This window comes from Lactuca virosa, chromosome 8 (assembly GCF_052849685.1).
Source record: "Lactuca virosa cultivar CGN04683 chromosome 8, Lactuca_virosa_CGN04683_v6, whole genome shotgun sequence".
Taxonomy (NCBI): Eukaryota; Viridiplantae; Streptophyta; class Magnoliopsida; order Asterales; family Asteraceae; genus Lactuca; species Lactuca virosa.
In genome coordinates, this window is record NC_136433.1 from 256,718,803 (window position 1) to 256,790,891 (window position 72,089).

The 72,089-nt window shown below is 36.7% G+C and overlaps 3 protein-coding genes across 3 annotated transcripts; all 3 read right to left on the reverse strand.

Moving 5' to 3' along the window:
- Nucleotides 1-35,535: 35,535 nt before the first annotated feature.
- On the reverse strand, nt 35,536-36,714 carry LOC145131461 (uncharacterized). Its single transcript, XM_079066141.1, has 2 exons — nt 36,562-36,714; nt 35,536-36,489 (listed from the first exon to the last, which is right to left on the reverse strand). Exons 1-2 carry the CDS (start codon nt 36,712-36,714, stop codon nt 35,536-35,538), a joined length of 1,107 nt encoding a protein of 368 aa, XP_078922267.1.
- A 5,984-nt stretch (nt 36,715-42,698) lies between these two features.
- On the reverse strand, nt 42,699-43,028 carry LOC145131462 (auxin-induced protein 15A-like). The gene has a single exon (XM_079066142.1). The coding sequence runs from the start codon at nt 43,026-43,028 to the stop codon at nt 42,699-42,701; it is 330 nt and encodes a 109-aa protein (XP_078922268.1).
- An 8,959-nt stretch (nt 43,029-51,987) lies between these two features.
- On the reverse strand, nt 51,988-52,808 carry LOC145132404 (auxin-induced protein 15A-like). The gene is made up of 2 exons (XM_079067176.1): nt 52,680-52,808; nt 51,988-52,608 (listed from the first exon to the last, which is right to left on the reverse strand). The coding sequence occupies exon 2, from the start codon at nt 52,592-52,594 to the stop codon at nt 52,292-52,294; it is 303 nt and encodes a 100-aa protein (XP_078923302.1). The 5' UTR covers nt 52,595-52,608; nt 52,680-52,808; the 3' UTR covers nt 51,988-52,291.
- Between the last annotated feature and the right edge of the window lie 19,281 nt (nt 52,809-72,089).

Sequence of the window (72,089 nt, forward strand, 5' to 3'; positions counted from 1 at the left end):
ATAAATAAGGTTGAAAAGGCTTACGACTGATAACTCGCCTTATTTCCTGTTCCTTGTTTGGTTGTGGACTTAGGGTATTGGTTGTTTGTCTGAAGGTCGTTTGAATCTTAGTTATATATTATCTACATGTATATAGATATAAAAGTTCTTTCATTCAGTTCAATACATTTGGGTAGCAAAGGTTTTCAAACATAATCAGTCATTCAAACAATATTACTAGTAAACTATAATAGGTATAGTTTAGGAAGTCACTACTTACTATTTCTTGAACAGTGAAACTTACAAGAGTCAGTTCATACATGAGTCAGTTCAAACATACTATAATGAGAAACATAGAGAACATACTATATACTAGAACAGAGAGAACATACTATATACTAGGATAGAGAGAACATACTACACTAATACAATAACAAAGATAACATTAATGTAAGCCACTACTTCATGGCGCGACAATATACTGTTGTGTCATGTTTTGTAACCAGAGTCTCCTGGAGGGAGAGCGTGAGTTTGTGTATAGATCTATATGGGATTGACCATCCTACACCTTGCTACTAGTTACAGTGGGAGCTGCAGGTCTACGGGTGACGAATGTGATACCATTTCGACGTCTCAAATGTCGTGTTTTACTAGTCAATCAAGTATGGTTATAATCTCATCACATTTTACCTTAATTAAACAAACAGGTTTAAGGTAGTTAGTACATCTGTAGTTACTTATATACAATACTACTGTACATCGTCATTTTCCCATTACATTTATATTGTGATCTTCTCACATAAACGGTAATGTAAACTATATTTTGGTAATGATAGTCATACTTGGGAAAAACACTCACTTTTACAAAAGAACAAACTTACAAAACAGTCGGGTCTTGGTAGAAGACTACTTTAGTAGAAAATATTGGATTTTCTAGGAAGTAATCAAACATATACAACAAACACTTACAAACTTTTACATCAAACATTTACAAACATTTCATTCAAACTTATACAAACAATGACATTAAAATACTTATGAACTCACCAGCTTTAATGTTGATCTACGCTTTCAAAATAACTTGTATTCTCAGGTCACCAGTAGACAGGTACCGATGACCAGGTTTTGAGAATACGGAGCCCGTTCAAGACTCGTCTTTTAGTTTGATTCATATTTTGGTGTCTTATAAACTATACAGAACACACTTGTATTGAATTATATTATTAATGTAATGGATGATGTTGTCACACCCCCAAACCGAAACGGCGGAAACGTTCGGGGGCGGGGGACGTCATGTACAATATCACAACAATTGAATAATAGTAATCAAAGCAACAACAACCGTTGTATTAATAGCATAATGTTTACATTACATTTGAATCATACACGATTGACTCCAAAAGTAAATAATAAGTAAAGACTCAAAGCTACTATGCTCCATCTTCTTGAACCCGGTGTGTGTACCTGTGTACTAATGTCCTGAGAATACAAGTAGGTTTTGAAAGAGTATCAGCATAAAGCTGGTGAGTTCATAAGCTTTTTGTTTTAGAAAACTGTTCTTTGTCCTTTCGAAAAGTACGTTATGTTTCTCCAGAAACCTTATATTTTCTAATGTAATGAATGTTAAGTAAAAATGATTCTTACTAGTTCCTCCTGCGAGTACTTAGTGTATACAAATCATATACAATCCAGATCGAACAAACAATCGATTGTGTGGCTCTGCTCCAAGCCCACAACCAAACAAGGAACAGGAAAAGAGGCGGAGACCACACATTCCACTGGTTGTCGGATCCTCATGTATATAATCCTGAAGTATTTACTAGATACTTACAAAGTTAACTGTATTGATCCTTTGATATCTGTTGAAAGTGTTCCTCAAGAAAATCCAATATTTTCTTATGAAATGTATGATTAAACCCATTCTTTCTATAACTTCTTGGTTCATACTAGTTACGCATAAACCAATATCGAATAGACGGTTAATTGTGTGGATCTGCCCTAAGCCCACAAGCAACCAAGGAACATGGAATGAGGCGGAAACCACGCATTCCACAGTCTATAGGATATTCTTCATACGTAACCCGGATGCATAAACTAAGGAATTATAGAATTAATAATCAATATTCGTTAATTGAATAATTAACCAGTTGTTGTAAGTACTGATGTTTACCCTAGAAAATCCTATATTTTCCCTAAGTGTACGTTATTGAATTATATGCTCCCATTCATAGAATATAAGTATCTACCATACTTATGTTGTTTAAGTATTGTTTCTGTTTGAAAAACCTTTGTATGAAAACCATTGTATGAATACCTTTGTATAGTAGTCTTATTACATAAATAAAACTAGTTGAATGCATGTTGTACGGTATACTGAAAGTGTTGTTAATACCCTCCTGTAATCACCTAGTACATATGAGTTATAGAAATCTAGATCGAACAGACAGTCGATTGGGTGATTCCGCCCTAAGCCCACAACCAAAAAAGGAACAGGAAATGAGGCGGAGATCACACATCCCAATGTATGTCGGATGTTAATGTCATATTACCCTAATGTACATACTAATTCATCACATAGTTACTAACCCTGTTGACTGTTTGTTAGGTATATTATTATGTGAACGAGTCGTTGTTTCACCTGCGGATTCTTATAACCATACTATGGACGATCAACATTACGACGTACTCGGACGTACGTCGTGAAAAATGCCCTTTGTCACCCTAGGTTGACTGTAGCTAATAGTCAGGGTGCGGGATTGTCACTCCCGTATAGATCTATACACAAACTCACGCTCTCCCTCCAGGAGACTCTAGTTACAAGGCGTCTCACACTGTAGTTCTCTCAACGAATTCACTAATAATACTATGAAAAACCCTTTATGTTATTAACATGAATCCTTATAAAATAATATCTTTTATTTCATAATTCATAAGTTTGTTTCTTTGTTGAAAACTGTGTTTGCAATGTTTGTATTCTTAACATGTTCATAAGACTGTCTGTAGATCTAGTAGTAACTATGTTCATCATGTTTAGTAAGTTCTATGCTCGATGTATACTAATGGTAGGAAAATATAATAAACGAAATTATATTTTTAAACACAAGTTTTCTTGTGCTTTTACTTGTATTCTCCCCCTGAAAACATTAAAAACTCGAAAAATATAGGGGTATGAACTCACCGTTAATTATGTGCAAGCGTCAAATCAATGAACTGGAAACGAAGACCCTTGAGTTGTTGTACGTGGCACTTAACGGAATCCTAATAACAATTAAATACATATATGTATCTAAATTAGCGATTTCATTAAATAAAGTGTTGAAAAACACTTGCTTTCGGCTAAGGAATGTTACCGGGACTTGATTGAATCGAGAAAAGCTGGTTTTCAGCCTAATATACCACTTAAGAAGTGTGTACGGCCTTGAAAGGGAGTGTACGGCCGTGAACCGTGTACAACCGTAGACTGCCTTGAAGGTTGTAAGGCCTTTGAAGTTTTACGGCCGTGAATGAGTGTACGGTCAACGATCTTGAAGGAATACGGTAGATACTTGTACACCTCAGACAAGAACAGATAACCAACTATCAACTTATAAGGAAAATATAGGATTTTCCTGGGATAACTCAACCTTACATAAACGGACTGTTTAACATACAACTATTGGATAATCAAACATTTTTCATAAGAAAATATAGGATTTTCTTGGGGAAACACTTTTCAAAGGATCAAAGAAACATTTCTTTCACCAGAACTAAACGCTTATGAACTCACCAGCTTTATGCTTATATTTTTTTAAAAACGATTGTATTCTCAGGGGAACAATAGACAGGTACTCTCGCCAACTTCTGGAGAAGACAGAGCATTTTGGAGTCACGTCTTTTACTTTTGTTATATACTGATGTGAACAAACTATGTTTTCAAACAATGTAAATATTCATATTATAATGTAATGGTTGTGTTTCCTGTGATTACTATGATACAACTGTTGTGATACTACGCATGACGTCACCCGCCCCCGGACGTTTTCCGCCGTCCGTTCCCACGGTTCGGGGGTGTGACAGATTGGTATCAGAGCCATTGTTTATAGTGAACTGAGTATACCGAACCTTACATGGTATACAACTATAAACACTAAGGGGCCGAAGTGCTCTGAACTAAAAGTATACTTTTAAAATACAAGTATTTTTGCAAAAAGTATACAAGTATACCTACATACCAGAAACAATATCATGAGTAGAACAAAACAAAAGTATTTTGGATGTTGAACACTGCGGTTAAACCTGTACAGTTATGTAATCATGTCTAGGGTTAATATAGCCTGATCAACTATATGTATTCGAGACATGACCAACATGTGCTTGGGAGTGACTTTGTTGTTGCAACAGGCCTAAAACTCACCAAGTATCCATACAAAAAGGTATCAAAAGAACAAAACATACAACTTAAAATATTGTAGGAGTAGTTTAGCCAGAGTCGAATACATTGTAGAAATTCATTCCTAGTCTTGCTACCTATTCGTTTCTTAGCGATAACTTACTTGCATTAGTAACCTTTCTTTGCTTATCGCTTGGGAGAACACTTTATTAACAGGATGGGATATATTTTGTTTCATATATCTTGAGGACTTACCATCCTCTTCTTCCTGGTTGTTTCTAGAACAAGATGCCTCCCCGAAAAAGACCCATCGGAAGAAATGACGACACTCCACCACCACCACCCCCTCAGTTCGATCTCGTTATGTTCCAGGCAGCTGTTACTGCTGCTGTGGCTGCCGCGATGTCACAGATTAATCCTGGCGGATCTAGCGGGCAGGGAGGTGGTACTCATCCCTAAAATCATGAAGGTGGTCAGGGACACCAAAAGGTGTGTTCCTATAAGGACTTCATGAACGCGAAACCCACATCTTTCGACGACAAAGGAGGTGTTATTGCCCCGACTCAATGGTTCGAGAAGATCGAATCCATTTTCGAAATTTGTTCCTGTTCTGAAGCCAACAAAGTAAAATTCGCCGCTTGCACTTTCGCCAACAGAGCACTGACCTGGTGGAATGGTCGAGTCAAATCCCTAACCCTGCCGGTGGCGAATGCTATGGGTTGGGAAAGTTTAAAGGAACTCATGCTAGCTGAGTACTGCCCACAGGGTGAGATGCATAAACTAGAGCACGAACTCTGGAACCTAAAGATGAAGGAATCTGACATTGCTGCCTACACTTCTAGGTTTGAAGACCTAGCACTTCTTTGCCCGGGAATGGTCACCCCGGAAAGCAAAAAGATTGAGAGATACATATGGGGACTAACACAACCCACCAAGGGAAATGTTTTGGCTGCTAGGCCAGACACCTTTGACAGCTCCAAGTGCCTGGCACAAACCCTCATAGATCACGGAGTTGATCTTGATAAAGTGACAACCGCTCCCGAACCAACAAAGGTGAGCGGTGAGAAAAGAAAATTCTGGAAGCAGCAAAAGGGCCAGTCTTCGCAGGAGCCCTCAAAGAAACAGCAAACGGTGGCAGTCCACGCTCCTACTACTCCTGCCGCTGCTCCTGCCACTCAAGTGCCTACTAGTAAATATGCTGGTACTCTTCCTCGGTGCAACAAGTGTAACTATCATCATAATCCCGGCCCATGCCGAGAAATGTCAGCACCACCTGTGGCAAAAAGGGGCACACGGCTCGAGTTTGCAAAACACCACTACAACCAACGAATCAGGCATCTGGAGCAGGCGTCGGTCAAGCCTGTTATGGTTGTGGAGAAGTCGGGCACTACAAGAGAAACTGCCCCAAGGCAACAACAACAGGTAGCACAGGGAGAGTGCTAGCGATAGGCCAAGAAGACGCAGTTGCAGATCCCACCATTGTTTCGGGTATGTTTCTCCTCGACAAATCTTATGCATGCATTCTTTTCGATTCTGGTGCGGATAGAAGTTTTATTAGTCATGCATTCAAACATCTCCTCAAACATAAACCTCAACCACTAACCGAAACATTTACCGTCGAGATGCAAAACGGTGAGAAAGAGAGCACTAATGATATATACGTAGGCTGTACCCTTACCTTAAACGATCATTCTTTTCCCATCGACCTTATGCCAGTTTCCATAAAGAGCTTCGGTGTCATTATCGGCACGGATTGTGTCACACCCCAAAACCGGAACGGCGGAAACGTTCAGGGGTGGAGGACGTCATATACACTATCATAACAAAGTGTAGTAGTAAACAAGCAACAACATCATCCATTGCATTAATAATATAATTTCATACAAGTGTGTTCTGTAAAGTTTATAAGACACCAGAAATGCAAATCAAAATAAGAGATGAATCTTGAACGAGCTCCATCTTCTCAAAAGCCTGGCATCGGTACCTGTCTACTGATGACCTGAGAATACAAGTTATTTTGAAAGAGTTTATCAGCTTTAAAGCTGGTGAGTTCATAAGTATTTTAGTGTCATTGTTTGTATGAAACTGTTTGTAAGTACTTGATGTAAGTTTGTAAATGTTTGTAAATGTTTGTAAATGTTTGTAAATGTTTGTATCTCCTAGAAAATCCTATATTTTCTACTAAACATAGCCTTCTACCAAGGCATCAAGTGAAATGTATGTTTGTTTCTTGTAAGAGTGTATATTTTCCATTAACCAAAAATATAGTTTTACATTAATTTTTATGTGAAAAGATCACAATGTGAATGCAATGGGGAAATAATAAAGTACTATAGTGTTGTATTATATTAACTACTTCTGTACTTTCTACCTTAAACCAATTGATATTTAAGGTATGATGTGACCTGGTTAAACCATACTATCGACTAATAACTCAACGATGAAAGACGTCGGAAGAAATGACATTTGGCACCTGTGGACTTGCAAGTCCCACTGTAGCGAACAGCAAGGTGTAGGATAGTCAATCCAGTATAGATCTATACACAAATTCACGCTCTCCCTCTAGGAGATTCTGGCTACAAATCGAGCCATGACAGGTGATGCCATGCCCCGAATGACGGTCCACATTTATGTTATTGTATAATTGTATATGTAATGTATGTACTAGCTGTATTGTATGTTCTCTATGTTTAGTATGTATGTATGTTCTCTTAGTTTCTCATAATAGTATGTTCTCTTGTATAATGTATAGCATGTACTAGTTGTATTGTATGTTCTCTCTGTCTAGTATGTATGTATGTTCTCTTAGTTTCTCATAACAGTATGCATTGACTCATGTATGAACTGACTCTTTGTATTTTTCATTGTTGTTGTAATAGTATTAGTAACTTCCTAAACTATACCTATTATAGTTTACTAGTAATGTTGTTTGTATAAATGAACATGATTGTATACCCTTGCTACCCAAAGGTATTGAACTGAATGAAGGAACTTTTATATCCATATACATATACATAATATATAACTAACATTCAAACGACCTTCGGACAAACAACCGATACCCTAAGTCCACAACCAAACAAGGAACATGAAGTAAGGTGAGCTATCAGTCCTAAGTCCTTTCAATCCTATTTATATAACTATATCTATATAGATACACATTTGACAAAATATAAGTTTAAAAGAGTTTAATAAAAGTATTTAGCATGTAAAAGAATTTGTAAAACGATTTGAAGTAGTTTGTTTGATAACACAGTTTGAAAAGTAAGAAATCCACTTGTTTGGTAGTTATTAATCACATGTGATTGATATAATAACTATAATAAATCAACTTGTATTTCCCCCCATCAAAGCATTTAAAATCATTTAAAAGGTTGATTAAGGGGTATGAACTCACCTATAGTGAGTGGTTTGGATGAACGGATGGTATAGGATGCTAAGTGTCAAGTGAAGACTTGAGCACACACACGTATCCTATTTAACATATAATGACACATATATGTATCTAATTAGTCAATTAACGACTAATTAAGCAAGTAAAGCCACCCTAAAACATGGATAACACTTTGATTCAAGTGCTAGGAGTAGCATAGGGTTGCATCTAAGGGGAGTATGGCCTCTCATTGGAGTTTATGGCCAATATGGGTGTATCACATGAGTTTACGGCCCAGGGTAATTTCCCCATGAGTTTACGGCCGTAAACTCATGGTATTTTGTACCAATTTGTGATATAAGGTCTTACAAGTCACAATGAAGTATTCTTTGATCAAGTCTAAGCCTTAGGAAGTATTGGTGGCACATATGCACCATTAACTAGTGTTTACGGCCCAAGGTGATTGCCTTGGCCGTAAACACCATTTGTTCTTGGTTCTTTTGATGTTTAAGGCCCTATACTTTTCTTGAAAGTGATCTAGACTTGGTTCCAAGGCTTTGGAAGGGATTAGGGCTCATATTGCCCCCTTTATTAGGGTTTACAGCCCAAGGAGATTGCCTTGGCCGTAAACACCTTATGATCTTGTTTACTTGATGTTTTTTAGGTGTAAACTAAGTGATTCAAGCACACAACAAGCTAAGGTAAGAGTACTTACAATATAGAAGCTTGTAAGGGTGTTTAAAGTCCAAGAACACTAGTGTGTGTTCTTGGTGTTCTTGGTGAAATGAAGAACACTTGAAGATCTATCAAAATGGAATGATTTCATGGATGAAATCAAAGGGTTGTACTAGATAAAGTGTTGTAATAACAAATCAAAGAAAGAAATTCTTACATTTTCGGAATATTAAGATGAAGATCTTGATGATAGTTGAGAGAGAATGGGAGTTCTTTGACTTGAAAGGAAGGAAATGAGGGAAAATGATGTAAACTCATGCTTTTAGCATGAGTTCACGGCCATGGATGAGTTTACGGCCCAAACTCATAAAGTTTGGCATTAAACACCTCATAATGGGGTTTAAGCTTGAATTAGGTACAATGGATTCAAGCAGATACTTCATAACACCCGATTCTTCAATATACTAGGCTTAGAACACTCAAATAGACTCTAAAAAGTGCTAAATGATAGCAGAAACAAGTCCGACTTTGGTTGAGTTGATTGACTGTACAAGATAGAAATTTTGGGTTGTCACAGATTGGTTGAGCCCCAATCGTGCTGATATCCTTTGTTACGAAAAAGCTATCCGTCTCAATCTTTCCTCTGATGAAACTCTCATGATTTACGGCGACAAAATCAGTTCAAACCTCCATATCATTTCATGCATCAAAGCCCAAAAACATCTGCGAAAGGAGTGTCATGCATTCCTAGCCCACGTCATTAACGTGAAGCAGGAAGTTAAAGACCTCGAGAGCATTCCCGAAGTATGCAACTTTCCCGATGTTTTTCCCGAAGATCTCCCGGGAATCCCTCCCGAGCCTCAAGTCGAGTTTCGCATCGACTTAGTCCCTGGAGCTAACCCCGTAGCTAAATCCCCATACCGATTAGCGCCGACAGAAATGCAGGAGTTATCCAGTCAGCTCAATGAGCTGCTCAACAAAGGATTCATCAGACCGAGTTCCTCACCCTGGGGAGCCCCGATCTTATTTGTGAAAAATAAGGATGGATCCTTTCGGATGTGCATTGATTATCGAGAACGGAACAAGCTCACAGTTGAAAACCATTACGCTCTTCCTCGAATCGACGACCTCTTCGATCAACTTCAGGGAGCCAGTTACTTCTCCAAAATAGACCTAAGATCAGGGTACCATCAGCTACGAGTCCATGAGAGTGATGTTCCTAAGACAGCATTTTGGACTCGGTATGGTCACTACGAATTTGTAGTGATGCCCTTCGGTCTAACCAACGCACCGGCGGTATTCATGGACCTGATGAATCGGGTATACCGTTCTTTCCTGGACAAGTTCGTAATCGTGTTCATCGACAGCACTTGAGATTGGTGCTGGAAACCCTAAGGACGGAGAAGCTGTACGCGAAATTCTCCGAGTGCAAATTCTGGATTCAAAAAGTAACCTTCCTGGGTCACGTGGACCCCTCCAAAATGAAAGCGATAGAGAACTGGTCAGCACCGAAGACGCCCACAGAAATCCGTCAATTCTTGGGTCTCGCTGGCTATTATCGCAGATTTATCCAGAATTTTTCCAAAATTGCCAAACCCCTAACCACTCTGACTCAGAAAGGTGTACCTTTCTGTTGGAGTGAAAAGCAAGACACTGCATTCCAAACGTTGAAGAGGGCCCTATGCAGCGCACCTATCTTGTCTCTGCTCGAAGGGATGGAGGACTTCGTTGTCTACTGTGATGCATCCAATTAGGGCCTAGGCTGTGTGCTCATGCAACGGGGAAATGTCATTGCTTATGCCTCAAGGCAGTTGAAAGCACAGGAAGTCAACTACACAACGCACGACCTGGAATTGGGAGCAGTGGTCTTCGCATTGAAGATATGGAGACATTATCTTTACGGAACCAAGTGCACTATCTTCACTGACCATAAAAGTCTGTAGCATATCTTTGACCAGAAGGAGTTGAACATGAGACAACTCCGATGGGTTGAGCTACTCAGTGATTACGAGTGTGAAATCCGCTACCACCCCGGTAAGGCCAATGGGGTGGCAGATGTCCTCAGCCGGAAGGAGTACTCAGGTCGTAAAGTGAAGGCACTGACCATGACTATCCATTCCCATATATCTGCGCAAATCAAGGAGGCTTAATTGGGAGCCTTAAAACTAGAGAACATGTCAGGGGAAGCCTTGAGAGGAATGGAAAGGAACCTAGAGATCAAGGGAGACAGAGTCTATTATTTCATGGACCGGATCTGGACCCCAAAGTTCGGTGGTTACAGAGAGGTTGTAATGAACGAAGCTCACAAGACTAGATACTCCATTCATCCAGGCTCGGACAAGATGTACCTCGATCTCAAGAAACTGTATTGGTGGCCGAACATGAAAGCAGAGATCGCTACCTTCGTGGGCAAGTGCCTGACTAGCGCCAAGGTGAAGGTCGAATATCAGAAGCCCTCAGGTCTACTCCACCAGCCGGAGATACCTGAGTGGAAGTGGGAGAGAATTACTATGGATTTTATCACCAAATTACCCAAGACTCCTAGTGGGCACGACACAATTTGGGTAATTGTCAACCGAATGACTAAATCCACCCACTTCCTGCCGATCAAAGAAAACTTCAAAATAGAGAGACTCACGCGAACCTACATCCGAGAGATAGTTCGACTGCATGGTGTACCTGTGTCCATTATATCCGATCGAGATAGCAGGTTCACTTCGAGGTTCTGGCAATCACTACAGAAGGCTCTTGGAACTAAGTTGGATATGACCACAACTTACCATCCTCAGACAGATGGATAGAGTGAGAGAACCATCCAGACCTTGGAAGACATGTTGAGAGCATGTGTCATTGACTTCTGTGAGTCGTGGGACACCCATTTGCCCTTGGTTGAGTTTTCCTACAACAACAGTTACCACACCAGCATCAAGGTTGCGCCTTTCGAAGCCCTCTATGGTCGCAAGTGCAGATCCCCTATATGCTAGGCTGAGCTAGGCGACACGCAGCTAGCCAAGGGGCAAGTCCCTAACAGCACTCTCACAGGCCCATAAATCATCCGCGAAACCACCGAAAAGATCGTACAAATCCGGGAACGACTTAAGGCCTCACGAGATAGACAAAAGAGTTACGCCGATAAACGACGAAAACCCTTGGAGTTCCAGGTTGGAGACCGTGTTCTGTTGAAGGTCTCGCCCTGGAAAGGCATGATACGCTTCGGAAAACGTGGAAAGCTAAATCCAAGATACATAGATCCCTTCGAGATCCTCACTAGGATCGGTCCCGTAGCCTACAAACTTCATTTACCACAAGAACTCAGCAACATTTATCCTGTATTCCACGTTTCGAATCTTAAGAAATGTGTATCCGACGAAACCCTTACGATTCCTCTCGACGAGATTAAAATCAACGAGAACCTGAACTTCGTGGAAGAACCAGTCGAAATCATGGATAGAGAGATCAAACGAACGAAACAAAGTCGCATCCCGATAGTGAAGGTTCGCTGGAATGCCAAGCGGGGACCTAAATTCACTTGGGAGCGCGAAGATCAGATGAAACAGAAATATCCATATCTCTTTCCTAATCCATGATTTGTATTCTATGTTCGAATTTTGGGACGAAATTCCCTCTAACGGGGGGATGATGTGACAACCCGAAACTTTTTCCGTTATCCTTACACAGTTTTCGTTAATAAAATTTGGGTTTTTATTTAATTCCGTAAAATTTCTTAGTTTGGGAAGGACTTTACGTTTTAAATAAATCTGAATTGATTTATTTCCGTTCACGTTAGTATTATTTTTGGTCTAACGGAATATTATAAGCTCAGTTCAATCGAGTTTTGGATTCAAAAACGAGGTATTCTAAGTCAAAGCATAGCATCCGGGCCAAACAACCCTTCGAGAGGAGTTTACGGCCACAAACTCAGTTTACGACCGTAATCCCTGTTTACGACCGTAAACCCTGTTCACGGCCGTAAACCCTCCACCCCACCCCTTGGCCGTAAACTCACCCCTATATAAGGGATGAGTTGCCTTCATTTCTCACTTTACACACTCCAGAAACTTTCTCTCTCTCTCTCTCTCTCTCTCTCTCTCTCTCTCTACAAACTTCGAATTTTCTCAAGGATCCTCAAGAATGTAAGTGATTCTTCACTTTGATTGTGTTTTTATCCTTATTCTAGTAATGAATCCATGTCTCAACTTCTAAATCTCATCTTTTTCTAGATTTTCTCTCTCACCAAGAACACCAAGAACACACACTAGTTCTTGGTGGCTAGAAACCTCATTCCAAGCTTCTTAACAGTAAGTAACTACCATCTATACTTGTTATCTACTACAAACCATCGATTTTCGCCTAAAAATCGACCTGAAATGCATGAACTGAGTGTTTACGGCCGTACACCCTTCAATGGCCGTAAACTCCATTTTTGGGCGATTATTGACCTTTAAACTCTTCCTTGAACTGGGCACGAGGCTTAGAACACTTCCAGAAGGCTAGAAAGGACCTTGAAACACCAAAAATCGCACTTTTCGACAAGTGTTTACGGCCGTAAATCCATGGACCGTAAACTCTGTTGGGCCGCAAACCCTTGACCGTACACTCCTTTTACGACTGCAAACTCCCCATTTTCAAATCACATGCGATTCTAACACTTAGTTTCAAGTGTTTCATGGTCCCTAGGATGATTTCCTTCCATAACAAATAGTGTTAAGCCCTCACCTAATGCATATATGTACTTTTACATGCTAAATAGGATCCGTTTGTGCCCGAGGCTTTATTTGACACTCAGCAATTCCTAGCAACTTACACTCGAATCCCACGTCAAACAGTGAGTTCATACCCCTGTACTTTTTTCCAGTTTTTCATGTTTTCAAGGGGGGGAATACAAGCAAAAGTACAAGGAAACTTGTGCTCAAAGTATATTATTTCGTTTAAAATAATTATAGTTTCATTATGCTTTTAATACAGAAAACAGTTTTACCAAACAATTTAGAAATCAACTCGTAGAAACAGTTTTCAAAACTAAAGCAATGAACTTGTGAATCTTGTCATAAAATGTGATATTTTATAAAGAATTCATACAAATCATAAACAGGATTTTCGGTATTATTACATGCAAATTGTTAGTCTAAAGTTGGAGACACGTCCTTGGTAACACTCCCACCGAATTCGAGAGTGTAGGACTAACACTTGTAACAAGAATCTCTTGTAGGGAGAGCGTGACTGCTGTGTATAGATCTATATGGGACTGACTATCCCGCACCTCGCTGCTAGCTACAGTGGGACCGTCAGGTCTACGGGTGACAAAGTCATAAAATGATATTGGCCCCGTTACGTGCCATATCAAGTCTAAGTACGGTTATGACACTCGCAACCTAGATAACGAAATTTACTTTTGTAATAATGAAACAAGTGAACTAACCTCAAAGTAATAACCAATTTGATTACTAGAGGGTATTAGTAATACCCTTAGGATTTAGTTCACCACTTATTTATTAGTTTATTTATGTAATAAGGCTAATACACCTCACAGAGAGCAAACAAGGTTTTTCAAGGAAACTACGTCTAACGATACAAGTATGGTAGATACTTGTACACCTCAGACAAGAACAGATAACCAACTATCAACTTATAAGGAAAATATAGGATTTTCCTGGGATAACTCAACCTTACATAAACGGACTGTTTAACAATCAACTATTGGATAATCAAACATTTTTCATAAGAAAATATAGGATTTTCTTGGGGAAACACTTTTCAAAGGATCAAAGAAACATTTCTTTCACCAGAACTAATCGCTTATGAACTCACCAGCTTTATGCTTATATTTTTTTAAAAACGATTGTATTCTCAGGGGAACAATAGACAGGTACTCTCGCCAACTTTTGGAGAAGACAGAGCATTTTGGAGTCACGTCTTTTACTTTTGTTATATACTGATGTGAACAAACTATGTTTTCAAACAATGTAAATATTCATATTATAATGTAATGGTTGTGTTTCCTGTGATTACTATGATACAACTGTTGTGATACTACGCATGACTTCACCCGCCCCCCGGACGTTTTCCGCCGTCCGTTCCGACGGTTCGGGGGTGTGACAACATCTACGTAAGGTCTTAGAAACACTGCGATCAGAGAAGCTTTATGCGAAGTTCTCTAAATGCGAATTTTGGATTCGAAGAGTCGAATTCTTGGGTCACATGGTTAGCGAAGAGGGAATTCACGTGGACCCTTCCAAAATCAAAGCCATTGAGAAATGGTCAGCACCGAAGATGCCTACAGAAATTCGTCAATTTCTAGGCCTCGCTGGCTACTATCGTAGGTTCATTCAGAACCTATCTCGGATTGCGAAACCGCTTACAACATTGACCCAGAAGGGCATGGCCTTTGACTGGGAAGAGAAGCAAGAGAAGGCGTTTCAAACGCTAAAGCGAGCCTTATGAGGCGCACCGATATTGTCCCTCCCAGAAGGGATAGAAGACTTCGTGGTTTATTGCGATGCATCCAACCAAGAGCTTGGCTGTGTTCTGATGCAACGAGGTAAGGTCATCGCCTATGCGTCAAGACAGCTAAAGACACATGAGGTCAACTACAACACACATGATCTTGAGTTAGGTGCAGTGGTGTTTGCTCTGAAGATCTGGAGACACTATCCGTATGGCACAAAAAGCACTATCTTTACAGACCACAAAAGCCTTCAACATATATTCGACCAGAAGGAGCTCAATATGAGACAACGACGGTGGGAGCGGATCACAATGGACTTCATAACCAAGCTGCCCAAGACAACGGGTGGTCTCGATACCATTTGGGTGATCGTAGACAGGTTAACAAAGTCCGCACACTTCCTACCTATCAAAGAAACTGACAAGATGGTGTTCCCATATCCATTATCTCAGATAGAGATAGTAGATTCACTTCAAGGTTTTGGCAGTCGCTACAAAGTTCCCTAGGAACTAGGCTGGACATGAGTACAGCCTACCATCCGCAAACCGACGGACAAAGTGAGAGGACTATTCAAACCTTCGAAGATATGTTGCGAGCCTGCGTGATAGACTTTGGGAAGGCATGGGATACTCATTTACCACTTGTTGAGTTCTCCCACAATAAAAGTTATCACACGAGCATAACGGCTGCTCCATTTGAAGCCCTCTATGGCCGTAAGTGCAGATCCCCTCTGTATTAGGCTGAGATGGGCGACACTCAGTTAGCTAAAGGACGAGTTCCTGACAGCACTCTCACAGGTCCAGAAATCATTCGGGAAACGACAGACAAGATCGTTCAGATTCATGAACGATTGAAAGCCTCTAGAGACCGAAAGAAAAGCTACGCAGACAAGAGAAGGAAACCTTTGGAATTCCAGGTGGGCGACCTTGTTCTATTGAAGTTCTCACACTGGAAGGGCTTGATACGCTTCAGAAAGCATGGAATGCTAAATCCAAGAGACATAGGGCCTTTCGAGATTATCGCTAGAACTGCCCTGTAGCTTACAAACTCAAACTACCTCGCGAACATAGTAACATACATTCTACTTTCCACGTCTCGAACTTGAAAAAGTGTCTGTCGAACGAGACTCTTGTACTCCCACTCCACCAGATTGAGATCAACGAGAGCCTCAACTTCGTCGAAGAACCAGTAGAGATCATGGACCGAGAGGTCAAACAAACGAAGCAAAGCCGTATCCCGATAGTGAAGGTTCGCTGGAATGCCAAGCGAGGACCTGAATTCACTTGGGAGCGCGAGGATCAAATGAAACTGAAATATCCTCATCTTTTTGCTTAGTTATTTGTAATTGCTTAATTGCTTAAACTCTAATTTCGGGACGAAATTCTCTCTAACGGGGGGATGATGTGACAACCTGAAATTTCTATCTTGTACAGCCATTCAATTCAATCAAAGCCAGACTCGTTTCTGCTACCTTCTAGCATTGTTTAGGGTCTGTTTGAGTGTTCTAAGCCTAGTGCATTCAAGGTTTGGGTTTAGGGATGAGTTACCTTATGTTCTTCGTATTGCATTCGAGCCAAACACTGCTTCAAGAGGAGTGTACGGCCATACACATGAGTGTACGGCCGTACACCCAACGTGGTCGTGAACTCATGCCCATATGTAAGCCAATCCTTCTTTTTCCTTCACTATTCACACTCCCAAGCCAAGAAATACGATTCTCTCTCAACTATCATCAAGCTTTTCACCTTGATCGTCAAATATGTAAGTATTCCTTCCATTGATTAGTTGATACATTGCTTTATCTAGTGAAGATCCATGTTTTCATCCATGAAATTATATCCTTTGGATAGATCTTCAAGTCTTCTTCACTTTCACCAAGAACACCAAGAACAACTACTTGTTCTTGGGTCGTGAACTCCTTAGAAGCCTTCAAAAGTGTGAGTATCTCTTCTACCTTCTAGTTAAGCTTGAGGAACACTTGATTTTCGCCTTAAATCGTCATCTAATGCATGAACACCAAGAGTGTACGGCCGTACACTCTTCATATGGCCGTAAACCATTGTTTAGTGCATGTTTTGGCCTCAAACTCACCTCATGTCCCAACATAGGATCATGAACACTTAATTAATGCTAGATAGGGCCATAAACACCCCTTTTGCATGTTTCTTCCATGAGTGTACGACAATAGACTCCATGACCGTACACCCATTGACCGTACACCACATTGGCCGTACACCCATTGGTCGGACACATCTTGGCCGTACACACCCTTGTGTGGCCGTAAACCCCTTTGATGCAATCATATATGATTGTAACACTTCAATCTAAGTGTTTCCTAGTCCCTAAGGTGGTTTCCTTGCATGATTATTTGTCTATACACTAATTATATACATATATGTGTCATTATATGCTTAATAGGATCCATTTGTGATCGAGGCTTCACTTGACACTTAGCATCCTATATCGAACTTACATCCGTATCACTCACTACAGGTGAGTTCATACCCCTAACTTATCTTTTAAATGATTTTAAATGCTTTTATGGGGGGAATACAAGTAGAAAACATTATAGTTATTATATCAATCACATGTGATTAATAACTGTCAATCAAGTAGATTTTTTATCCTTCAAAACTGTGTTATCAAACTGTTTCAAAAACCTTTTAATAAACTGACATCAAGTCATCTATAGCCATTCAAATGGTTAAAACTCTTTTATATGTTAAATTCTTTATTAAACTCTTTTTAAACTTATATATTGTCAAAATCATGTCTATATGGATATAGTTATATAAATAAGGTTGAAAAGGCTTACGACTGATACCTCGCCTTATTTCATGTTCCTTGTTTGGTTGTGGACTTAGGGTATTGGTTGTTTGTCTGAAGGTCGTTTGAATCTTAGTTATATATTATCTACATGTATATAGATATAAAAGTTCTTTCATTCAGTTCAATACATTTGGGTAGCAAAGGTTTTCAAACATAATCAGTCATTCAAACAATATTACTAGTAAACTATAATAGGTATAGTTTAGGAAGTCACTACTTACTATTTCTTGAACAGTGAAACTTACAAGAGTCAGTTCATACATGAGTCAGTTCAAACATACTATAATGAGAAACATAGAGAACATACTATATACTAGAACAGAGAGAACATACTATATACTAGGATAGAGAGAACATACTACACTAATACAATAACAAAGATAACATTAATGTAAGCCACTACTTCATGGCGCGACAATATACTGTTGTGTCATGTTTTGTAACCAGAGTCTCCTGGAGGGAGAGCATGAGTTTGTGTATAGATCTATATGGGATTGACCATCCTACACCTTGCTACTAGTTACAGTGGGAGCTGCAGGTCTACGGGTGACGAATGTGATACCATTTCGACGTCTCAAATGTCGTGTTTTACTAGTCAATCAAGTATGGTTATAATCTCATCACATTTTACCTTAATTAAACAAACAGGTTTAAGGTAGTTAGTACATCTGTAGTTACTTATATACAATACTACTGTACATCGTCATTTTCCCATTACATTTATATTGTGATCTTCTCACATAAACGGTAATGTAAACTATATTTTGGTAATGATAGTCATACTTGGGAAAAACACTCACTTTTACAAAAGAACAAACTTACAAAACAGTCGGGTCTTGGTAGAAGACTACTTTAGTAGAAAATATTGGATTTTCTAGGAAGTAATCAAACATATACAACAAACACTTACAAACTTTTACATCAAACATTTACAAACATTTCATTCAAACTTATACAAACAATGACATTAAAATACTTATGAACTCACCAGCTTTAATGTTGATCTACGCTTTCAAAATAAATTGTATTCTCAGGTCACCAGTAGACAGGTACCGATGACCAGGTTTTGAGAATACGGAGCCCGTTCAAGACTCGTCTTTTAGTTTGATTCATATTTTGGTGTCTTATAAACTATACAGAACACACTTGTATTGAATTATATTATTAATGTAATGGATGATGTTGTCACACCCCCAAACCGAAACGGCGGAAACGTTCGGGGGCGGGGGACGTCATGTACAATATCACAACAATTGAATAATAGTAATCAAAGCAACAATAACCATTGTATTAATAGCATAATGTTTACATTACATTTGAATCATACACGATTGACTCCAAAAGTAAATAATAAGTAAAGACTCAAAGCTACTATGCTCCATCTTCTTGAACCCGGTGTGTGTACCTGTCTACTAATGTCCTGAGAATACAAGTAGGTTTTGAAAGAGTATCAGCATAAAGCTGGTGAGTTCATAAGCTTTTTGTTTTAGAAAACTGTTCTTTGTCCTTTCGAAAAGTACGTTATGTTTCTCCAGAAACCTTATATTTTCTAATGTAATGAATGTTAAGTAAAAATGATTCTTACTAGTTCCTCCTGCGAGTACTTAGTGTATACATATCATATACAATCCAGATCGAACAAACAATCGATTGTGTGGCTCTGCTCCAAGCCCACAACCAAACAAGGAACAGGAAAAGAGGCGGAGACCACACATTCCACTGGTTGTCGGATCCTCATGTATATAATCCTGAAGTATTTACTAGATACTTACAAAGTTAACTGTATTGATCCTTTGATATCTGTTGAAAGTGTTCCTCAAGAAAATCCAATATTTTCTTATGAAATGTATGATTAAACCCATTCTTTCTATAACTTCTTGGTTCATACTAGTTACGCATAAACCAATATCGAATAGACGGTTAATTGTGTGGATCTGCCCTAAGCCCACAAGCAACCAAGGAACATGGAATGAGGCGGAAACCACGCATTCCACAGTCTATAGGATATTCTTCATACGTAACCCGGATGCATAAACTAAGGAATTATAGAATTAATAATCAATATTCGTTAATTGAATAATTAACCAGTTGTTGTAAGTACTGATGTTTACCCTAGAAAATCCTATATTTTCCCTAAGTGTACGTTATTGAATTATATGCTCCCATTCATAGAATATAAGTATCTACCATACTTATGTTGTTTAAGTATTGTTTCTGTTTGAAAAACCTTTGTATGAAAACCATTGTATGAATACCTTTGTATAGTAGTCTTATTACATAAATAAAACTAGTTGAATGCATGTTGTACGGTATACTGAAAGTGTTGTTAATACCCTCCTGTAATCACCTAGTACATATGAGTTATAGAAATCTAGATCGAACAGACAGTCGATTGGGTGATTCCGCCCTAAGCCCACAACCAAAAAAGGAACAGGAAATGAGGCGGAGATCACACATCCCAATGTATGTCGGATGTTAATGTCATATTACCCTAATGTACATACTAATTCATCACATAGTTACTAACCCTGTTGACTGTTTGTTAGGTATATTATTATGTGAACGAGTCGTTGTTTCACCTGCGGATTCTTATAACCATACTATGGACGATCAACATTACGACGTACTCGGACGTACGTCGTGAAAAATGCCCTTTGTCACCCTAGGTTGACTGTAGCTAATAGTCAGGGTGCGGGATTGTCACTCCCGTATAGATCTATACACAAACTCCGCTCTCCCTCCAGGAGACTCTAGTTACAAGGCGTCTCACACTGTAGTTCTCTCAACGAATTCACTAATAATACTATGAAAAACCCTTTATGTTATTAACATGAATCCTTATAAAATAATATCTTTTATTTCATAATTCATAAGTTTGTTTCTTTGTTGAAAACTGTGTTTGCAATGTTTGTATTCTTAACATGTTCATAAGACTGTCTGTAGATCTAGTAGTAACTATGTTCATCATGTTTAGTAAGTTCTATGCTCGATGTATACTAATGGTAGGGAAATATAATAAACGAAATTATATTTTTAAACACAAGTTTTCTTGTGCTTTTACTTGTATTCTCCCCCTGAAAACATTAAAAACTCGAAAAATATAGGGGTATGAACTCACCGTTAATTGTGTGCAAGCGTCAAATCAATGAACTGGAAACGAAGACCCTTGAGTTGTTGTACGTGGCACTTAACGGAATCCTAATAACAATTAAATACATATATGTATCTAAATTAGCGATTTCATTAAATAAAGTGTTGAAAAACACTTGCTTTCGGCTAAGGAATGTTACCGGGACTTGATTGAATCGAGAAAAGCTGGTTTTCAGGCTAATATACCACTTAAGGAGTGTGTACGGCCTTGAAAGGGAGTGTACGGCCGTGAACCGTGTACAACCGTAGACTGCCTTGAAGGTTGTAAGGCCTTTGAAGTTTTACGGCCGTGAATGAGTGTACGGTCAACGATCTTGAAGGAATACGACCATACACTCAAGAACAAGAGTGTTGGAATCGACAAATATGTGTCCTAGATGCTCCGAAATGAACCCCCAATGGTGTTTTTCGATGTTTTACAGAAGAATAAAGGTGCTTTAGGGGTGTACGGTCGAGATTCTAGACAGAGAAGTAGAGGGTGTTCGGCCAGAAAAGTGTAAATGAGGGGTAGGGTCTCGTATTTATAGGGGTTTTTGTGGTCGGTGGTGGGGTCCACCCGACTTTCGCCGTAAACGAGTGTACGGCCGTACACGGGTGTACGGCCGTGAACCCAAGTCCGGCCGTGAATGTTGTTTTGATCGAAGGAAAACTCGAAATTTCGCGTAGATTTGATCCCGACTAATACATGAAGCTCAATTTTATAACAAAATGACTTTCCAAGCCAAAGGAATTCGACGGGACTCAATAAAAATCCAAATTTTATTAACGGAATTTGGATAACGGAAATGGAAAAAGGTTCGGGTTGTCACAGATGTTGTTGCTTGTTTTACTATTATGCATTGTTATGATACGGTACATGACGTCATCCGCCCCCGAACGTTTCCATCGTTCTGGTTTGGGGGTGTGACAATATGTTAATGTGCAACTGACGCGCAACTACAACTCATACGTCTTTCTTTGAAGAATATAAGATATTATCGCCTAATGATCACTCGTGATAAAATCCATGAAGTGATTCAAATGAGCATGGGTTCAATCGAATACTTGAATCTCATTCCAGGAGCACTCATGAATGTTGCATCAACTTTTGCTATGTCTAAACGCTTTAGACATCTACAAGCCCAATTCATGACAGTGTTAATTCATACCTACTTCCAAAGTATGATTGATTGTGGAGAGTTTGAATAACCTAGTTATTCAGGAAGTCAAAACATGCAAAGTGAAACAAAAGAATAATCAAATCCAATATGGTCTCAGAACTTATGAATATAAATAAAACACCTTTTATTTATCACCTTATTGATTACACATTACTCATTGCATAATGTTTCGATTTATCAACTTAACACTTGAATTAAAACAATGGTTGTCCCATGCTCCAAGCATGCACACTATGTTTTCTAAACAATAGTTATGCCATACTCCAAGTATGCACACTATGTTTGTCTATGATCCTTACTTTGTGAAATAGATCAATTGAACATGATTCCAATGATGCTCATTTCACTATCCCAAATCCTCATTGTAAATGTAAGAATTCCAAATTCCTGCCATTTACTGAAATCTGTTAGATTCTAAACTTATATGCATTGATCCTCTTGTAATGACTATGCACAAAGTCACAAAGACTTGTCAACAAAAATTTCAGAGTATTCCAATGGAGATCAATTCCATGGAAACGAAGTCTCAAATTCAAAGTACATTCCTTTGAACATCCTTCTTGCATTAAGTTTTCTAATCTGACACAGATTTAATGAATAACTTCCACCTATGAAACCTTTCCATATTCCCATTCTGACCATCACTTCTGAATAAGAGTTGCCTCCTTTCAGAATATGTCAATATGGTCCTTTCCAAAAAGTTACATCATACTTCCAACTATCAATGAGCAACCAATCTTTGGTAACCCTCAGATTGTCCTCGACAACTGCTTAATCATTTCAGTCATATCCAATTCTAGACCTTTTCCCCTCTTAATTCCCTAAGCATTTGGAAAATTTGGAAAGGATAAATATTATATCACATTTAATCCATCCTATACCCGAAGCATATGGGACACGATTCATGATGTCTCACATAAAGACATGATCCTGGACCAGTCTTTTGCTACAATATTTTGTAATTGCCATGTTTTCATAATTCAACTATGAAGAGGGATGCCATAATCATAATCGAATTTTGAGAACGCAATATATATAGAATTTCCTTATGTTGAACCATTCCAACATAAAATTCATATATATATCCTTGACTAAAGATGATTAAAATCTCAATCTAAGCTTTTAGAATTGAAATGAAGTATAATTTCCTCTCCCTTAATTATAGCAAAACAACTTTTCAAACCCTACGGCGTCACGAATTGAGACTTTTGTTTGCTATAATTAACACTTAACATAATAATCATTCTCCCACTAACATGATAATTATTAGCATAACACTTATGCTCCCACTACCTTTGACATGTATCCAGAAATCAACTGGACTTCTAGAAATAAATAATTTATTGACTTTCTTACCACAGTTCAGATTTCTGATACGAGATGCTTTGATAAGACTTTATCAAAATCATACACCTTTCCTTAGACATGTCACATGTGTGTCTAAACAATTTTTAGAACTATGAAAAGGGATGTCGTAATCATAGTCTCAATTGTTTAGACCTTTGCCATTTCTCACAAGTCCATGTTAGCGTGCCGGTTAACCAGACACGCTCCACTAACGACTTTGAGAAGGCAAATATCACAATTGCTATCTACTTAAAATCTATTTAGCGAAAGCGTTTCCTCACCATCATTTTCATGAATCGGAGAGAAACCTTATGACACTTAGATTTTATGGTGTATGTGTTCCTAACCATGTGAATTTGTCAAATCCATAATCACAAGACAAGGTTAGTTATAAATTCAAACTCATATGGACTGAACTTGTTAAATCTTAATTTCTTGCCACCTGGTCGCACAAGGGCCTACCATGTCTTCCAAGTTGTTATGCAAGCAACCGAGAACTCATAGAACTCACATGCATAGTCAACTTTAACCGGAATGGGCATAGAAACAAGAATTATGTCAGCACAATAGGTTATAAACCTGAACTTGTGTGCTAGTGATAAACTACAAGTTTTATTCTTGATTAGTTCTTGAAAATCTTTCAGGATCTTTAAGACTCCCACTGTCCTCTTGACATATAATACTCTCTTGCCAATAACCATTCCTTGACAAACAAATATTCAAGAGATAGTGCGGATTCTTATCAAGACAAACACTTCACACACTTGGCCTTATTAGGTCTTTGTTTTATCCAAAACATCACTACCAATTTTAAATGTACAAGAGTAGAAAACATTTTACTCTACGTTTGACAAGTGTTATAAACCTTCTTTAAGATATGTCACTCAAGTTACAATCTTTGAGTATGACTCTAAGAATTCTTTTGGAACGAAGTATGACTCATCTTCTTGATTTAACCATTTCAACAATTCATGATTCCTCTTCTTAGCCATAGGAATGCACTAAGATGACCTTAGAGGAACAATTGTGATATAGTTTCTTAATCATTAAGATGATTATAAAACATGATATTAAAGTACTCTCCCATCTTTTCAGATTTGAGAAACTTTTATCTTTCTACCTAATTTGATTATTCTCATTCGTTCTGCCATACATTGAAACTTTTCCAATGTTTCAGAATTGTACTTAAACTTGTAAGTATAACCATATTTACTGAACTTTAGTAAATTATGACGAATAATCTTATCGATATTTGTGGTGGACTTGACCAGTGCACAAGAATGTATACTCGATCCCTTAGTCCTTCACTTGACTCACATGTACATGTGAACAAGGAATTAGCCTTAATTTTCCAAAGATGAAAATTCTCATTCATCATACAGTGCTACTTGTATGATTCCAAGTTTCGGTCCAATTGAAACTTGGGTGATGAGAATATTTCCTTATTTGGTAAAATTAGACACTTCCACAAGTGAAAGAATCAAATTCATATTTTCAGTATTGCTAGAAACATACAAACATCAATTTTTTATAAATGTCATTGCAAGGAGATATAAAATAAAACAAAAACAAAATTTTATTTATTTATAAAATGCGGAAAAACTTTTCCTTACAATGCAGTTATAAGTGAAAACTATGCTATTACATATATTTCTTAGCAATCTATCATAACTCTCAAGCAGTAGCTCAGAAATCCGATCTTCGAACCATGCAATTGAAATCCATCTTCGCGATCAGATTCAGCATAATCTTCTTTTAAGCTTTCTTCCCTTTGCTTGATCCTGCCAAACATCAAAATCTAACCTAGTCACATCATGTATTAAGAATCATCAATTAGGAACTTAACAGAGTTAGATGGTATATACTTACCTGAAGCAGAGTCAAACATTTTGTCTCTACTTTCTTTCAGATCTTTCAGGTAGTCAGGGCAGCTTCGCTTCCAATGTCCCTTCTCTTGACAGTAAAAACATACAGACTCTTTGGGAATGGCACACGGGACTATCATAAACTTAGCCTTTCTCTCTACCATTTGGTCAACCGGGTAGACCATGGCCAATCCCTTTCCATTGGGAAGAGAAAACTTTTTCGGACTTCCAATGTTACCATTGTCAATGTCCACGGAAGTTTGAGAAGTAGATCTTGCACCCAAATTTACTTTTCCAGTGCACCAAAACATTTATGATTCAACAGCAACAAGTAAATAAGTAAGATCAATAAGGGTCATGTCGTGGTCTGTCACATAGTAGTCCTTAATGAACTGACTATACGACTCAGGGAGTGATTGAAGAACCCAGTCAACAGCCAACTTCCTTGAGACTTCGACACCCAACACTCTCAGCCTGCCGATATGTGACTTCATCTCCAAGACGTGAGAACACATAGGCCTTCCATCTTCATGTTACATTGCATGTAGGGCTTGAGTGACCTCGAATTTTTCAAGTCTTCAAGCTTGTGGGTCAGGGAGAATTATTCGAGGAGGTGCAGGAAGAGAAGTATGATTTCCATGATCCAATCGCGGAACATCATCTTCATTAGGAAAGCTTTTTCCATGGGATCTGGGAAGACCATAGTTGTCTGATCTAGACATCTACAATAGGAGAAATTCAAGTTAGTTGATTTAAGTCCTTAATATAACACCCAATCTGAAATATTAAGGCTACGTGTGACATCCCCAAATTCACGGCCAGAAAAGACCGGTGTTTATGCTTTGTTTTATAAAATCAGAGTAATCCTTTGATGAAAAGAGTTGCGGAATTCGTTCCCACAACAAAATATGATAAAATTTATCAAAACATTTCTCAAAGAGAATGTATTTTCATTAAATAATAAAACCTCGGGATGTGATGTTCCGATACAGACCAAAAGCATAAACGGCACATTATAAGCCTTACAACAGTTATATACAACTATTGGCCTATACACAAATTATCTTCACAAGTTGTCCAACTTATGCTCTCGCGCCACTACCTGTAATCCAAGGAAACTGAGTGGGTCAGGCTTGGGAGCCTGGTGAGCATATAGGGTTTTCAACCCACAATAAGTAAATTTATTAAGTTTAAACATCAAACAACTAACCAAATTTTCCCATCTTCGTTATCTTCTTTATTCTTAAAGATCTTAATAATCATATGTCCTCCATTCATTCACTCCTAAAATGAGATTACTTGTTCCCGTATTCCTCACTTCACGTCCCTAAAGTATCTATTTAAAAGGGACCTAGTCTAAGGATTTTTCAATGGGGTGACAACACTGCTTCGGGGTTTCCTTAGCAATCTATGTCAATTAGGACAACCATCAGAGCAACAACATTGCTTTCCCCAGCAATTTATGTCGAATAGACAACCAAAGGGGTGACAACATTGCTTTCTTCTGCAAATTATGTCAAATAGGCACGAAGTACATCGTCGCCAGGGTTTATACAACAGGAACTAATTCCATAGCTACCAATATTCATCTATACAATACTAAATCCATACTCTCAACGTACATCTATGAGGCACTAAATCCATAACTTCCAACGTACATCTATAAGCCACTAAATCTATAGTTGTCGGTATAATCCTTTAGGCGCAGCTGCCAGGATATTTAGATTACAACTAGTGAACAGTTAAATCAAAATACTTGGTAAACACTCCGTTTGAAAATACTTAATGAACACCTAGTTCAAACAATGTGATAATAATGTACATCTAAATCCTGCAAGACAACTATTATTATTAACACATATATATATCATATTTCTAAAACAATCTATCCCATCCCATCGATCCCCGCATACTGACCCTATACAATGATCTTACGAGATCTAGCCTAAGGAATCGATATGAACAACAAACTGACGAAACTGCTTTGGAAATTCCCTGGCAGCAAACAAGGATCAATAAAGACATCTAATGAGGGAAATGGAATAAGTTTCACCACGAACCTCCGTTCGTAAAAAGAAAGAACCACAAGACAATTAAGTCAAGGGTAGTTATCTAGATAAAAATGCCTAGCCGTGGTGTGAATATCGTGAGGTATTTTACCCCCAAACTCACCCTATCCCGCATCGAACTTTGCCTAGCAGTGGTCTGAATATCATGAGGTATTTTCCCCCAGACTCACCCTATCCAGCAATACAACATCACACATACATGGTAGTGGTCTATTATGGACACACTTTATTAGGCAGTCAATGAAGTTCCCTCAACTACTCCGTGGAAGAAAACGCTGACACATGAAGCTCATCCGATTACTTCATAAAAGAAACGAAGACTCCAAAGCACTCCAAAATAAAAAGTATAGGGAAATACTAATAAAGTACTCCCGTACGCTCCCGTAACCTGACACATGGTAGTGTCAAAAAAGGACTTTGTACATGATAGTACTTCTGGAACATTATACTACTCTGGTATGCGTAGGACTCGTACCCGAGAACATAATAATACCTCGGCGCAAGCAGCACCAAAGACACATGGCTTTGAAAAGGACTTCATACATAAAATGTACTTTTGTACGTAAGACGTACTCCACCGATCATCGATCTCACTACATACGTACTCTTAATAAGAGGCTACCCAATGTCCAAACTTAATTGAACTAAACATCCCTTTTTAAGTCTTAACCCATCACTAGGCAAACCTACGAAGTTTATAATCAATTTTCGATACTGTCTCCGTTTAGGCAACGCTAACTAGTGTATACTTAACACAGAGTTTAAGTAATAATATCATATATTCACATCTTAACACATATTGAACCATAACTGATTCGTACGTTGCATATCATCAAATATATCTAGCACGTATTTCGGGCAATAACAAATACTTCACATACATATATATTTAATACTTTAATCAATACTTGTATTAAAATCATGTCAATGAAAGGGACTATACACATGATACCCTATCGGATGAACGTATAGTTCAAAAATACATAATCCGTACTCCCGGATCTAAAACTAACCTCCTGATCTGATCCATACTCCCGGATCTAAAACTAACCTCCTGATCAGATCCATACTCCCGGATCTAAAACTAACCTCCTCACCCTTTTATCTCATTATCCAACTCATCTTTTATCACACACCAACAATCTCATCTACCCATGTTCTACCCAACATATTTGTAGATACAAAAATATATATACAGTTTAACTCATTTAAAACCTATATAAAACATCCATTCCACACTCAACTCAAATAAACAACAATATGCAAACACATAGCACATATTTCATAGCAAATACTTCATATTTATTTGTTAGAAGAAAGTAACTACAAACTCACTTGATTAGAAGATGATCGGACAACACTACGGCTCTAAATGTAGTATTCTTCGGTGAAACTGGAAGATCTTCACACACCGGGTCTCTCGCGGGCAGAGCTTCGGCTCGGAAACTCTTTTCTTCTCGGGATCTTCGGAGCTTCGGGACTCGCTTAGGGTCTCGGGATGATACCGGGGCTTCAGGGGTACTTCTTTGCACGTAAATCGAGGTAATATGGGTGAGAGAAGAGTGAATTAGCAACCATGGCCCGCTGCCCCTTCAATTCCATTTATAGGGCTGTCTTCTTGAAATTCACGTCGTGAACAGTACTCCCACGTCGTGGGCTTGATCGTCACTGCATGCGTCATCACAGGTTGCGTATGACAGGCTTTGAAAGGTCAAATCACTGAGTTCACGTCGTGAACCTTCTGTTCACGTCGTGAACCCTGACACAGCTTTGGGGTTCGCGCCCCGAACTTCAGAAATTCATAACTTTCGCATACGAGCTCCATTATCGACGTTCTTTATATGCACACGTAGGTGAGATTATGCTCTACAACTCTCGTTTAGACTTCGTCGGCTAATTTTGACTTTATTTTTATTATATTATTTTTAGTAGGCCGGGACAAGAAAACTTCGTTAGAAAATCATAACTCCTTCGTCTGACGTCCGTTTTCGTCTGTCTTTTCACCGTTGGACTACTATCGACGAGATCTTCAATTCTCATTTAGATTGTTTCGGCTAAATATCGCTCGATCTCATATTCGAACTTCGGGCTATACACTGCTAAGCCGAAACTTCGAAAAATCATAACTTCCTCATACGAAGTCAGATTTGGGCGTTCTTTTCATGTACGCTCTCGGTTTAACGTATTCTACGACTTTCGTTTAAAATACTAAGGCCAAATATTGCTCTATCGTTAATTCACTATTTACATCGCGTTGTGTCGTGCCGGTTCTGTCGCGAAACTTCGACATGTCATAACTTCTTCGTTATAACTCGGATTTCGGCGTTCTTTATATGTACGGAATCCTTGTAACATATACTACAACTTAGTTAAGATTAATCCTTCTAAATAATCTTCCATTAAAAAGTCATTTTTGATGCTTATCGTCTCTAAATTGACTTAGCCCGGATCTACGGGCGTTACACTACGACCCAACACAATATCTTACAACTTGGAAGAGAGATGCCATAATCCAAGCTATAAAATATTTGAAGGTAGGCGAATGACGATTCACCAATTTCCACCATGAAAAACGAAATAGGTATTAGGTCTTAATTGGATTGAAACTCCTAGATCTTTGAGATTCATTGAACTTTTCAACAGCATGTTTAAATCTCGATTGTGCCCTCTCAAGTTTGTGACTGGGATGCCGAGGATCATAAACAAGGTGTGAATAACCATGCAAATTGACTTGGTACCCTTACTCTTTATCACCTAATCAATGTGCCGGTTACCCACATGCGCTCCACCGATCTATGATAAACATTAAGTCACATTTGCCACTCTTACTAGTCCTTGTTATTGTGTCGGTTACCCACACACGCTCCGCCAACGACTTGGTGTGGTACAAAGTGTAATTTCGTAGGTTAGCACCAATTTCACTTTTTTCTAAAGTAACTAAGATTGGAATTTATAAAAGGTTTAGTTACTTTATATTTATCATTATACTTATAATGAAAATTATAGTCCTTGTCCTACCCGTTCGGCTAACGACCCCCACCAGTCAAGGAAGCGGTGGGTGAGAGTGGACACCCATTAAGCAGCCATTTTATAGGAAACAACCTTATACCCCCCTTATAGGCCGACTTCGTGAATGAGTCCTACTAACGGTAAGACTGACTTGCTCTTATACATATATATATATATATATATATATATATATATATATATATATATATATATATATATATATATATATATATATATATATATATATATATATATATATATATATATATTATTAACTTATAATGCTATAAAGTATAAGGGTTGAATTTTAACTTTTAAAACTCTAGGGTTTGGAATTAAAGTGTGTGTGAGACTTTACAAATTCCAAAACTTGAGGGAAAGTTTTGAAACTATTCAAGACTTTTCATTTCTATAAGCTATGAGTCTTAATGGCTTTAATGGAATTCCATAACTTGAGGACAAGTTATGGAGTCCATTAATTGGCATTTAGATCAAGAATTATACTAACAAACAATTTGCAAATAATTCCTATGATCTACCAAAACTCATAAGTATGAACATTCATATCAACAATTTCAAGAATCATATAAACATATTTAAACTTGAAAATTTGATAATAACCATTGAAAATGGATTAGCATAATCATTCCCACACCAAAAACAGGTTTTATAAGTCCAAAACAGTTTAGGGTAATGATTCTAGTCCATTTCCAGCAGCAAAACTCGAAAATCTGCACACAGGGCCTCCTACTCGCCGAGTGCAAGAGCCTACTTGACGAGTAGGATGAGTTTACACATGGACTCGTCGAGTCCCCTCATGGACTCGGCGAGTCCACTGAATAGTGAACAATATTTCGACTTTTTAAAGCATTTTGCATCAAGTATAATGAAAACAAGCCTAGGCTTTGATACCACTGAAGGGTTTTGAACATTCTAACACTCCTATGGTGTACATGCAACCCTATAAACCTTGGATCCATGTTTTCTCTATTATATAAGAAAATATGATTTTTCCAAGGTTCTCATCCTAACTAACATACCATGGGGAACTTGTAATATAAAACTTAGTGGGATGACATACCTTTTCTTATGGTTGATTCCTTGGAACTTGAAGAGCCTAGCACCAATAATATGGATGCCTCAAGTGGAATCACAAATCACCAAAACACCTTGGAAGACTTGAGAGAATAGAAAGCACTTCTAGAAATCGGCCCACCCTTTGTACTCACATACTAGTGTCATTTCATGTGCCAAAGACCTCTTTATATAGTATGGAGGATTAGGGTTACATTCATGTAAACCCTAATACACATGACCTTTCATTTCCATAGGATCCATGGGTTAAAACTCCATGGACTATCCATGCAAGTTTAGCCCAACCTAAATGAACTTGGCCCATTATATATATATATATATATATATATATATATATATATATATATATATATATATATATATATATATATATATATATATAAGAGTCCATATTTAATTAGTTCCTTTTGATCACTAAATTAATTCTAAATTAATTCTTGATCAATACTAATTAAATAATATGATTTCATATTAATATATTCTAACTTATAATATATTAATAAACCATATACATACTATTCTCAAAAGACTATCCATACAAATTCTTCCGGTGAAATGCAACCCAAATGGACCATGCTACTCTCGGGTCGAGTACATACCAATAATAGTTATGGGCTTAGACATCTAATCCGACATACACATCCATAAATGAGTCATGATTCATAAGCTAGAGATGATTTCTACCATCATCAAGCCCTTGTTCTAAGTAAATTCAATAATTCAATGCTAAACCAAAGAAATAAACCAACAATTGCTCATTCAAGTACCAAGCTCATCATCAAAGTATTAAACAAGCATAAGAAATATGAACTAGAATCACAAACATAAGATAAATGACAATTAAGCATGAATCCTTCTAACCCCTCAAATATCCAAGGGTTTTAGCCAAACTTAACAAAAATAGGGAAACTAGCCACTCATGGCAACCATATAACAATCACAAAAGTATAATTGCATCAACAAACTACCAATTGCTTAGAAAGATTAGAAGAATGAGTATTAAACTCCAAAAACCGCCTCCAACCGTCTCTAATGGTGGAAAATCGAAGTATATCTGAAAGATCCAATCCCCCCAAGGTAAATGGTGAACAAAATGACCAAAATGCCCAAAAGTGTGCAGTTGCGCGGGTACCCGCGCAAGTGTTGCGCGACTGAGACTCCACCCTCGTAAGTGTTGTTGGAATGATGTTGGTCCATTCTTCTCCACTAGACCACTCCACTAACCAAGATTCTCTTGGTCCCCTCCATGCCTCACATGATTCAAATTTGGCCAATCATCTTCAAGCTTTAAATATGGATAGTCCAGGCCCAAAATAAGAATCTATGACCCATCTTCACAAGCCCACTTCATCCAAATCTTCAACTTTTTAAGCCCAAATCTCCTTTGATGGATCTGTAAAACCCAATAATGCATCGAAAAGCCCACCAAGCCCAACTGCACTCAAACCGCAACCTCAACGAGCTCCAAAACCCTGCAAATATCTCATGCAAAATAGAAAGTACCTGACACGATCCATCATAAAGAAAATAAATAATATACAATGCAATACTAATAAAAAGAGATAAAAATAATAAAATAAACTAATAAAAATAAGGAAATAAAATAAGCTATCAAATCACCCCAAGCTTAAACCTAACTTGTCCTCAAGTTAGAACAAGACTAAAATGAGCTCGAGATGAGCTAAACTAAAAAGGAAAAAGAAAGATACCATAGAACTTGGTCAACATCTGTCAACATGGTAAGAATCAGTCTTTCTTGGACCCTACGCACCTTCAAAATATTCCCCGCTTTAGAGCCATAAACCACAATCTCGAACCACTTGAACGGCGAATAGATCACGGCTGGATGTAGTCGCGGCGTGCAAGACAAAGGAAACAAAGGATGCGCCCAATGGGGGCACTTTAAATCACGAATGCAGACCATAATGCATGAAGGAAAGGTGCCTCTTCACACATGATGATTCCTATATTTATCAGGCTAAAGTGTATAGTAATGAAATAGGGTTTTGCAGCATGGCCTCCGGGCAAACATCTGGTTTCAGGGGCTTCTCCCTTGTACTGTCCTTTACAGTCTACTGTCTCATCTTCATTGCCTTTTCTCACCATAATAAAAAATAAAATAAAATAAGAAAAATCTACATAACCTAAATCTAAACCTAACAACTTAAATCTTCAATCTCGATCTTCTATTATTTGGTCTTTAGTATCCTTGTTGTTTGATCTTCTGTCTTCTCATTTCTCTATTTCTTTTTTATTTTTTTTTCTTTTAAGAGAAGTCTTGAATTTGGATTCTCGTTCTTCTTTTTGTGTTGCTCTTTTTCTTCATTTGTTTCTTCTTTGTTTTTGTTGCTTTTCTTGAATCTTCTTTTATCGTCTCTTATTGTCTTCGCTTTTCCAATTTCTTCATTTTTTTGTGTTTTATTCATGGAAGGTCTAAGGAATTTCACCATGTAACATAGGACTCCAATAGTGAAAATGGAGTAATAGATAGAGGTTAACATGAACACCGAATGATCATTGACACTATGTCATGATCTACTAAAAAGGGTGGGGAATGACTCAAAACTTGGTGTTACCGAAAAAACTTGGTCCCAAAAGATGTGAATTTGGGGACCCACTTCAAAGTTCATCAAACACCTCAATGCAAGGTGTGATAAACAAAATCTATCTAACTATCTACTCTACACCTCTAGAAAAATGATGACATATATTAAAAAGGTGGTGAGAATGTAACTAAGTAAGGTTCAGATGACACTCGGGAGTACTAAGGGGTATTCCCCCTAAAACCAAGATGTGAGTCTTCAATATCTTCAAAATACCTTACCGGGCTAATCTTTGGTCGCACACATTGGTTTGACCAACCACATCCCTCCGCACCTAGACCCAATCAAGCTACCTGCATCTGACCCCCACACAAGAGGTCTCAAAGTGGTCCGTGAGGCTCAAAGCGTGTTCTATTTGTCCAATACAAGGAATTCCATATCAAGACCCGGGACCAATCTATGATTCAATACTTATGACTCGGCGCTATGGTACCTATAGGGATGAGAAGAAAGAGAGAACAAAAATGCATGAACTTAAACTAGAATGCAACTAAAAACTATGAAAATTAGAAAAGAAAGAAACAAAATATGCAATCTTCAATTTTTTTATATGCAATCAAAAAATAAAATATAAGAATGCCTCACCCCAAGCTTAAAATGAAGCATTGTCCTCAATGCTTAGGATAAGAGTAAGGAAACATCATATCGATATCAAGGTGGTGGAGGCACGCGAGGACGGTATGGAAGCAACACATGTGTCGTCAAATGATGTGTGGGTGGAGTTCTTGGCCGCCTAAATACACACGGGTGAAATCTTGGTCGCGCAATGGAAGCACATGCAATGACTCAGAATTTTCTTATGAAGTGACATATTTGCACGGGTACCCTTGTAGATCTCTGTGCGGGTGAGGGGATAGTCTCGCAGACCGTTACGCAGGTGGCAGTCGGCCGCGCAAACGTCGGCACAGGTAGGGATTCAGCCGCGCACGCACATCAGGATGCACCTCGTGTTGGAGTAATTTTTACCTCATATTTGCGCGGGTGGGGCTGGGTCGCACAACCTTTGCGCGGTTACTCGTTCAAGTTGTAGATTTTGACACTTTGTGTAATTTTTCGCGTCACAAGCTCCAGTTTTCTTCCATAGTTTACCAAGATCATTCCTAAACCTCAAGATGCTTATTTTTTACCAACTTTAAGCCTATAAACATCAAAACTTCGAGTGGAGATTATTTATTTACAATGCATTTATTTAACGTCTTTGCCAAGACATGGTCCCTCTTCCTTCAATCTTCATAAGTCGGCATTTCCAATGTTACGTTGTCGAATTCTCTAGTGTCAAAGCTTTCATAAAATGGTTTCAAACAGTTTCCATTCACTTTGAAGATTTGATTCGTTTCCAAACTCTTGATTTCAACTGCACCATGATGAAACACTTTTAAAAGAATGAAAGGTCCGTGCCATAAAGATCGCAATTTTCCCGGGAATAACTTCAAACGCGAATGATAAATAAGAGCTTTTTGACCCAAAACAAAGTGCTTTTGGGTTATGTGCTTGTCATGAAACACCTTTTTCTTGTCTTTGTACCTTTTAAACCTTTTAATTATTTTCTTCTTGATCACTTCTAATATTAGAGGATGTGTAGGTGGTGGATTATGGAATGGGGCATCTTGTTTGGAGAATGAGATAAGGCAACTTGAGAGACATCTTTCCTTGTTGACTTGCTTACTTCGAAAGTCTTCACAATCTTTTCAACTTTGGAGTCCAATATAAACATTTCCAGTGTTTTCTTCAAACTTTCACAATCAAGGTTCATGTTGAGTATCATCTTCAAAATATCCCTCTGAGACAAATCAAACACTTTTTGGGTTATTGGCTCAATTACATCAACCCGATACAATGGAGAAATGTTTCTAGGATACCTCCTTGCTTCAAAGATGTTAAAGTAAATGGTCTCTCCATCAAACTCCATGGTGATTTTCCCATTATGAACATCAATAATCGTGTGAGCAGTATTCATGAAAGGTATTCCAAGAGGGATCATAGGTGATTTGGAAGGAGTCTTCTCTTCAAGATCAATGAAATAAAAATCTGCAGGAAAAACAAGTTGATTAACTTGTACTAACACATCCTCCAAAACTCCTCTTGGAGACACACTTGACTTGTCACCTAATTGAATGATTACTCCCGTTTCTTCCAAAGCTCCAACATTGAGAGATTGAAAAACTGAATATGGCATCACATTTATCGATGCTCCAAGATCTAACATGGCACTTTCGACAGGCAAATCACCAACGGTACAAGGGTTAGCAAATATTCCCGGATCCTTGCATTTGGGAGGTAACTTCTTTTGGATAATCGTAGAAATGTTTTCATTGAATTGAATCTTTTCATTTGCCTTAAATTTACTCTTCTTGGTGCACAAATCCTTGAGAAATTTTGCATAACTTGGAATTTGCTTAATAGCATTCAATAGTGGAATGTTGATTTGGATTTTGCGGAAAGTTTTGAAGAATTCATTTTCTTCCTCTTTCTTCTTCGAAATGGCTAATCGGGAAGGAAAAGGTGGTGGTATGACCAATGGCTTGATGGTATTGTTGGAAGATTCGGGTTGATCAATGTTTGTCACTACCGGTTACTTTGGAGGAACTACAACCTTTGTAGGCTCAACAACAATAACCTCTTCTTCTTCTTCTCTTGGAACTTTTTTGGGGTTGCTTTCTCCAAGGGTTTTCCAACTTTTCAAGGTTATTGCACTCACATTGGGATTCTTCTCGGTTCGAGATGGAAGTTTACCCCTTTGTGCCATCTTATTTAGAGCGGTGGCCAAGTCTCCAATTTATGCTTGAATGTTGGAGAAGGTGTTCTTTGTCTCATGTTTAAATTGGCTTTGGCTTTGAGCAAGAGAAGTAACGAGTTCTTGAAGACTCCTTTGATGGTTACCACTTGATTGGCCTTGTTGATGAAGTGGTTGGTAATGTGGAGGGGGATGAGATGTTTGTGGATATGGAGGTTTTTGGGAAGGATGTTGTTGATATTGGGGTCTCATCATAACATTTGGTGGGTTTTGCTTTGGTGGGTATGGGTATTGTTGGTAATTCCTCCAATTTGGGTTATAGGTATTTTGAAATCCCATGGGTCTTGGTTTACCTTGATATCCTCCCATTGCATTAACATCCTCCGGTTCACTTCCAAGTGTGGGACACTTATCCGTATAATGCCCCGTCATTGCACAAATACCACACACCATCAATTGTTGACCACTTCCTACCACCATTTGACTTAACACATTAGTCAAATCCAAGAGCTTTGATTCCACGTGTATTAGTGTTGCTAACTTCACCAACCACTTGTGTGGAATTTCTATTCATTTCATTTCGAGTCCCAATGTTTCTTTAATTTTCATAAATGGTACCAAAAAGTAATCTTATCTCTTGAGGTGTCTTATTGAATATGTCACCACCACTTGAAGCATCAATCATCCTTCGATCTTTTTCATTCATACCCTCATAAAATTGGTGAAGAAGTAATTGTTCGGGTATATTGTGTTGAGGGAAACTTGTACACATGTTGTTGAATCGATCCCAAAAATCATGAAAAGTCTCATTCTCCCCTTGACTAATCCCCAAAATGTCACTCCTTTGACTTGATATTCAGGAAGTGGGATAGAACTTGCTATTGAAGGCTTTGAGGAACTCTTACCATGTGTGAATAGATCCTGGTGATAAGTTGAATAACCATTCTCTAGATTTATCTTCCAAGGTGAGCAGGAAGGCAGTTAACTTGAAATGATCAAATGTCACATATTCGGGTAACATGATAACACAAATCATATGAAAGGACTTCAAATGCTTTTGAGGATATTCTCTATCCAAACCATGGAACATTGTGAGATGATGTATGAAACTTGACTTCAATTCAATCCCTCGACGATTTGCGGGATAAACAATACCAAGAGGTGTGTGAGTAACATCTGTATCCATCATTTGTCGAAGCGTCAACTCTTGAGGGGGATTGGGTGGATTGGGGTTATTGGGATATTGGTGCATGTAATTGGGAGGTTGTTGGTAAGGCGGGTATGGGTATTATTGGTGATTGTACATTTGTGGTGGATAAGGTTGGTAGTTAGGATATTGGTTGTAGGGGGTTGTTGTGGGTACATTGGGTGTTGGTATATTGGAGGTTGTGGGTAATTAGGTTGATGTGCTTGTTGTTATTGAACTTGAAAAGCATTGTTTTGAGGTTTGTTGTTTTATTGGAAGTTTTGGTTTTGTGGTTGTGGTTGTTGATAATTTGGTTGATTTGGGTGAGGATGGGGTTGATTCCAAGGTGGCATATCTATGAGAGGTTCTTGGCGTTGTTGTTGTCTTGGTTGATGGGGTGGTGTATTGGCATCTTGATTGTTTGGGTATGGGTTGAAATGGTGAGGTGGAGTGTGATTCATGGCTATGTAGTTTTCAAAGAGAATGTCTTCAAAGGAATGACCAACAAGTGGAGAACTCGGTTCGGTGTCGGTATCATTTAAAGTATGAACTTCATCTTCTATGTTGATTAGTGGATAAGAGGAAGAAGCTTGAATGAGTTGTTGTTGCTTTGCTTGTTTGGATAACTTTTTCAATCTTTTTGCTTCTTTTTCAATCTCCTGATTGTAGAGTAGTTCACCGGTTCTTGTAGACCTAGGCATAAACAATCAAATAACAATAACCAATTTCCCCGGCAACGGCGCCAAAACTTGGTGGGATGTCAAGTCCACCAAGCAAATTACACCATTTGTTTGCAAATAAAACGTAATATAATGGTAAAAAGGGGTATCGATCCTCGGGGAAATGGTTGTATTCAATCACCAATGCAATCCAATATAACTAGTGTAAATAAACTAACTAACTACACTTAAACTAAGAGGGGGGGGGGGTGTTGTGATTTCTTGAAAACTAAAAGACTTGAATAACTATAAAGCTTGCAATTAAGCAAGATGGTGAGATGCACAAATATTGGAGAGAATTAGTTAACCAAGGCAATTCAACACAATGAACATTTGTGTGTTTATCATTAGGATTCAATATGAAGCTTATCATTCATCCCAAATTGGTTATAGCAATCATGAAGCATGATATGCCAAGATTCCTCATAGGTAGTATGGAGGTTGGGGAAGTGGACAACACACCTTCTTAATCAAAATCAAGGTTTCAATTGAAGCAATTGAACCCAAGAAAGTTGATTAGCCTTAAGAACGTAGGAATCCCCAATTCCTAGAGGATGTCAATCCTTACACATCCATAAAGCAGCCATGATTCATAAGATAGAGATGATTTCTACCATCATAAAGCCCTTGTTCTCAGTAAATTCAATGATTCAATGCTAAACCAAAGAAATAAACCAACAATTGCTCATTCAAGTACAAAGCTCATGATCAAAGTATTAAACAAGCATAAGAAATATGAACTAGAATCACAAACATAAGATAAATGACAATTAAGCATGAATCCTTCAAAACCCACAAATATCCAAGGGTTTTAGCCAAATTAAACAAAAATAGAGAAACTAGCCACTCATGGCAACAATATAACAATCACAACAGTATAATTGCATCAAGAAACTACCAATTACTTAGAAAGGTGACAAGAATGAGTATTAAGGTGAAAGATCCAACCCCCAAGGTAAATGGTGGAAAATCGAAGTATATTTGAAAGATCCAACCCCCCAAGGTAAATGGTGAACAAAATGACCAAAATGCCCAAAAGTGTGCGGTTGCGCGGGTACCCGCGCAAGTGTTGCGCGACTGAGACTCCACCCTCGTAAGCGTTGCTGGAATGCTATTGGTCCATTCCTCTCCACTACACAACTCCACTACCCAAGATTCCCTTGGTCCCCTCCATGCCTCACATGATTCAAATTTGGTCAATCATCCTCAAGCTTTAAATATGGATAGTCGAAGCCCAAAATAAGAATCCATGACCCATCTTCACAAGCCCACTTCATCCAAATCTTCAACTTTTTAAGCCCAAATCTCCTTTGATGGATCCGTAAAGCCCAATAATGCATCGAAAAGCCCACTAAGCCCAACTGCAGTCAAACCGCAACCACAACGAGCTCCAAAACCCTGCAAAATATGTCATGCAAAATAGAAAGTACCCGACACGGTCCATGATAAAGAAAATAAAGAATATACAATACAATACTAATAAAAAGAGCTAAAAATACTAAAATAAACTAATAAAAATAAGGAAATAAAATAAGCTATCAGGGCCATTCAAGATCAAGCAAGTCTATCCAGATGGAGTGGTTGAACTATGGAACAAAGATGGGTCAACATTCAAGGTGAATGGGCACCGAGTCAAGCATTATGAAGAAGGGATGCCAAATGAAGAACGAATTGAAGAAGGCATGGATTTGGAGGAAACCGCTACAACGTAGAGCGGGAAGGAGTCCATCTCAAGACTCCTCAAAAAGAAGCGCTTGCGGGAGGCAACCAATCGTTAGAGTTTGCTTTCCTTTTCCCTTTTTCTTTCTTTTTGTTTTTCGTTTTATTTCCTTTGTGTATGCTGATGACATTATTCTTACAAGAAGTGATCCTACCCTCATTCTCACTTTCATCACTCGTCTCAATAATGAATTTGCAACCAAAGATATAGGTAAATTAAATTACTTCCTTGGTCTTGAAGTCATGTATACGGATATCGGGTTATTACTTTTACAAGAGAGAGTATGCACATGATATTTTAACACGTGCTGGTCTATTAGAATCTAAACCTACAACCACTCCTATAGCCATAACAGATCAATTGTGTACAACCGGCAACCGATTCTCGGATCCCACCTTGTATCGCTTTCTAGTTGGTGCTCTTTAGTTTTTAACTATTACAAGACCTAATCTCTCATATATAGTAAATCAGGTAAGTTTGTTTCTTCAAGCACCCATGGTTGATCATTTCCATATTGTCAAATGCATCCTTTAGTATGTTAAAAGTACTATCTCCTATGGGCTGCATTTTCATAGAGCATTGTCATCATCTGTTCTTGGTCACTCTGATGCTGCTGATTAGGCTAGATGTATTGAGACACGACGCTCCACCTATGGTTATTCTATCTTTCTTGGTGGTAACCTTGTCTCCCGGAGTGCCAAAAAGAACCCACTGTTTCCCGCTCTAGCTGCGAGTCTGAATATAGGGTAATGGCAAACACCGCTTCAAAAATCATATGGGTCACTCCTTTGCTTCGACAAGTCCATGCCTTGCCTTCCATTGTTCCACACTCTTGTGTGATAACAATAGTGTCCTTTTTCTTAGTCGAAACCCAATCTCTCACAAACGGGCCAAGCACATGGATACTAACTATCATTTCGTTCGGGAACTTGTCTCATCCGGCAGACCAATCACCGAGTACATTCCCGCTCACTTACAGCTAGCAGATATCTTCACCAAAAGTTTACCCATACCTGTATTTGAACAATTCCACGCCAACCGCTTAGCTTGCCGGGGGTATTAGCCGATAATTCTAGATATAATATCAAAGATATGTATATATTTTAAATTTTCTAGCTGTCACGTATATCTGTATTTTATATACTTGTATAAATACCTTGATTAATGAAATTATATGCATTGTGGGATATACTTTTTATACCAACTAACCACTGGGATCGATCTTGTATCAGATGTGAATAGAGAAAATTGTCCCATTTGTATGACTTTAGCACAAGGATTATTAATTTAGAGTTCATTGTATTTTTTTTTTTATTGTTAAGAGGTAGGACATAAATAAAAATCACTCCTTACATTGTTTTTTGTGAATTTCTGACACTAACCAATAAAATCACTCCCTACATAACTTTTCTCAATGTGAATTTCTCACGCTCCATAAACCGATAAAATCATTCCCTACATAATTTTTCTTGTTTTTTGTGATTTTCTGACACTAACCAATATATAAACATATAGAACGAAATAATATGTCATGATTATTGATCGTCAATTCTGTGGACAAAACATTCTCAAGTAGCAATTCTATCTGTTATATATGGTGATACTGTTTGCCATATACATACACATGTTAGTAACAGACATTCTGATAAGCTTTAAATTAACAACAGTAAACAGATTATATACCAAACAAAACAAGACCGCATTTCATACTATAATTACAACTATTCAGGTTATGGTACCAAATATTCAACATTAAGAAAACATCCAGTAGTCACTAGTCTGACTACAACAGAAAATAGGTCCTGATCAATTGAGTTCTCTGATCGATTTTATCTTTCTGTTTTGTACTTCCAACCTCGCGAGGCCTCTCTTATAACAATTTCTAAACATGTATATATATATATATAGTTTTTTGATTTTTCATATATATACGCAATGATCTTGTTAAGGACAAACACCGAGTCCTATAGAGAAAAATTTACATTTTACTTATTACAACATAATTGTGTAATTCCAAGATAATAATATTAACTACCATACATGCAACAAGAGTGGTACAAATATTATTTTTTATTCCTGGTTCTGCTCTCTGAGTTTTAGGAACAGGAAAGAGAGAATAATAATGCATGATCTTTGGATTGCTCTTATCAGTCTAACAGACAATCTTCAAATTGAGTTAACTTTTCTTGAGGAAACTATTTACACTGAATTTTGTTTGTCATTCAAGTCTAGATTATATCATTAATCAATACTTACTGGATTTGAATGAAGTCCGAATTCGAGTTTCAAAACAAGCTGGACAACTTGACAACTGATGAGTGTCACATGTTGCAAAAAAGGTTAGTGATCAGTACTTTACAAAAAAAACTGTTTACAACTTCAACGCAATAAATTGAACTAATAATGCGCCCAGACTAGTTGCGAGATCAAAGAATATGTGCTGGCTACATGGGATTGTGAGGCCACCCATTGGATGGTCATATCCATACTCTTCCTCTGCCTGATGTAATAAGTCTTGAAAAGAAGGTTTGCTTAACAACGACACAGGAACCACAAAGTGCTTCTTCTCTTGCTCTTGCTCCCCAACATAAACTGCAAAATAGCCTTTTGGTTGATCCATTGTTGATGTGCGAGTTCCATTTGACAAAGACCTTTGGAGAATTTGTTTTGCTTGAATGATCCGAGGCATACGAATACCCATTTTTCTGAAGGTTGCTGAAGGAAGTAAAACAATGTGAGAGTATTTTCTTTGTAAAAAGATGTTGCGGAGGAGTTACAGAGGAAGGTGTGCTGGTTCTTTTCCTATCTGCAAATTCATTATATAATGGTTTATTGAAGCTCCAAGTGTACAACAGATGATAAAAAGGTAATTAAATTACAGATGGAGACATCATGACAGAAAGGCAGTATCATGTGCTGTGTTTCTCAACTTGCAAGAAAGTATGATCTAACATATCACAACCATATATTCAGAGATAGTATAATGGCTTAGACATGTACTTGTATACCCAAAAGAATTAAACATAGAGGATAACATGTATGGCCAGTATTCTCTACAGAAGGTAAGCGGTGAAGAACTCGATAAACATCATGGGCCCATGTGATATTAATAGGAGTGTGGCTCTGCTTCCTAACAAACCCATAGATCTGGCTAAAATCACTGGGGTTTTATTACAACAGGTGTGGCCTATGATGTATTATGTATACCGATATAATTCATCGTATTGATTAGGAAACCTTTGTATAGGCATCATCACATGGTTTTTGTATTTCAATGGACCAACCAATCCTGAAATCTTTGTGATCCTATATAGGCCTTTAGATTCATAAATTAATTATGTATTTTCTTCCCTTTTACATCAGGAAATACAAAGGCATGTGATATTGATCCCATTTCCACCATATGTCACTATCCATCATCTAATTTTCCATATATCATATGGATATATAAACCATTCAAGATGAATAACACAACCACAGATTCACAACTTTTCCCCAAGAAGTCGTGCTTTAAGAATTTTCATTCACCATAAGCCTTTTGATGTTAACAGACAATACCATCCTTATAAAATGGCCGTCCTTATGCCCCGCATCACTCAAGCAAAGAAAATTCTTAAACGGTCTTTCTCTAATGGAAGTAGCACAACAAAATCTATAGATATCCCAAAAGGATGTTTAGCGGTTTATGTCAGTGAGCAAGAGAAGAAGCGATTTGTGGTTCCTATATGGTTGTTAAGCCAACCTACTTTTAAAAAACTACTAGATCAAGCTGAGGATGAATTCGGTATATTCATCCGATGGGCGGCCTGACAATTCCATGTAGTGAATATACATTCACCGATCTAGCTTCTCGTTTGGGCGCATTATGACTTGTATACAATATTCTTTCTTACCTTGACTACCTAACTGACAACTAGAATATTTTTTATCAGTTGTAAATAGAGACAATTGTCCCATTTTTGTTAGAAACTTGAACAAGGAACTATGTATAGTTCATTGTATTCTGTTTAGCGTTATGAGATAAGACATGAAATGCAGAAAATTGCACAATCTACTATTTTGGCTATAAAAATTTCTCAAACCCTGAAGTGCGCCCCTACGCAGCTAAAATGACGTCATACGTCAGTTTCTTTTTTTTAAATGATATATAAAATGATAAAATCAACTAAGAAAGTCTACATGAGAACAGATCATGAGCTTTGTCGCAATCCATCTTCCGGCGTGTAATAAATTTATGTTTTGTATTCAAAGGGCATAACATATAGATACACATATAATGAAACAACTCCCAAAAAGTACGATGAGCATAAAAAGTAATAAATAGTAAACATAGTAGTACATGAGAATGAAACTTGCAACAATTGGTATAATTAGGTCAAGGTTCATTGGCCGATCACCGAGAACCCTTTTGTAACTAAACCTATTATGTGTGAAATATGTTGTTATGCGCCGTTGTGTGTGGATTATCCTATTTTAAACCAAGGCATAGGCCTACTATTTGATTTTATTTTATAACATGTTGTGACAACTGTTGTCAAATTGAGGTCATTCCTTGACTCGGGCATCTTGGTATAATCATGTTGGCACATCATACATTTGACCTAGTAGTAGAAATTATGTAAAACTCCTATAGAATCTCATTTTAAAGTTGAAAACTAGGACTATTATACTTGATCCTTCAATTTCACATGAATCACAAAACCACTATATAGAATGCCAATAATCCGACAAAAACGAATTACAAACATTATTACTAACCGGAAAAGAGTTATAAAAGACAAAAATAATTTATGAACCTTATAATATCAATTTATAATAATCAAAATTAGGAAATATAATAAAGGAAATAAAAAAATGAAGTTATTAACATTTCACCCTAACTCATGAGATAAAAACCAAGGGTTATAAACTAATTTCATAAAATGTGCACTTTATAAAAAAACGTAGAATTTTATAAAAAAAAAAGAATTTGAGGTTTTAAATAAAGGAGGAGAGCGGGATACCCTCCCATCCACAAAAAATTCGGACATACACCTCCCATGATCACATCTTCCCCAAGTCTAATCATTTTATCCATTCCCTCACTCCATCTCTCTGGTTCTCTCTCTAAAATTTTCGTCTTCCTTCTCTGTATAAATCACGAACTTAGAAACAACATATGTGGGAGAGATTAGCCATTCTATTTTTCATGAGTTAAGATACATATTTGTAGCTTGGTGATCGGTTTTGGTGGGGTGAAACCCCAAGGAGACAACGAGACATATAGGATATCCAGAGAGACAAAATCTCTCTTTTTCTCTCTTCTCTTCAATCTAAAACCCCCATTCTTTCTCCCTCTAAGTCTGTCCCAAAAGCCACAAAATTTACATGACTATCTGGTGTTTTTGAAGCTACAAACCATAGAAAAGGTAAATCATATACATCTCTTGAAGATTCCATAACAATATTTACAAGTTATCAAGCATTTTCTCTTCTATTTTGGTAAACATATCCAAAACTCATCAAAACCGGGGAATTTTTCCATAACCATTTTATATTTTGACACAATATTGGCAAAATTCTATTGTAGAAATTAAGTATACTAGTATTAGATTCTCGGTTAAGGGATCAATAGTGTGTAACATTATTGTAGGGCGTCGGTAGTAGATCACGTAGAACTTTAGCTCAAAGCATCACTAACACCATGTCGAAGGATTGTGAGGTCTACGACCCCTTTTTTATCATTTTAAAAGTTTTCGCGGGAAAATCTTAACACTTAAGTTTACATGCAACCTATAAGGATCTATGTTTTCTCGAAAATTGTAAAAGTAGGGTTTACATACCTTAAGATTTATTATAGCAAACAAACCTTTTGATCCTTTCTTTTTGATCTTTAGAAAGCTATCACCAAAAGCTTAGTGTCTCTAATGGTTTGTACCCAAACCCTAACAACTAGAAGACAATAGGAGAGAGGAGAAGAGAGAAGAATTTTGGCTTTTCCCTTGGATGTAGGAGTGGACAAAAATAAGGCACCCAAGGGGTCCTATTTATAGCTGATAGGAAAACCTTGGAAACCTTAATCTTGAATAAAATAATAATATTTCAAATTCAAGATGTTATCGAGTATCCTTGTCTTCGGGAAGCTTCCAGAAACCCTATCCAAAGCAAGCCAAAACCGTCCCCTTCAAAGAAGGTTATGGAATTAGTCCTAACTTATTCTTAATTAATTATTACTATTTCCAATTAATAAATTTATAATATAATATATTAACAAATCATTTATTACAATTAATTAATCATATAATATATCAATAAATCAACCTCTCTATCCAAATCTCATTGTATTCAGTTACTAGTTATGAGGGCAACCCAAAAAGGACTTTGCTTCTAATTCAAGCATATACCAATTTAGTTATGAGCTTAGAGATCTTCACTCAACACATACAACCTTCCACACTTATTCGTAGGTGTACCAAGAACTATTTCAAAGTTCCTAAGTCACTACACATAACCACCATCAACCGCAGGTACCCATGCTCCCAAAGGCACACACCACCACTCTTCCTACATCACTAGGAATATTCGCCCCACCATACTATCAGCTGCAAAGGAAACTTATACCAATGTCAACTAACTATCTTATGAATACAACTACATGCAACAATGATTAAACATGTCCTTCGACTGAAAGATCTTGTAGTATAACGGTTGGACTCAAACAAAAGATGCGCTATAGGGCCAAATCAAACATTCTAAAACTATTTAATCCTTATCGCATTCAATTTAACATATTCTCTTAATATCCAACCTACATCAATATAGCTGTCACATAACACAAAGTAAGGAGCAGTTAAGCATAAAACCAACAGGAAAAAAGGCATCACAAGGATCATGAAATTCTAACACGCAATTCCATAGGATCCTTAGCCTACACACTATTACGCCTCTCTAATAGCTAATATAGCACACACAAAAGGAATCTATCCTATGTAGGCACTCTAGCATGCAACCCGGAGTATATCCTTAGCCTAACTTAAAGCATGAACCTCATACTATAACACATATAACATACACTCAAATACAACACATAAAGCAAGTATAGATATTCTGGGAAATCACTCTTTCGAGCTCCGACTGACTGTATAAATTGCATCTTCTCTTTTTTTATCTTGAAATGAATCTTTTCCAAAAAGGATAAGTAAGTCTCTCAAATCCATATTTTGAGTTAGAAATCCCACGAGTGTTCATCCAAATCCTTCAAACCAGAGCTCTCCAAATCCTTCAAACCAGAGCTCTAATACCAACTTGTAACAACCCAAAATCCCAGGCTAATTTTTTTCATTTTTATAATAACATGACATCCATTTTAATATAATTATATTCAGGGCAAACCATTTGTTCATAAACCATTATTCAAAAATCATATTTTTAATGAATATAATGCAGATTCTCGAATCATAAAACTATTGTATAGTCTTGACATCACAATCCCATAAGTACATGCGAAATACTTAATGAACAACTGTAATCACAAAGCTTATTGAGTTCCCTAAAATCTCACATACAATACAAGATAATAATTAACAACGGGTTATCAGCTACCTTAGAATTATCACCGGTCCGGAATATCATATACAACACACAATATAAATCACTATAGGTTATCAGCAACCATGTGGACTATCAACAGTCCCGGTGGGCTCATAGAACAACCAGTGAATTAATAGCACACCTCATGGTTATCCACAACCCTAGGTACTATCAGTAGTCCAATGGACTCACATCATTCCAAGAGTTATGGACAACTCAGTTTACCTATAACAACAATCAACAAATAAGACCCAGCTGCTCAGCATGTATATACTACCACACATACAGAAATAGTGAGAAGGCTCACCTGAACGAAGAGTTGAAATCCATTAATATAAGTCCCACAAAATCAGCTACACGGACTTCCTAAACCAATCACAAGCTAAACCTTAGACTAAAGCTCAACACCTCTCTAAGGTTGACCAAAAGTCAAACCGGTCAAAAAGTCAACGATCAACGGTCAAGGTCTAGTCAACAAGTCAACAATCAACATCACTAACAACTGGTTCTTACGCCGTGAAAAACCCATGATCACGTCATCGCCAACAACTCAACCATGATCCAAAACTCAAGATTCGAACAACTTATTCATGATCAATTCTATTGTCACGTCATGATAGCCATGCCCCCACGTCGTGACAGAGTCCACCCAAAATGATCAATAAAACCCTTCACGATGTTGTGACCTCCATATGGTCACGTTGTAACTAAAACAATTTTAGATTGCTTAGTGCATTCAACCATTAATCCTCTAAGCCATCTATTCCAGCTTTCCAGAGGGCTTACTTACTAAAAAAAATTTAAAAATCGATACTTTATAGACATGCTTGCCTAAATCATGTCTTGATCTCTTATTAAGTCAAAATGACGAAAAATGGAACCACAAACACATAAATGTCTTCAAAACTTATCAAATTTTAGATCCAACATATATAACACTCAAGGGACTTCAAGGACCCATAAAGTTGTCAACTTTATGGAATCCTTCCATCCAAACTTCCACAATATGAAGAAAAAAGGACAAGAAGCTTAGGTCTAGAAAGATGCAACATAAAGTGATGTAACCTAATAGCTACACCTAATTTTACTTACTATCTAACTAGCTATTCGACAAAAGGCAGTGTACCTTTTTGAAAATAGTATATCACAAACAGTCGGGTATCGACCACAGGGAACGAAATTAAGTAATTAGCCTACTTACTGTTAAATTAACCTAAATTTAGGAAAAAGTAAAATGGTTTTGATCTATTTTTGTGAGTTTAGATAAACTTAAATTCTTAACAACTATTCAATCAAATATTCAAAACACTTTTGTTTAGTTCGAATCCACTTTCCCTTAATGGTTAACTATTAATTATGGATAATTCTTGTTGGTTACCAATTATTAAATTATTAGTAATTTGAGTCCAAATTTACTAATGTTTCAATAATTCATGTAAAACTATGTATGGTCACACACAATCAAACACAAAATCAACTATTGATTTTGGTTTGGAGCTATGTAAGATTGATTAGACAAACACAATATTATAGTCACAATATATGTTCTCTAGCACAGCCAAAACTAATATTTTAATCACTTAACTAAGATTGGTTGGATCCTAGATCTAGAAATTCATTGTTCACTAAATTACTAGGTGTCAAGTTCATGCAATTCAATATTCACTAAGCTACACAGAACATGAGTTTAAGCAATCTAAGTATTAAATTCTAACATGCTAGGTATTAAACATCAAACACAAGCATTCAACCAACAAGAAAAATCCATAGTCATAAATCTAAACCATGAGTTCAAGCTTCATCAAGCTAAACAGAAGCAACTAGATTTAGCTACTCATAGTAACAATCAAACACACAATCTTCATAAGTAAAAACATAGCAATGTACCAAACTAAGAATAAGGTTATGATCTACTTCTCCTTCCTTGGATGTTATTACTAAGTTTCTGACTTCTTTTCTTCTGAAAAACGACTTTTCGAATCTCTATTCTCTCCGGCTAACCTCTCAAATCCGTAAGCATCAAGAGTATTTATTGTTTTCGAATTTACCCTCCTCACGTCGTGAGACATGGCTTCTCACGTCGTGAGTTTAGTATTAATCCGTATCGGACACGTATTCTTGCCTCCGAAAGCTTATCTTCTAGAACCTCAAAGCTCACGTCGTGAGGCATGATTCATCACGTCGTGAGGTTGTCTTTTTGTTGAATTCTTCATCTTTTAAGCTTTTAAACTCCAAAGTTCCGATCCTTGTCGCTTTTGGTCCTTATTCTTCAAGAGGACTTCTTTTGGCTGCAAAATACAATCTAATCTTATAAGTACCACTTATGTATGCAAATAACCAAAAATATTTAAAAAAAAATGTATTCAAATATTGCCTAAAAATATGTATAAATATGGCAATATCATAAAGCTTGGGTCTTCAACACTTACAATGATCCTAAAATGGATCAAAGTGAAATTTCAAGCTTGCGAAGAGGTTCTCTATACCATAACCTAAGGGCCTTCTCCATCCTTTCAAAAGCACCAAAACACCAAGGATAAGCTCACAATTGAAGAGGAGCGTATTAGGGTTTGCTTTAAGGATCCAGAGGGTAATGAAGTCTAGAAATGAAGCCTTAAATATGATATTAGGGGTTCACCTACGGAGGAAACCCTAAAAGATCATGGGCTTGGGCTACAACTATAGTCAAGTTGTGACCATACCTTTGTCACGTCGTGACATATATCTAGAACGCGTTCTCAAATTTCGCACGTCGCGTCGTTACCACTCTATGGTCACGTTGTGACTTATGGTTTTTTCCCAAAAACCATGCCTTTGACTCCTTTATGCCCGACACTGATGCATTCTGGGGAGACAGTGCACATCATTAATCGATTGCCATCCAAACATCTTAATGACAAAAGTCCTTTTGAAGTTTTATTTGTCACCATTCCAAATTATGACATGTTTTAGGTGCTTGGGTGTTGGGTGTTTCCTTATTTGTGAGGTTACTTAGCTCCTAAACTTGCTCCATGTACTAATCCATGCATATTCCATGGATATAATTCTTGCTACAAAGGCTACCGGTATATGCATCCTTTAATATGTTAAAAGTACTATCTCCTATGGGCTGCATTTTCATAGACCACTGTCATTGACTCTGATGCTGATTAGGCTAGAAGTATTGAGACGTGACGCTCCACCTATGGTTATCCTATCTTTCTTGGTGGTAACCATGTCTGCATTTTCATAAACCTTCATCATCTGTTCTTTGTTACTATGATGCTGATTAGGCTAGATGTATTGAGACACGACGCTCCACCTATGGTTATTCTATCTTTCTTGGTGGTAATTAACCTTTTCTCCTGGAGTGCCAAAAAGAACCCACTGTTTCCCACTCTAGCTGCGAGTCTGAAGATAGGGTAATGGCAAACACTGCTTCAAAAATCATATGGGTCACTCGTTTGCTTCGACAAGTCCATGCCTTGCCTTCCATTGTTCCCACACTCTTGTGTGATAACAATAGTGTCCTTTTTCATAGTCGAAACCCAATCTCTCACAAACCGGCCAAGCACATTGATACTGACTATCATTTCGTTTGGGAACTCGTCTTATCCGGCAAACCGATCACCTAGTACATTCCCGCTCACTTACAGCTAGCAGATATCTTCACCAAAAGTTTACCCGTACCTTTATTTGAACAATTCCACACCAACCGCTTAGCTTGCCGGCGGTATTAGCCGATAATTCTAGATATAATATCAAAGATATGTAAATATTTTAAATTTTCTAGCTGTCATGTATATCTATATTTTATATACTTGTATAAATACCTTGATTAATTATATTATATGCATTGTGGGATATACGTTTTATACCAACTGACCATTAGGATCGATCTTGTATCCGTTGTGAATAGAGAAAATTGTCCCATTTGTCTGAATTTAGGACAAGGATTATTAATTTAGATTTCATTGTATTTTGTTTATTGTTAAGAGGTAGGACATAAATAAAAAACTACTTTCTGAGTCAACTATTTCCTCAATGTGAATTTCTTACGCAATGATCTTGTTAAGGACAAACACCAAGTCCTAGCAAACATGCAACAAGAGTGGTACAAATATTATGTTTTATTCCTGGTTCTGCTCTCTGAGTTTTAGGAACAGGAAATATAGAATAACAGTAATGCTTGCTCTTTGAATTGCTCATATCAGTCTACAGACAATCTTCAAAATGAGTAAACTTTTTTTGAGGAAACTATTTACACTGAATTTTGTTTGAATGAAGTCGGAATTCGAGTTTTAAAACAAGCTGGACAACTGGTTAACTGATGAGTCTCACATGTTGCAAAAAGGTTAGTGATCAGTACTGTACAAAAAAAAAAACTGTTTACAACTTCACCGCAATAAATTGAATTCATAATGCGCCCAGACTAGTTGCGAGATCAAAAAATATGTGCTGGCTACATGGGATTGTGAGGCCACCCATTGGATGGTCATATCCATACTCTTCCTCTGCCCGATGTAATAAGTCTTGAAATGAAGGTTTGCTTAACAACGACACAGGAACCACAAAGCGCTTCTTTTCTTGCTCTTGCTCCCCAACATAAACTGCAAAATAGCCTTTTGGTAGATCCGTTGTTGATGTGCGAGTTCCATTTGACAAAGACCTTTGAAGAATTTGTTTTGCTTGAACGATCCGAGGCATACGAATACCCATTTTTCTGAAGGTTGCTGAAGGAAGTAAAACAATGTGAGAGTACAACAGATGATAAAAAGGTAATTACAACAGATGATACAAAGACCTTTGAAGAATCGTTTTCAAAGATTTTGCGGAGGACTTAATTACAGAGGAAAGTGTGCTGGTTCTTTGCCTATCAGATTCATTTTATAATGGTTTATTGAAGCTCCAAGTGTACAACAGATGATAAAAAGGTAATTAAATTACACATGGAGACATAGATCCTGACAGAAAGGCAGTATCATGTGCTGTGTTTCTCAACTTGCAAGAAAGTATGATCTAACATTTAACAACCACATATTCAGAGATAGTATAATGGCTTAAACATGTACTTGCATACCCAAAAGAATTAAACATAGAGGATAACATGTATGGCCAGTATTCTCTACAGAAGGGAAGCGGTGAAGAACTCTACAAACATCATGGGCCCATGTGATATTAATGGGAGTGTGGCTCTGCTTCCTAACAAACCCATTGTTTTGTTACAACAGGGGTGGCCTGTGATGTATTACGTATATGGATATATTTCATCGCATTAATTAGGAGAGCTTTGTATAGGCATCATCACATGGTTTTTTTATTTGGATGGACCAACCAATCCTTGAAGTATTTGTGATTCATAAATTAATTACGTATTTTCTTCCTTTTTACAACAGGAAAGACAAAGGCAGGTGGTATTGATCCCATTTCCACCATATGTCACCATCCGTCATCTAATTTTCCATATATCATATGGATATATAAACCATTCATGATGAATAACACAACCATAGATTCACAGCTTTTCCCCAAGAAGTCGTGCTTTGAGAATTTTCATTCACCATAAGCCTTTTGAAGTTAACAGACAATACGATCCTTATAAAATGGCCATCCTTATACCCCGCATCACTGAAGCAAAGAAAATTCTTAAACGGTCTTTCTCTAATGGAAGTAGCACAACAAAATCTATGGATATCCCAAAAGGCTGTTTAGCGGTTTATGTTGGTGAGCAAGGGAAGAAGAGATTTGTAGTTCCCGTATGGTTGTTAATGCAACCTACTTTTCAAGAACTGCTGGATCAGGCTGAGAAAGAATTTGGGTATAGTCATCCAATGGGCGGCCTGACTATTCCATGTAATGAATATACGTTCACGGATTTAGCTTCTCGTTTGGGCGCATTATGACTTGTATACAGCATTCTTAGTTATCATGAGTAGGTGACTGACCCGTAGAATTTTTTTATCATTTGTATTTAGAGACAATTGTCCCATTTTTGTAAGAAACTTGAACTAGAACTATTTAGAGTTTATTGGATTTTGCTTAGCGTTATTATATAACAAATGCAGAAAATTGCATCATCCACTATTTTGGTTAAAACAATTTCTCATACCTTGATGTGCGTCCCTAAGAAGATAAAATCACGTCATATCTGTTTCTTTTTTCAGAAACTGGTATGCAAAATGATAAAATGAATTATGAAAAGTGTATATGAGAACGGATCATGAGCTTTGTGGCAATCCATCTTCCTGCATGTAATAAATTTGTATTTTTGTATTCAAAGGGCCTACCATATAGATACACATATCATGAAACAACTCTAGAAAAGTATGCTAAGCATAAAAAGTAATAAATATAGAAGTAGACGAGAATGGGACTTTAGCTTACACATATCATGAAATAACTCCAAAAAAGTATGCTAACACCTATGGAGCTCACACATTTTTAACTTGATATTCATTGGAAGAGAACTAGAGGACCTGCTATAATCTGATAGTTATTACTCGAGGAATGCAAACTTATTTAATACAAATATACAAGAGTTTCTTATAGATTATTCTGGCAATAGGCTACATAGGGCTACCTTAATCAATCATATTAAGGGTTATGGCTTGTTTTAATCATATATAATTAAAGAGCCACATACACAAAATTTATTTTGATGATGTTCGCTTTTTTAAAGATAAATCTTTAATTCATATTAAAATGGTAGAATCCCTCTAGGTGTGTATGTCTCCACACCTCTCATAGTTACTCGTCCACATATTGCTCATGTTGTTCATGTTGTCATTCAGTTTGTTACTTCTCCTACCTCTGTTCATTGGGGAGCTGTTCTCTGCATTCTGATATATCTTCGTGGCACTCAGTTTCAGACCCTCTTGTTTCCCTCGACGTATTCTCTTGAGTTACGTGCCTATAATGATGCTTATTGGGATGGTGATCGCCATGATCGTAAGTCCACCACTGGATTTTGCGTATTTGTTGGAGAGTCTCTTATTTCATGGAAGAGCAACAAACAGGACGTTGTCTCTAGATCTTCCACGGAGGTTGAATATCGTGTTATGGCTGTAACTACATGTGAGATTATCTAGTTATGGTGGCTGCTTGCGGATATAGGAGTTTACATTTCTTCATCTACTCCCTTGCATTGTGATAACAAAAGTGCGATACAAATTGCAAAGAATTATGTTTTTCATCAGCGGACAAAGCACATTAAGATTGATTGTCATTTTACCCGTCATCACCTGCAGCTCGGGAGCATATCGCTTCCGTTTGTTTCATCAACCTTGCAACTTGCGGATATTTTTACAAAGGCTCTATCGACTTCTCGGTTTCGGTTCTTATATGACAAACTCTTAATGCTTATTGTTGCGGTATTGTGAGTTTGAGGGAGGATGTTAGCCTATATATCATTAGCCCACTTGTATATGGGCCCTTTAGTCTTTAGCCCATTAGGGTTTTGTCTAGCTCGTATTTATATCCACTTTATTTTTTGTAGTATTTATGTTTTTCATTGAGAACCCTTGTAATTTTTCTTTATCATAATCATCTGGCAATATTATCAAGACAGTGTGGAACCATGGCCAAATCTAACCCACAGACAAAGAAGGGGATGGAAATAATGCAAAAATGGTTTAAAGTCACTGACATATTTAGAAATAATTCAACATTTTCAAAGTCACTGACTTCATGTGCCTAATCTGCTTTTACTTCCTTCCATATATTCCCTGCACTTTTCAGTAGAATATAGAGACATGGGTAAGAGGGTTTAAGTTAGAGTACTTATCCATAAGAGAGCAAAAAAAGAACTTCACACCAGGAAAGACAAACATTAACTAGATCTGATAACCTTTCCTTTGTGTCACAAAATAAGAAACCTGATACATGTGTTTGTGTGTGTGAGAAAGTAGAGATGAGCAACTAAGGATGTGGTGGAGCAACGGTGCAACGGTGTTATGTGTATATTCATGTATCTAAAGACTTTTAGAATACGGTGGAGATGAGTGTTGGCGGAAAATTGTTAGTGGAAAGTAGATACGGAGAAGGTTGGTGACATTTGGGTGACTGCAAAGGTCTCGCGACAGTGGTGAATCGTAGATGCTTGTGTTCTGGTGGGCGATTTCGTGGATAACAAAAGTGCGATACAAATTGCAAAGAATTATGTTTTTCATCAGCGGACAAAGCACATTGAGATTGATTGTCATTTTACCCGTCATCACCTGCAGCTCGGGAGCATATCGCTTCCGTTTGTTTCATCAACCTTGCAACTTGCGGATATTTTTACAAAGGCTCTATCGACTTCTCGGTTTCGGTTCTTATATGACAAACTCTTAATGCTTATTGTTGCGGTATTGTGAGTTTGAGGGGGGATGTTAGCTTATATATCATTAGCCCACTTGTATATGGGCCCTTTAGTCTTTAGCCCATTAGGGTTTTGTCTAGCTCGTATTTATATCCACTTTATTTTTTGTAGTATTTATGTTTTTCATTGAGAACCCTTGTAATTTTTCTTTATCATAATCATCTGGCAATATTATCAAGACAGTGTGGAACCATGGCCAAATCTAACCCACAGACAAAGAGGGGGATGGAAATAATGCAAAAATGGTTTAAAGTCACTGACATATTTAGAAATAATTCAACATTTTCAAAGTCACTGACTTCATGTGCCTAATCTGCTTTTACTTCCTTCCATATATTCCCTGCACTTTTCAGTAGAATATAGAGACATGGGTAAGAGGGTTTAAGTTAGAGTACTTATCCATAAGAGAGCAAAAAAAGAACTTCACACCAGGAAAGAAAAACATTAACTAGATCTGATAACCTTTCCTTTGTGTCACAAAATAAGAAACCTGATACATGTGTTTGTGTGTGTGAGAAAGTAGAGATGAGCAACTAAGGATGTGGTGGAGCAACGGTGCGACGGTGTTATGTGTATATTCATGTATCTAAAGACTTTTAGAATACGGTGGAGATGAGTGTTGGCGGAAAATTGTTAGTGGAAAGTAGATACGGAGAAGGTTGGTGACATTTGGGTGACTGCAAAGGTCTCGCGACAGTGGTGAATCGTAGATGCTTGTGTTCTGGTGGGCGATTTCGTGGATATGGTGTTTGAGGAGGAGTGTTTATATGATATTTGTTGCTGCGTGGGACAAAAAAGGATTCGGGTTTTTTAAATGGTGAGAGGATATGAAGGGTTGGGGAAAGAAACAATCTCCATGTATCTTAACGTGTATCCCATTTTCCTTAAGACATTACATGCTGGCAATCCATGTACCTATCCGTGTGGATGTTTTGATATTGACGGCTAGATAACCAGTTAAAAGGTAACATACGGATCAACAACCACTTGGTTAGTCTGGCATTAAACGATGATACTTTAAGCACTATTATTTGTACCTCTTAATTTTAAGACTGTGAGCTTCATTTCATTGTACACCAAGCTTTATAGATTGTATTTAACACTTTTGAAGATGTATGTATTATAATATATATATATATATATATATATATATATATATATATATATATATATATATATATATATATATATATATATATATATATATGTTATGGTTGTTTAAGATGTTACAACTAGTAAAACAAAAGATATTATCATACAGCAAAAATGTTATGATTTAAGTCATTAAATATATGTCATAAATCTTATGATATATGACATTACCACCTTTGTATTATATCAAGACTTATATATATATATATATATATATATATATATATATATATATATATATATATATATATATAAAGGAATGATCATTTGAGAACCTATAGTTTCCCGAGAACCCGAGAACTAAAAGTGGAGCATTAGATAAAAAAAAAAGAAGGGCTAAAATGAAAAGTGTCATTTTTGTAAATAAATAGAAAACTAAAGAGCTGGGGGTATCTTAATTAAACTAGACAAGGGCGATATTGGAAACAAAAATATATAATTAAATTATTATCCGAATCTATTTTAATTATGCAAAATGATTTCTTTAGCACAACCCGACCCTCGTTCTCCTCAAACAACGTTCTTCTTCGACGCTTCCTTCAACGACTTTCTTCTCCGGCGTTGGATCGTCACCTGGTCGCATCAACTCCACCTCCTCCTCCGACATCCTCCATAGATGATTCTCTTATCGAGTATGTCGATTTCCCCCGAAATCAACATCGATCACTGCCTCGAGATCTAGAATTAATCATCGTTCCTAATATGATTTGTTTTCCGAATATTTTTTTGTCGATTTCACGTCAAAAAAACTTTCCTTACACATGTAATTTCATAGGAATTAAATGTAATTCATCCTTCATTTGAAAAGACTTTCATAGGTTATTTTTATGCAGGCATGTGGGTGGCATACGGGACAACGAAAAGCGGTGTTGGTGTGGTGTCGATGGGAGTGATGAGGCCGAAGTTGGTGATGAAGTTGATTGTGCCGGTGGTTATGGATGGAGTGTGGTATTTACGGGTTGATTATTGCTGTGATTATCAGTATCTGGATTAATCCAAAGGCCAAATCTTATTATCTCTTTGATGGATAAGCTCATTTTTCCTCTGGTCTTGCTTGTCGCCTTGCTGGTCTTTCTGTTGGTATGACTATCAAAATTGTTGGTGATGCTAGTGTTAGGTAAATATTCTTGATATTTATCTCTCTAGATCTGTTTATGATTGTTTCATTGTGATTATGTTCCTTTATATCTTAGGTCTTATAACCCAATAGAGGATGAATAGATTGGTTATATACATTTGACCCTTGTACATATGATCCTGCTGATATGGAACAAGATGGAAGCAGACTTTGGGCTATTGATAAGCCCAATATTGCTCAGCCTCTGCCAGGGTGGCAGAAGGAGTTGAGGATCAGAGGTGAAGGAAGCATAAGGTTTTCTGATGTGTAATTTTTCTTCCTACTTTATATGATAAACATTTAAGAATCTAACTTTGGTTGCTATTTTTTATGATAAGCAGATATTATACATCCCCAACAGGTGTTACACTGCGTTCAGTACCTGATATAGAAAAGTATGTTTTGTATCCAATTATTCTTATATATCATCATATGTTAAAACTTGAATTGGTTGCTAATAGTTTCTATAAAACAGGTTCTTTTTTAAACATCCAGAATACATGGAACAAGGGTTAGAATATCACCGTTTTCATTTGTTAACGATACTAAAAAAAGCATGGCATATTTGTTTATTTTATGTTACGGAGGATAATCAAACTAGCATATGACATGATTAAGTTGCAAATTTGGGTTGCTTTCTAGATGGTCATAAATGGAATTTATTTTCTCACCATACTTTAAACATGCTTACAATTAAAAACATAACAAAAACATGTGGAATGAGCACATGTTATGATGTTAAGCATGATAAATTACCTTATATATAGCTTATTCAAATGACTACCCTTGTCTTTGCATTTTAATAAAAATAACATATGATAATGTGATCTAGAATTAATCACATGTAATTTATATATGAATTACATGTGATTCACATGTAAATCACATGTAATTCACATATGAATTACATGTGATTCACATGTAAATCACATATGAATCATATGTGATACACATGTAATTCACATATGAATTACATGTGATTCATATGTGAATCACATGCAATTTACATGTTAATTACATGTGATTCACATGTAATTAATTCACATATGAATAACTTGTGATTCACATGTAATTCACATATGAATTACATGTGATTCACATGTAATTCACATATGAATTACATGTGATTCACATGTAAATTACATATGAATTACATGTGATTCACATATGAATTACATGTAATTCACATGTAAATCACATGTAATTCACATATGAATTACATGTGTTTATGAATTACATGTGATTTACATGTGAATCACATGTAATTCACATATGAATTACATGTGATTCACATGTAAATCACATATGTATTTTTTTTATGAGTGTTTTTGCATCAATCAATTTCATTTTAATTTTCTTGTAGATTTGGAAGAAATTGTGGTGAATACTGAAGAGGTGAAAAATGATAAATTTAAGAAAATATGGAAATATTGACATGAAGACATGAAAACGCTTTGAATTTTGTAGCATTTTTTTTTATTTTTTATATTTTATTTTGTATCCAATAAAATACTTATTGTATTGTGTTTATAGATTAGTAAATAAAATGATTTTTCTTATGATTTCTCTACAAATATTGTAGTATATGAAATATGCATATATGCATTTGTAAAAATATGCATAAATGTACCTAAAATGTAATTTTTTTGGTTAAATAATCATAGTATTTTTCAAAATATTCCAGTTTTTTTTTTCTTATAAATTTTATTGATTTTTAAACGCTTATAAAAAATTGCAGTTTTTTTTAAAAAAAAATATATTTTTTTTCAAAAATTAAAGTTTTCTATAAAAGTTAAAAAATATGCACTTTAAAAAATTTTGAAAAATACTATTTTTCAAAAAATCTGAAAATTTGATTTATTATGTAATTTTTTAAACATTTCTATTGATATTTATAATAACACAAAAAATTAAACATTAAATGACATGGATAAGATTACGATCATGCCCTTAATGAATTAATTTTGATCTAACGCTCCACTTTTAGTTCTCGGGTTCTCAGGAAACTATGAGTTCTCAACCGATCTAACCTATATATATATATATATATATATATATATATATATATATATATATATATATATATATATATATATATATATATATATATATATATATATATGCATTATAACTTGGAATTTATACATGTAGTTTTGTACACTTCTATGATATTTACCACTTCTTTAGGAGAGTATCGTGCACTTTTATGTATATACTTATCGAACTTACTCGACTTTTGTAGTGAAACTTTATTCAATGTAAATCATTTTTCCTAGTGACATATCCTCGTATAAGTTAGGGCTAGCTATTGTCGATCATTACACCTAGGATGCTTATCAACGTATAAGATAGGGCGGGTTATCAATGACATTAGTTAATGGATTTTATAGTGAGACATTATTCATTACCTAAGTATAAACACTTAATATACCCACACCACTATAACCGTTAATCTGTGGAGCGTGATATGTATGTATAGATCTATATAGGTTGACATCCCCACCCACGGTTGCTAGCTACAACTATGATGGTCAAGTCAAAACGAGTGATTACTATCTTTAGTCATTTCTACGACGTCCAATGAAGCGTTGCAGGGGGTACTTAATTACATAGCTCGGTATAGGACTCATTATAAACATTAACTAGAACTCTCTCTCTCTCTCTCTCTAAACCATTGGGTTGGTTTCTCTCGCTATAAAACAATTTTAAGTATGGTTTACTTACAAGGAAAAACACTTTTTAGTTGCTTTAAAAGTAGCATTACTGTATTAGCAGAAAACCTATAACTCTCACCAATCTTGTGTTGACCTTCAAACTACATGTATTCTCAGGAAATCACTAAACCAACATTTCAGACGACAGAATAGTCATGGATTTCAGGCGACCTAGTTTTCTAGTTTTTGTTATATCTGCCTACCTATTTAAAGGCAATTCATGTACTCTGTTATAAGTTATAAGAACCTTGTATTCAAACTTCAAGATTGAATAAAACTACTATTTTGTTTATCCTTGTACTTGTGTTATATATTTAATTGCTTGTGGTCCATGAACTAAGTCGTACAACTTGGCATATTCCGCCGCCTCGGCCGGGGTGTGACAGATTGGTATCAGAGCTAAATTGGCTATAGAGAACTCATATCCCTGAAAGAGGAATACAACTATAGCTACATGCTCCAAATAAAAGTAATATTATTAATTATACACTTCTTGACTACTTACGGGAGAGGTGTCTAGTGTGAACTATCGCTTCGGTTGCTAGATTTCAGAACGGTTATACGCCAAAATGGTCCTACCCTCCGGTACTTCTCACCTGGATGATCCTTACTTGATAGTCTTGGAGTACAAAACAAAAATTAATAATATTGAAAACCTCACCAACAATATAGATAATAGTTATATATACTTTGATTCGCGAAGAGAACACTTAATAAAATTCTATCATATCTTCACCTAAAACTATAAAAATCAATCCTTTAGGTCAAACACCCCGACGAAGGTTAGTCCCCTACAAAAGTCATACCACAAATAAACTTGGAATGTGTACCTATGTTATTTATGGTCGGGTCGATGCAAAACCAACCTTGAGCAAGGTCTTTGACCGACTACAATGGTTGATAATTTTAGAGATTGAATAATGTTCTTAAGATTCGCTGCAGATACCTAGTACCTTAGAATCCATATGTCAACTTTAAAAAATTTATAGAGTTGTAAAACACTTATACATTTAAAAGATCATCACTAACACACTTAAAATTTCCAACCCTTTGATGCAAATGGTTGGATTACCCAACGACCCCCAGTCTGGATTGACCTTGTAGACCCTGAGGATCTTCATGAGGTCCTGCTACAGTTAGCAGGATACTCGCACTTCCCAGAGGGTTATCCGATAGCCCTAGCTGGCCTATTAGAAGAGGAAGATCCTTCGGAAGATGAAAAGGAAGACAATCTAGAGGAAGTAGAAGAGACTGGGAGGAGGGCATACTAGAGGAAACAAGAGTAGATGGATGATGACGGTCCAATCGAGGATGAGGAGGGACTCAATGATGAGGAAACTGCTCCTCGTACTCCACCATCCTCTCTACATAGGCCATACTACCAGTCATACTGCCATCATGGAATGAGTCCCTTAGTAATGTGGACCCCGAGGATGCATGTCCCTCCATTATATCACTTGGAAACTTTCACTTACGTTTCCCAACCCATTAGTGGTCAAAACAGGAAACCGAATTTTCCCCATGAGCCAGCTTGGCTCACTGACTTGCTCGATAAGAGGAGACATACTAATGATCCTCCATGATTCTAGACAAGAGACTCTTCTCAGGATTCACCGCATGTACCACTCAGGGATGATAATGAGAACAACTCGATCCCTCGCCTGATGACTCAGGTGACATGTTAGCTGACAGAGTCCAATCATTGGAGGAGCTCTTTAGAGCTACAGGAACTACCTCTAGGGCGCTTGAGCAGAGAGTCGTAAGATTCGAAGAGGTGGAGAAGGATGACATAAAAGCCATCAGACCATCTATCATCGCATTGGTGTAAGTCGCACCGAGGCGAACACTTTGAGTGCTCATATCAGGGCCCTAGAGTAGCAGACTCATATTTCAGATAGTTGGCTATATGCAGCCGAGAACTGAGCGGTCGTTGCCGAGCAAAGGAAATGCTAGCTTTAGGACTAGTTTGATGAGTTAGTCCGCTATTTGATTACACATTTTGGGTGGTAAACATTTCATCTAGGGCGGCTTGTGCCCTAGGGTAGGTTTAGGATTTTTATGGAATAATTGTATTGCAAGTGTTTATCACTGCCTATTTAGCAAACGTTTTTTGTAGTATTTTCTAACCTTAGACGATTGGTACTTTTGTAACCATTGTAACCGAAAAAAAGCAATTCTAATCAATGAAACTATGTTCTAGTATTTGCTAAGCGTTAGAACTGATTATCTGTATTGCTTGTAAAACACTATCATTACTCAATTAAAAATATTGGGTAAGACTCTTACAAACACTCCCACTGCATCCAAGTCCTACACCGGGACTTTACCCCATTGCACCAAGTGTAATTTCCAACATGTTGGAAATTACAGGGATATGGTTTGCAAGAATTGTAAGTTGAGAGGTCACACCTCTATGTTCTACGGAAAGGCCCTAACCACTACAACGTCAACCACTGTTGTAGGAGGAAGCCATAACTGCTTCGAATGCAACCAACCATGGCATTTTAGGAAGCACTGATCAAAACTGAAGAATCAAGGTGGTAAAGGAAGAGCATGTGTGATTGGTGCTGGAGATGCTCGCTAGGAACCAACTGTGCTTACTGCTACATTTCCTATCAGCAATATTTATGCTTCTGTATTATTTAATACCGGTGCCGATAGATGCTTTATTTCCCATAAGTTTATAAGCATGATAAACCATAAATCATGCAAACTTAACAAAGCTTACACAGTGGAAGTAGAAAACGCCAGTTAGAAAGCACTTTAGAAATACTCATCAATTTCCTTTTCACCCCGAATAACCATGTATTTCACATTGACCTAATGCCTATGATCGTTGGAAGTTTTTATTGGGTTTTGAGCATTCTAACACTCCTATGGTGTACATGCAACCCTATAAACCTTGGATCTATGTTTTCTCTATTATACATGCAAATATTAACTATTCCAAGGTTTCATCCTAACTAGCATATTATGAAGCACCTATACTACAAAGTTCTAGTTAGATGACATACCTTTTGATGTAGCTTGATGTCTTCAAGCTTTAAGAGCTTAGCCCCAATAGTGTGGAAGCCTCAAATGGAATCACAAATCACCAAAACACCTTGGAAGAACTTGAGAGAATATGTATGCACACTAAAATCGGCCCACTCTTATTTTCACACACTTGTGCCAATTTTGTGAGCCAAGGACCCCTTTATATATTATGGAGGATTAGGGTTACATCCATGTAAACCTTAATACCCATGACCTTTCATTTACATAGGATCCATGGGTTAAAAGCTCCATGGAACATCCATGAAAGCTTAGCCCAACCTAAATGAACTTGGCCCATTCCATATATATAAGAGTCCATATTTAATTAGTTCTTTTTGATCACTTAATTAATTCTAAATTAATTCTTTATCAATACTAATTAAATAATATGATTCCATATTAATATATTAGAACTTATAATATATTAATATAAATCATAAATATACTATTCTCAAAAGACTATCCATATAAATTGTGCCAGTGAAGTGCAACCCAAATGGACCATGCTGGGTCGGGTCAAGTACATACCAAATATAGTTATGGACTTAGACATTAATCCAACAGTCTCCCACTTGGATAAGTCTAAAACTATTATTGAGTATGACTTCAAAACCTAACTGGCAATCGTAGCTCTTTAAGCCGCTGTCGAACTCTGACATTGTATATGACTTGTCCATTAGATAAGGGATCATATATTCCTCCATTCTAGATATCATATGGACTGAGACATGGATTATAATCATTCTCTCTGTCCAGGATTATAATCATTCTCTCTGTCCAGTTGTTGTTTCCCGATTTTCGATTTATGATGACTGACTGATTGAACAAATCAAATCAGTCCTGGCTTGGCCAAGCACTCACATGTGTCAGCGCTAAATCATCGAGGGGCCCACAGATATCGCTTTTATCCCGAAGGTAAAAGGACTGGATAAAATTCGACTCATATGGCTTGTTCTACTACTTGTTGAATCATACACAAAGGCACGTTTTATAACATCGAGTTACCAATGCGTTTTCGTGCAATCAATGTATAACCAACTCATAGTAACAACTCATATCTGTAGGTTTTAAGAATATAAGATATTATCGTCTCATGATCACTCGTGATAAAATCCATGAAGTGATTCAAATGAGCGTGGGTTGAATCCAATACTCAGAACTTATGAGCACTCATGAGTGTTGTAGCACCACTTTGTCCACCAACTTGGACCTCTACAAACCAACCCATGACAGTCTTGAATCATATCTACTTCCAACATATGACCGACTGTGGATGGTTTGAATAACTTAATCATTCAGGAAGAGCGACTTAATTATTCTGGAAGTCAAAACATGCAAAGTGAAGCACAAGAATAAATGAATCAAATATGGTATCAAACCCTATGAATATAAATAAACACTTTTATTTATCACCATACTGATTACTCATTATTCATTGTTTCGGTTTTATCAACTTTATACTTGAATTAAAAACACTAGTTGGCCCATGCTCCAAGCATGTACACTATGTTTTTCTTAAACAATAGCTTTGCCATACACCAAGTATGCACTCTATGTTTGTCTATGATCCTTACTTTGTGAAATAAACCAATTGAACATAATTTCAATGATTCTAATTTCACACTCCCAAATCCTTATCGAAAAATGTGAGAATTTCAAATTCCTATCATTTATCGAAATCTGTTTAGATTTTAAACTTATATGCACTGACCCTCCTGTAATGAATATGTACAAAGTCACAAAGACTTGTCAACAGTCATTATAAGGTATTCCAATGGAGATCAACTCCATGGAAACTAAGTCTCATATTCAAAGTACATTGCTTTGGACATGCTTCTTGCATTAAGTTTTCTAATCTTACACAGATAACTTCCACCTATGGAGACAACTCCATATTCTCATTTTGACTATCACTTTTGAATAAGAGATGCCTCTTTTCAGAATATGTCAATATGGTCCTTCCAAAATTAGCACTATACTTCCAACTGTCCCTGAGCAACCAATCTTTGGTAAACCTCAGATTGTCCTCGACAATTGCTTAATCATTTTAGTCATATCCAATTCTAGACCTTTTCCCTTCTTAATGCCTCTGGGCATTTGGAAAAATTTAGAAATGACAAATATTATAGCACATGCAATCGATCCTGTACCCAAAGCAAATGGTACACGATTCATGATGTCTCACATAAAGACATGATTCTAGACCAGTCTTTTGCTACAATATTTTTATTTGCCATGTTTTCAAAATTTGACTATGAAGAGGGATGCCATAATCATAATCGAATTTTGAGAACGCAATATATAGAATTTCCTTAAGTTGAACCAATCCAACATGAAATTCATATATATATTCTTGACTAAAGATGATTAAGGTCTCAATCTAAGCCTTTAGAACTGAAATGAAGTATATCCTCTCCCTTAATTATAGCAAAACAACTTTTTCAATCCCTGCAGCCTCACGAATTGAAACTTTTGTTTTCTATAATTAACATTTCTAACTTGCAACACTAACAATAATTATCATGCTCCCACTTACATGATGATTATTAGCATAACACTTATGCTCCCACTAGCTTTGACATGTACTCAGAAATCAGGTGGACTTCTAGAAATCAATACTTTATTGACTTTCTTACCAAAGTTCAGATTTCTGATACGAGATGCTTTGATAAAACTTTATCAAAATCATACACCTTTCCTTAGATAGCATGCATGTGTGTCTAAACAATTTCAGAACTATGAAAAGGGATGCCATAATCATAGTCTCAATTGTTTAGACCTTTTTCCATCTGCTTCAAGTCTACTTGGTGGAAGTGTTTCCTCACCATTATTTTCATGAATCGGAGAGAAACCTTATGACCCTTAGATTTTATGGTGTATGTGTTCTTATCCATGTGAATCGTCAAAACCATAGTCATAAGACAAGGATAATGACAAATCCAAACTCATATGGACTGAACTTATGCATTCTTAACTTCTTGCCACCTGGCAGTACAGGGCCTGCCATTGCTTCCAAGTTGTTATGCAACCAATTGAGAACTTTCCGAACTCCTATGCAAAGCCAACTTTAACTGGAATGGGCACAGAATATGTCAACACGATAGGTTATAAACCTCAAGTTGTGTGCTAGTGAAGAACCTCAGGTTTTATTCTTGATTAGTTCTTGAAATTCTTTTTAGGATCTTTAAGCCTCCCACTATCCTCTTGACATATAAGACTATCTTGCCAAATATTCAAGAGATAGTGCGGATTCTTCATCAAGACAAACACTTCACACAATTGGCCTTAGTTGGTATTTGTTTTATCCAAAACATCACAACTTACCAATTTCAAATGTACAAGATTAGGACACTTTTACTCTTACATTTGACAAGTGTTTTAAACCTTTCTTTAAGATATGTCACTCAAGTTACAATCTTGGAGTATGACTCTAAGAATTGTTTTGGAACGACGTATGACTCATCTTCCTGATCTAACCATTTCAACAATTCATGACTCCTCTTCTTAGTCATAAGAATGCACTAAGATGACCTTTAGAGGACTAATTGTGATATGATTTCTAAATCATTAAGATGATCACAAACATGATACTAAAGTACTCTCCCATGTTTTCAGATTTGAGAAACTTTTATCTTTCTGCCTAATTTGATTCTTCCCATTCGTTCTGCCATACATTGAGACTTTTCCAATGTTTCAAAATTATACTTAAACTTGTAAGTATAACCATATTTACTAAACTTTAGTAAATCAAATAGTCTTAACGAGCTTTGTGGTGGACATGACCAGTGCACAAGAATGTGTACTCGATCCCTTTAGTCCTTCACTTGACTCACACATCCATGTGAACAAGTAATTAGTCTTGATTTTCCAATGCTTGAAAGTTCTCATTCATCATACTATTCAACTTGCATGATTCCAAGTTTCGGTCCAATTGAAACTTGGGTGATGAGGAACTTTCCTGATTTGGTAAATTTAGACACTACCACAAATGAAAGAATCAAATCCATTTTCCAATATTGCTGTCAGTGGAATCATATAAGCAACAATTTTCCAAAAATGCCATTGTAAGGATACTTCAAATAAATAAAATTAAACAATTTTCTTTTATTTTAAAACTTTGCGGAAACACTTATCCTTACAATCCACATGGAAAATTGTTGTTATCTATTCCTTAGCAATATATCATAACTTCTTAAGCAACTGCTCAAAATTCTGATGCGATCGAAATCCACCTTCGCGATCAGAATCAGCATATACTTCCTTTAAGATTTCTCTCTATTCTTTGATTCTTAAAACATCAACATGTGACCCAGTCACATCATGTAACGAGGATCTCAGAATAGAACTTAGCAGAGTTAGATAATGGGCTCTACCTGATGTAGAGTCAAACTTATTGACTTTAACATCCTTAGGTAAATTTGGCAGCTTTGCAATCAACGCCCCTTCCTTTGGCAAAATAAACATATGGACCCTTTGGTAATGGGACTATCTCAGACTTAGCCTTTCTCTTTACCATTTGGTCAACCGGGTTGACTATGGCCAATCCCTTTCCATTGGGAAGAGAATGCTTTTTCTGGATTTCCAGTGTCACCATTGTCACTGTCCATAAAGTTTTTGGGAAGTTGATCTTCTAATCAAATTTGCTTTACTATCGTTCCAAATCATTGCTGATTCAGCAGCACCAAGGAAATAGATATGATCATTAAGGTTCATGTCATAGTCTGTTTCATAGTAGTCCCAAAGGAACTCACTATGTGACTTAGAAAGTGATTGAACATCTAACTTTCTCAAGACTTTGACACCCAACTCTACCGGCTTGTCAATATGTGACTTCATCTCTAAGATGTGATCACACATAGACCTTGCTTGCCATTAGGGCTTGAGTGACCTTGAACTTGTGGGTTAGGGAGAATAATTGGAGGAGGTAGAGGAAGATAAGTATGACTTCCATGAGCCAAACTCGGGAAGTCATATTCATTACGAAAGCTTGGTTTGGGAAGATCATTGTTGTCTAAACCAGACATCAACAATGGGAGAAATTCACGTAAAGTTGATTTAAGTCCTTAATATAACACCCAATATGATATATTAAGGCTAGGACCCAACAAACTATTTTATAACTTGGAAGAGGGATGCCGTAATCCAAGCTATAAAATATTTGAAGGTAGGTGAATGACGATTCACCAATTTCCACCAAGATAAACGAAATGTATTATTAGGTTTTAATTGGTTTTGAAACTCCTAGATTCTTTTGAGATTCATTGAACTTTTCAATGGCATGTTTTAATCTCGAGTGTGCTCTTCAGGTTTTGTGACTGGGATGCCGAGGATCACAAAACAAGGTGTAAAGTAACCATGCAAATATACTTGTTACCCTTAATATTTACCCCTCAGTCGATGTGCCGGTTAACCACACGAGCTCCACCGATACTATGATAAATATTAAGTTACCCTTTGCCTACTTTGTTAAATCCAGGTTAGTGTGTCGGTTAACCACACACGCTCCACTAACGGTTTAAACAAAGTGCAAAGTGTAATTTCATGGATTAGCACCTTATTCACATTTTCCTAAGTAACTAAGATTTGGAATTAATAAAAGGTTTAGTTACTTAGTATTTATCATTAATACTTTTAATGAAGGGAGAATTATAGTCCTTGTCCTACCTGTTCGGATAACGACCCTCCACCAGTCAAGGAAGCGGTGAGTGAGAGTGGACACCCATTAAACTGCCTTTTTATAGGCAGTAACCTTATACCCCCCTTATAGACCAGCTTCGTGAATGAGGCCTACTAATGGTAAGACGACTTGCTCTTATACATATAATATATTAAACTTTTGATATTATAATAGTATAAGGGTGTATTTTAGACATTTAAAATACTTGATGGTTTAATCTATTAATTAAACTAGACTTTTAATTTAATTAAACTCAAACCATATATTTATGGATTTAATAATACTCTTTTAATTAAACGTTTTAATTAACTATTAATAAAGTCCATAAGAGTTAATTTGAACTATTCAACAAAACATCATAATTCCAGTTATTAAACTCAAAATTAAAACCATTTAATTAATTGTTTAAGTTATGAACCCAAAAGTTTTAGAATTCAATTCTTTTTTTTCATAAAAAACTTTTCTCAAATTCCAAAACTTGAGGGCAAGTTTTGTAATTCTTGAAAACCTTTGGATTCCATAACTTATGGAATTAATAGTGTTTTATGATAAAACTTTCCATGTTCCATAACTTAAGAACAAGTTATGGAATTCTTTAAAACATTAACACCAAATTTTGTAACTCCATAAAAACTTTGAATCAAAATTTTTTTTTTTTTAAAAAAAACTTTCATATCCATAACTTATGGAAGTTTCAAAAACCCTTAAGATCACAACTTTAAAAAAAACTTTTGAGCTCGAAAATTTTATGACAAAATATGTAACTCCTTAAAACATTTAGATCAAACTTTTAAAACTAATAAAATAATCATATCATTTTATCTTTTACTAAATTTGACCTAATTCAACTCATATAACAAATGATTCAAATTTTACAAATAATTCGTTTTTCACAAAACAAGTAATTATCTTAAAATTTGACAAACGTCATGTTTTTTTTTTCTTTTTTTTTTTCAACTTGAAAATAAAACATTTGCATCAATATAACAGAAAACAACCCATGTCTCTGATACCACTGTTGGGTTTTGAGCATTCTAACACTCCTATGGTGTACATGCAACCCTATAAACCTTGGATCTATGTTTTCTCTATTATACATGCAAATATTAACTATTCCAAGGTTTCATGCTAACTAGCATATTATGAAGCACCTATACTACAAAGTTCTAGTTAGATGACATACCTTTTGATGTAGCTTGATGTCTTCAAGATTTAAGAGCTTAGCCCCAATAGTGTGGAAGCCTCAAATGGAATCACAAATCACCAAAACACCTTGGAAGAACTTGAGAGAATATGTATGCACACTAAAATCGACCCACTCTTATTTTCACACTTGTGCCAATTTTGTGAGCCAAGGACCCCTTTATATATTATGGAGGATTAGGGTTACATCCATGTAAACCCTAATACCCATTACCTTTCATTACATAGGATCCATGGGTTAAAAGCTCCATGGACCATCCATGAAAGCTTAGCCCAACCTAAATGAACTTGGCCCATTCCATATATATAAGAGTCCATATTTAATTAGTTCTTTTTGATCACTTAATTAATTCTAAATTAATTCTTGATCAATACTAATTAAATAATATGATTCCATATTAATATATTAGAACTTATAATATATTAATATAAATCATAAATATACTAGTCTCAAAAGACTATCCATATAAATTGTGCCGGTGAAGTGCAACCCAAATGGACCATGCCGGGTCGGGTCAAGTACATAACAAATATAATTATGGACTTAGACATTAATCCAACAGTTTGGATTGTAATCATCATAACAGATTGGTTATCGCCTCATCAAGTGTAGATTTTATGTTACGAAAAGGCCATTAAACTACCTCTAAACAACTATGAACCCCTTGTGATTTACATAGATAAATCAGGAAAGAATCTAAGAGACATATCTTGCATGAATGTGAGAAAGTGTTTGCAGAAGAGATGCTTCGCTTTCTTGGCCTATGTGGTGGATATGAAAGGCAAGGGTAAGGAAATCAAAGACATTTCAAAAGTTTGCAACTACCCAAATCTATTTATAGAAGATCTGCCTGAAGTACCTCTAGTCAGACAGGTTGAATTACGAATCGACCTAATCCCGGATACAACACTAGTGGCAAGATCTCCTTATCGTCTGGCTCTATCGAAAATGCAGG

Bases quoted from the DNA above. Each gene is read 5' to 3' on its own strand.
- LOC145131461 (XM_079066141.1), bottom strand. From the start codon at position 36,714: ATGGCACAAAGGGGTAAACTTCCATCTCGAACCGAGAAGAATCCCAAT. The intron at 36,490-36,561 runs GTTGTAGTTCCT...AATACCATCAAG, and splicing joins TTGTTGTTGAGCCTACAAAG to CCATTGGTCATACCACCACC.
- LOC145131462 (XM_079066142.1), bottom strand. From the start codon at position 43,028: ATGGGTATTCGTATGCCTCGGATCATTCAAGCAAAACAAATTCTCCAA.
- LOC145132404 (XM_079067176.1), bottom strand. From the start codon at position 52,594: ATGGGTATTCGTATGCCTCGGATCGTTCAAGCAAAACAAATTCTTCAA.